General features: G+C 47.3%; 5 protein-coding genes across 10 annotated transcripts; 4 read left to right on the top strand and 1 right to left on the bottom strand.

Moving 5' to 3' along the window:
• Positions 1-25,065: 25,065 nt before the first annotated feature.
• Positions 25,066-26,047, bottom strand: LOC120712345. Its single transcript, XM_039998107.1, has 2 exons — positions 25,884-26,047; positions 25,066-25,751 (listed from the first exon to the last, which is right to left on the bottom strand). The coding sequence occupies exon 2, from the start codon at positions 25,703-25,705 to the stop codon at positions 25,421-25,423; it is 285 nt and encodes a 94-aa protein (XP_039854041.1). The 5' UTR covers positions 25,706-25,751; positions 25,884-26,047; the 3' UTR covers positions 25,066-25,420.
• Positions 26,048-30,204: 4,157 nt separating this feature from the next.
• LOC120712343 (RNA-binding protein 25-like) lies at positions 30,205-36,003 on the top strand. Of its 6 annotated transcripts, XM_039998106.1 has the most exons (9): positions 30,225-30,743; positions 31,044-31,149; positions 31,265-31,301; positions 31,803-32,056; positions 32,195-32,347; positions 33,002-33,368; positions 33,451-34,152; positions 34,273-34,802; positions 35,103-35,665. In XM_039998106.1, the coding sequence occupies exons 4-9, from the start codon at positions 31,805-31,807 to the stop codon at positions 35,352-35,354; spliced, it is 2,256 nt and encodes a 751-aa protein (XP_039854040.1). In that variant the 5' UTR covers positions 30,225-30,743; positions 31,044-31,149; positions 31,265-31,301; positions 31,803-31,804; the 3' UTR covers positions 35,355-35,665. The 6 variants fall into 6 exon arrangements, 5 of the variants coding, with proteins under 5 accessions (XP_039854039.1, XP_039854040.1, XP_039854036.1 ...); XR_005690852.1 differs by lacking the exons at positions 31,044-31,149; positions 31,265-31,301 and having other exon boundaries at positions 30,410-30,743; positions 35,103-35,419; positions 35,506-36,003; XM_039998103.1 differs by lacking the exons at positions 31,044-31,149; positions 31,265-31,301 and having other exon boundaries at positions 30,410-30,743; positions 35,103-35,372; positions 35,506-35,683.
• A 1,192-nt stretch (positions 36,004-37,195) lies between these two features.
• Positions 37,196-44,056, top strand: LOC120712342 (DEAD-box ATP-dependent RNA helicase 29-like). Its single transcript, XM_039998101.1, has 11 exons — positions 37,196-37,750; positions 38,063-39,224; positions 39,319-39,376; positions 39,520-39,621; positions 41,038-41,074; positions 41,193-41,269; positions 41,411-41,463; positions 42,168-42,249; positions 42,328-42,378; positions 42,917-43,052; positions 43,438-44,056. Exons 1-11 carry the CDS (start codon positions 37,279-37,281, stop codon positions 43,752-43,754), a joined length of 2,547 nt encoding a protein of 848 aa, XP_039854035.1. The 5' UTR covers positions 37,196-37,278; the 3' UTR covers positions 43,755-44,056.
• A 10,574-nt stretch (positions 44,057-54,630) lies between these two features.
• Positions 54,631-58,333, top strand: LOC120712341 (homeobox-leucine zipper protein HOX5-like). Its single transcript, XM_039998100.1, has 3 exons — positions 54,631-55,286; positions 55,370-55,752; positions 57,772-58,333. The coding sequence occupies exons 1-3, from the start codon at positions 55,169-55,171 to the stop codon at positions 58,096-58,098; spliced, it is 828 nt and encodes a 275-aa protein (XP_039854034.1). The 5' UTR covers positions 54,631-55,168; the 3' UTR covers positions 58,099-58,333.
• Positions 58,334-60,054: 1,721 nt separating this feature from the next.
• On the top strand, positions 60,055-62,838 carry LOC120712340. The gene is made up of 6 exons (XM_039998099.1): positions 60,055-60,222; positions 60,320-60,387; positions 60,780-61,438; positions 61,539-61,706; positions 61,800-62,105; positions 62,221-62,838. Exons 3-6 carry the CDS (start codon positions 60,794-60,796, stop codon positions 62,818-62,820), a joined length of 1,719 nt encoding a protein of 572 aa, XP_039854033.1. The 5' UTR covers positions 60,055-60,222; positions 60,320-60,387; positions 60,780-60,793; the 3' UTR covers positions 62,821-62,838.
• Positions 62,839-69,952: the final 7,114 nt, after the last annotated feature.

The raw sequence follows: 69,952 nt of genomic DNA, 5'->3' as shown, positions 1-69,952 counted from the left end.
GAGTTACGGCTGGGCGTGATGGCGGATGGCCGAGCTTGAGTGCTCCCATGACAGACCCTTGAAAGGATCAAGTGCTAAACTGCTAACACTACATGCTTGCATTCACACCAGAAGCAGAGCAGGGAGTGCAGTACAGTCAAAGACTCGAAGCGACTCTGACGACTCAGGGGCAGAGAGAGCTCTGCTCTGCTTCGCTTGCAAGGGCACCTAAACTTTTCCTCGCGGGTCCTTAAGCTTTTTGCGCATGATGAATGCAGCTAGTATTTGCGCTTGCATGCCCTCGACCTGGGCTTCCGCGACGGTGTAGAGGAAGGCCTCGACGCGGCCGAGCAGCTCGCCGGCGGTGGCCGCGCGACGAGGGTGGGGCGAGGGCTAGGGTTTGGGTTTGGGGTAGCCCAGGAGGTGGAGGTGGGAGGGCGCGGCCATTGGAGGAGGAGGAGGCGGGGGGGGGGTGGTGGTGGTGGTGGTCGATTGGGAAGGCCGCGGCGGGCGTAGCGCAGAGCAAGTGAGCGAGCAAGTCGAGTCGGAGGAGAGGGAGGAAGCGCGTACATACCTACGAAGTGGTCCCCCGGAGCTCGACGTCAGGTCCCTCCCGGCCGCCGTAGGGCTCCTCCGGCCGCCGCAGGGCTCCTCCGGCTGCGACTTCTTGCAAGATCTACAAGAAATGGTATGAGGAGAGGAGAGGAGAGGAGAAATCCTAGCAGGGCAAGGAGATGCAGGGGACGGGAAGAGAAGGGGGCGTCACCTGATGCGGAGGGGAAGCTTGCCGTCGCGACGTTGTCGGAGGAGATCAGGCGGCGGCGGCGGCGGCACTCCCCCGCTTGACCTCGCGGGGCGAGAGGAGCGAAGCGACGAGTGGGGGACGGGGAGTTCTCCCCGATGTCTCTAGGCCGGGCGCGATTCCGCGGGGAAATTGGGCGCACCCGGGCCGCACATCCCTACGCAGCGGGCTTCCAAAGATCTATACTGGACTCCACGGGTATGAATTCCGCGTGGACTGCTAACCCGGGAAACGACGGGGATCCCCGCCGGGATATGGGCTTCCAAACTAGCCCTTAAGGAACGGAAAGCGAGGGAACTGGAAGGAACAAGGGACATCCTCCCCGTTGCTCTGCGCTGCCGGTCGGCATGATGGCAGCTTGCCGGAGTTTCGCCGGCAAGGTGCTCCCGGCCACTTTTCCCAAATCTGAGGGTATGGTGAGAGGGAGGAGGGTGAGGGGATTTTATTTCGGCGACTCCTGGCATGGGAGAGGGGCTGGAAGATGGTCCGCCCCGAGCAGCCACGGTCACGGCTATGGGAGCTCGTGAGGAGCTCTGCTCGAGCAGGGAGGTGGAAGGGGGAGGCTTGGAGCATGCATAGTAGGGTATGGGGGTGCTCACCGTGGAAAGAATTGGACCGAGATGGCCTGAGCGGGGAGATCGACGGGGTCTGTTCTTGGGAAAGAAACAGAGAAACTCGCTGGACAGAGGTTGGTGATGGAGAGCTGGCGGAGCTTGGGCGGCTTGGCGAGCTCAGGACGATGAGGAGAGCAGCCTGGGGCGCCTTTTTATAGGCGGGCAGCAGCGAGCTGTGCCAGCGCTCCACCGGCCGCCTTCAATGGAGGTGCTGTGGCAGAATGGCAGCTAGCGAGCGTCGCTTGCGGCGCGGTGGTGCTGAGACGACGGCGCGCAGGCACAGTAATGGCGCGGCAGAGGTGGGCGGTGGCGCGTGGCGGGGAGGGCGATGGCCGGGGGAGGCGCGGTGTGCAGGGGGCGGCGCAAGTGAGGGGGGAGGCGGTCGTGGTGGCCGGCCGGCCGGCGAGTATTCCGGCCATTAATGGCGCTTGGCGCAGCGTCGCGGAGCGGCGGCGCGAGCGGCGAGACGGCGCAGGACGATGGGACGGGTCGGGCAGGAGTCGAGCGGCGCGGTGGGCATCTCGGACGCTTGGTGCGCGTGGGGCCACAGGGACGCAGCGCTGCGTGGTGATGGTGTGCGTCGCGTGAGAGCTGGGACGCGGAATGGAGCAGTACGCATGCTGTTGCCATGGCCAATAACTAGCTAGTTGTTGTAGCTTGTTTGTGTGCGAGCACACAACGTGGAGACGAGAAGAGAGCAAGAGATTAGAGAGAAGAAAGCTGAATCATGCGTGAGTGCATCACAGAAGAAAATAGAATTGCCATGGTGGCTTAGGGAGAAGGAATGATTAGGCTGCGACGCTATACTGAAAGGAAAATAATTGAATAGAGATTAGGCAAAAGATGGAGGTTAGAAATACGACGGTGATTAGATGATAAAGAAGATTGAGCTTGAGAGATAAATTTTTGCGAATAAGTTTTGAAACAATTTTTTTTTAGCGAGTGAATTTGGTTAGTGAATTTTAGGGATGTTACAGTGCCCCTCCATGATTTTCTTCGACCCTTGTTTCTGTTTTAGTTTCGTAGTCGATCCGGATGCCTAAAAAATATGTATTTAATATGTATTGTACTTGCATACAGAATTAATGCGTATGTTTATATATATAAGCACGAATTGTATATACTTCTGCACCATCATCTTGCACAGTCATTTGTTCTGTCTGGTTATCATCGCCATCGCCAGTATCGTTAAGGTATTGGCTGCCATCGTCCTCGGTAGCATCCTCTTCGTAGTGGTGCGTGCTCGTACCAATTATGTCCGTAAGAAAGGCCTCGTCGTCATCACGGCGAAAGGGTTCCATTTCGTTTTCTATGTGAATCAACATATGTATGATATGTAATTTTGTACTAATTAACAATGTATAAAAAAATGACAAGTGCGCCTTCGATAAAGCCGTACAACGCATACATGGACAAAATTTTTAAAACTTACATCATATACATCTTATATACAATGTGTCCTTGAATTTGATAAAATGTGCCCTGAATTTTCTAAGATGTTCTAAGCCTTTCTACTAATTACACCTGTTTATAGTATAGCAAACTAAAATTTACAAAGAAAATTAAAAATTCAATAAATAAAGTTGTACAAGACAAAATTTACATCACATACATTTCATAACATACACAATTCAACAATACCAAATAAAACAAAAAATATGAAGCCCGCAAAGACATGAAGTTTTCTATAATATACAAGGTTTTTGTACAATATCCATAATTACTACAAGATATAAAGACATAGTTATGTACAATATACCTAAGCAATAAGTTTCCATATATTTTCCATAATTTTCCATAAATTCTCATAATTTCTCTACATTTTCCATACATTTTTCATATATTTTCCAAAATTTTCCATAATTTCTCTACATTTTCCATAATTCCTCTACATTTTCCATAATTTTCCATACATTTCGTACAAATTTCAACAATTTTACTACAATTTGAACAAATATCTATAATTTTCTACAAATTTTCTAAAATTTCTACAATTTTCACTATTGTGTATCAATTCCTAATATTTTCCTACTATTTTCATTATTTCTATGTATATATCTACCAATTTTTTACAAATTTTCTACAAATTTCAACAAATTTACTATAATTTGAAAAAATATCTATAATTTTCTACAAATTTTCAAAAATTTCTACAATTTTTCATCAATTTTTTTACAACATAGAATACTCCTTTAAACTAATTTAAAAAAATGGCTGACGTCAGCACATAGTTGTGCTGACGTCAGCCCGAGGCGTCACGTCTGGCAGCCTCGAGGTGGCGGCGGTTCGGTGCGGCGGCGCCTATGGGGACGAGCTGAGGCAGGACGGAGGGAGGCTCGGGCGGAGGAGGCTGCTCGGCGGGCGCCGAGGGCGACGGCGTGGAGGAGGCACGGGCGGCGGCGCAGCGCGGAGGAGGCCGGCACCGGAGGGGACGACAGGCGGCGGCGGCGGCGCACGCGAGAGGGCGCAAGAGGGGGTGGCGTGGCGCCGACGCGAGCAGTGCAGGGCGGCGCGGAGGAGGCCGGCGCGGAGGACCTCGGGCGCCACGCGCGAAGGGGGCCGGACGGCGGTGGCGGTGACGGCGACGGGCGGCAGCGGTTGGGTGATCTCGATCTCGCGTCGGGGATCTCGCGTCGGGGGGGATGGCGACGGATGGCGACGAACGCTGAGTCCCCCCGGTTATATAGGGGAGGCTGTTTAGTACCGGGTCGTGGATGCGCCCGGTACTAAACTATCGACTGCGATATTTAGTACCGGCTGGTGGCACTAGCCGGTACTAAACGTTTCCAACAGACGGGAAAATTTTGGGAGGCAGTTTAGTACCGGCTGCAACCATGGCCCGGTATTAAACTCCAAAAACAATTCTGCCTTTCTCAGTTTTGTAATTGTTTTGTAATTGTTTGGTAATTCGTCTAAATATGTTTTATGTGCAATAAAATTGAATAAACAATTAAAAAATAGATTTATGTACTATTTTCACCATGCAAAATTATATTATTATTGTTAAACATACGTTAATCTTAATAAGTATTAGTCTTTGCACTAAATTCAAAGTATTGACACTAAATTTCAAATTTCAATTTGTTTAAATATATTTTATGTGCAATAAATTCAATAAAAATCTAGAAAATAGATAAATTTGTTATATTAGTGTGTCAAATGTGTTTTAGTGTTTAAAGTATTATACAAATGCAAATATTTACTATTTAAACACTTAATTTATTCAAATGCTTAAAAAATGAAAAAATACTATTGTAACTAAAAAAATTAATAGTTTTATACTTTACATCACAGCATAGGTTTACACTATGAACTCGTCACATAAGCATCAAAATACAACATATTAATTACCCATCATTGTTTAATGGAACATTGATAACCTTTCTTTTTATGAATGTCCCTTGATCATGATCACGGCGCAAGTAAGGAGCGTTCTCTTTGGATAACAGGATGCTGGGGTCAACATCGACCGAGAATGGAGGACGGTCATCAAACTGATCAAAGTCTTCTGACTTGTCCAAAATGTCTTCAACTCCAATAATTTTTCTTTTTCCTGGAAGAACTATGTGGCGTTTTGGCTTGTCGTCGGACTTGCCTTGATTTTTCTTAGGTTTGCTTGCCACGTCCTTCACATAGAACACCTGCGTCACATCCTTGGCGATGATGAATGGTTCGTCTTTATATCCAATTTTTTGAAGTCCACTATTGCCATCCCATACCGGTCTGTCGTTACGCCGCCTCCAACTCGATTCACCCATTGGCACCGAAACATAGGAATCTTCAAATGCCCATAGTCTAGCTCCCATATTTCCTCTATGACACCAAAGTAGCTGTCCTTATTTCCATCATGGCCTATTGCATCAATACGCACACCACTATTTTGGTTCGTGCTCTTTTCATCTTGGGCTCTTGTGTAAAATGTATATCCATTGATCTCATACCCTTGGTATTGGATGATTGTGGCCAATGGTCCCCTAGCAAGCCATTGCAGTTGTACATCAATCGTGCTATCACCCATGAGTTTCCTTCTAAGCCAAACCGCAAAGCTATCTATATGATGACGTGTAATCCAGACCTCAGACTTCCCTATGTTTTCAGACCGGACAATATTCATGTGCTCATCCATATATGGGGCCACGAGGGATGAATTCTGTAGAACGGTGAAATTTGCTCTGCGGATTTCACTTTCAGGGATGTGCATATTAGATTTCTTACCTAGTGTGTCCTATCCATTCAGTCGCCCATCATAACGTGATATGGGGACTCCAATCGGACTAAGTTCGTCAATGAAATCAACACAAAATTCAATGACCTCCTCTGTTCCGTAGCCCTTGGCGATATATCCTTCTGGCCGAAAATGATTCCGAATGTACTTCTTTAAGACTGTCATGTATCTCTCGAAAGAAAACATATTGTGTAGGAATACAGGGTCTAAAATGTTTATCTCTTTCACAATATGCACCAGAAGATGGGTCATAATATTAAAGAACGAAGGCGGAAAGACCATCTCAAAACTGACAAGACATTGGACCACATCATTCTGTAGCCTTGTGAGCTTATTTGGATCGATTGCCTTCTGTGAAATTTCGTTAAGAAAGGCACATAGCTTCACCACTGCTAATTTTATATTTTCTGGTAGAATACCTGTCGGTACCCTGTAGCAGGGATACCCACTCCTACTGCAGCAAGGCAGGACTCGCGTAGTCATCCATAACTACGCCCTAAGGGGCGGAGCAGCCGGGCCCCAGTGGTCCGGCTCTTACCTCACCAGGCCAACGGCCCCAGACCCGTTCTCCGCTCTGGGAACGGGTCTAGTGATGCCACGTGTCCTTGAGGAGGGGAAGCTCTGCGCCAACAGCCGGGGGCTCGGACCCCCATAGGGGTCCGGGACCTTCCCGCGTCCGTCCGGACCTCCCACGCGCGTAGAACCAATATACCGCCGGGGCGGGGTCCGGGGGCACCACGTGTCCCGCTGGCGCGAGTCTTCTGCTGGAAGACTTGCCCACCCACCGCATTCAATGCGGGTGGTTGAGGCGTGCTCGGCCGCCACGGCAAACGGGGCAGCTTTTGTCAGGCCTCACTGAAGACCGCATATTACCGAGTACACAGTGCAGCCGCATGCGCTGCATCCGCGCAGAGCCAGTCTGCCGCATTAAATGGATATGACGGCATGACACCCTTTCATCATACCGCCTACGCCGCAAGCTACACGGCCCGTTCAGCTTCGCGGCAGGCAACGGCGAGCTACGCTGCAAGCTACGCCCTGGCACCGTTTCAACAAAACAGGGCATGGCTATGCCGGACGGAAGATTCCCATGGAAAAAGCAAGAAAATCCAGGAATAAGATCTCCGTCGCCTGCAACGCCATAATGTCTGTACAGTATGTCATTTTATACTACATCGTTGGGCCCACCTGTCGGGGACTCAACGGCCATGTACGCGCCTCCCTTGAGATATAGAAGGGAGGCGCTCGCGACACTCGAGACACTCTCGGCACTCTCGAAGGCCAAGCCAAGGCAGACACAACACTAGCTCGGATTTATTCCGAACAATCCCGTTCTCAACCTCTTGAGAGCACAAGCAATACAACACATAGTGGACGTAGGGTAATACGCTCCGGCGACCCGAACCACTCTAAATCTTCTGTGTTCATCGTGTTCTTGCATCGAGATCGGACTAATCCTAGCTACCCCCCGAGTACTCAACCTCTGGGTTTAGGTGGATGCGCTACGTCACCCGGCTGTGGGTTTGCACACCACGACAATTGGCGCGCCAGGTAGGGGCGTCTTTAGCTAGTTCAGTTCATCTTTTGCTCATCTCCATGGTTGAGCACTCCCACCACGACGACGACATGGAGATGACAGAGGGTGTGGCGTCATCCGCGCCACATGCCTCTCGCCTTCCTGCGCCAGGGGCAACCGTGCCTGTGGAGCAGCCACCGTCGGCAGCGGCGCGCATTGCACGTCAGCGGGAGTCAGGGCGCCCGTCAAGGGCCCCCTCACAAGCTGCGAGTGGCGGAGCGCTGGCGGCAGCTAGGGAGTTGCTTTGCAACCCACCGGCTGCTGCAGCCTCGCCAGACGCCCTGAGGCAGTGGCGGGATGACGTTGACTGTCTCCTCTATCTGGCTCAGGCCTCCCCCAGTTCGGCAAGGACTGGGCAACGACCTCCGCCTGGCAATGCGGTGGTACCCTACCACCGGCGCCAGGGCGGTGCGTCGGCGTCCGTGCACTCCCCCACGGTGAGGGGTGCACGAACAGAAGACCTGCGGGCGGAGCTCAACTGCAGGCGCGCGGGTGAGGATGCCCGCATCTCCGTGGAAAGGGCGCGAGAACGCCGCCTCAACATCGAGGGCCGCAACCTCAACGCCGACTTGGATGCAGCGGCACCAAAGCCTCTGGGAAACGCCCGGATACAGACGGGCACCCCGGTGGCTGGGGTGGGTTGCGCTGCGCTGGCGGATCACCTCCACGCGGTGGCATGGCCGTCCAAGTTCCGCCCGCACCTGCCAGAGAAGTACGACGGTACCACTAATCCATCGGAATTCCTGCAGGTGTACATTACCGCCATCACAGCAGCAGGTGGCAACGACGCTGTCATGGCGAGCTACTTTCATGTAGCCTTGACTGGGCCAGCCCAGACTTGGCTCATGAACCTCACTCCTGGGACGATTCAGTCCTGGGAGGAGCTCTGTGCGAGGTTCACTGCGAACTTCGCCAGTGCGTACCAGCAGCATGGTGTGGAGGCTTACCTCCATGCCGTGAGGCAGAAACATGGAGAGACGCTCCAGGCATTCATCTCGTGCTTCACCAAGGTACGGGGTACCATTCCTCGTATCTCTAACGTGTCTATCATTACTGCTTTCCGTCAGGGAGTACGTGATGAGAAGATGCTCGAGAAACTGGCGACGCACGAGGTGGAAAGTGTTACAACGCGTTTCTCCCTACCTGACAAGTGTGCCAGGGCCGCTGAGGGCCGCACATGGCACTCAGCCCCCCCCCCAAGACGGAGACGCCAAGGCTGGTGGCTCCGGAGCTACCGTCCAGGGCAGTGGCAAGAAAAAGAAGAACAAGAACCGGGGTCGCGGGGAGCCACAAGCCGGGGGTCCGGTCTCTGCAGCAGCAGCACCATCTGTTGCGGCTGCGGCTGGGGGCCAGAATGCGCATGGCAAGCGTCCGCGCCCGCAAGGTGGCAACAGAGGTTCATGCCTAGTTCATCCCACCGCTCGCCACAGCGTCGCTGACTGCCGCGAGATCCAGAATCTCGCGAAGCGGGCTAGTGGGACAGCTCACCCCCTCCTCGCCAGCGGTCTGGCAAGGAGAAAGCCTCCGACAGTGAGACTGCTGCCGGTGGGAAGGAGCTGGGGTACCAATCCCTCGCTCAGGAGCTGAAGGGCGTTTACAGCCACGACAACTCCGACTCCGACAACGAGGAGTGCCGCAAGAAGCTGTACGTAATGTACGGCGGAAGCTGGGAGCTTGTCTCCCGGCGGGATGTGAAGACCCTTCGCCGAGAGGTCCTTTCGGCGAACCCGGGGGTCCCAAAGGCGGCGCCGCACCACAGGTGCAGGAACACCACCATCTCCTTCGGGCCATCTGACTGCCCAGAGAACATGGCCGGGGCTGGTGTACTACCTCTAGTTAACACCCCTGTCATAGCCAACATCAGGCTCTATCACGTGCTGATTGACAGTGGGGCTGGCCTCAACGTCATCAGCTATGCAGCGTTCAAGCAGCTGCAGATCCCGGAGTCCAAGCTGACTCCCCCTCGCCAATTCTCCAGAGTGGGCCCGCATCCGGTGTTCCTTCTGGGGAGCATCACTCTGCCGGTCATGTTCGGGACCGAGGAGAACTTCCGCACAGAGAACGTCCAGTTCGATGTTGCGGAGGTGAACCTCCCGTTCAATGCCATAATTGGCAGGCTGGCTCTCTACCGCTTCATGGCCATTACCCATTACGAGTATTTGGTCCTGAAGATGCCTTCCCCTACCGGTGTCATCACCGCGCGGGGTGACCGCACTGCTGCCGTCACTGCAGTTGAGAAACTACATGCTCTGGCGGCAGAGGTTGCACGTTCCGAGGAGGACCCATCCGCCTCATGAGCCAAGGTGCCTGCCAGGGCACCTAAGGTTCAACCATCCGACCCGGACAATGTTCCCGTGAAGACCGTGCAGGTCGGAGCGGATTCCTCCCGGACCACCCGCATCGCGGGGAACCTGGATGGGAAATAGGAAGACGCGCTCATCACTTTCCTCCGGGCAAATGTGGACGTGTTCGCCTGGGAACCGTCACAGGTGCCCGGGATCCCCACGGAAGTGATCGACCACCATCTGAGGATCTACCCCGACGCCACACCGGTACGCCAGAAACCTCGGAAGCAGTCCGTGGAGCAGCAGAATTTCATCCGTGAAGAAGTCTGCAAGCTGCTGCACACTGGCTTCATCGAGGAGGTCCACCACCCCGAGTGGTTGGCCAACCCGGTCGTCATCCCAAAGGCCAATGGGAAGCTTCGGATGTGCATCGACTACACCAGCCTCAACAAGGCATGTCCTAGAGACCCCTATCCTCTTCCACGTATCGATCAGATTGTGGACTCCACCTCTGGGTGTGACCTTTTGTCTTTCCTAGATGCTTACTCTGGTTTCCACCAGATACAGATGTCTAGAGAGGATAGGAAACATACTACTTTTGTAACAGTGGATGGACTTTATTGCTATATTGTCATGTCATATGGTCTGCGGAATGCCTTACCCACATTTGTGCGAGCTATGAACAAAACTTTCTACAATTTAATTAGAGATATAGTTGAGGTGTATGTCGATGACATCATAGTCAAGACTAAGGTAGGGTCAACACTAGTTGAGGACCTGTTCCTCGTCTTCGATCGATTGCGCGCCACGCGCACGAAGCTGAATCCCGAGAAGTGCATTTTCGGCGTTTCGGCAGGGAAGCTGCTGGGTTTCCTGGTCTCACATCGAGGCATCGAGGCATCGAGGCAAACCCAGCCAAGATCAAGGCGATCGAGGCGATGAGGCCTCCTGGCCGCATCAAGGACGTCCAGAAGCTTACTGGATCTCTGGCCGCTCTTAGCCGCTTCATTTCGAGGCTGGCTGAGAGGGCCCTCCCCTTCTTCAAGCTATTGAGGTGGTCCGGTCCATTCTATTGGACTGAAGAAGCTGAACGAGCCTTCCAGGAACTGAAGCAGCACCTCACCACACTGCCAGTATTGGTGGCTCCAGAGCCAGGTGAGACACTATTTTTGTATCTTGCTGCGTCTGCAAAAGCAGTCAGCATGGTGCTGGTGGTCGAGAGGACAGAGCAAGCTCGCCAGGGGGACACCAGGGTCCCCCCCCCCCCGGCTAAGGATGGTGAGCCGGACCCCGGACATGGGGGTCCGGCGGCCACTCCTCTGTCTGAAGGTCCGGACCCCGGACAAGGGGGTCCGGAGGAGCCTCGACCCAGTGGGAACCCAGAACCGCTGGGGGCCCAAGGACCTGACGTGATGGACAAGGGCGAGTCGGACCCGGTAGCCAGGGTCCGGACCATCCAGAAGCCAGTCTACTATGTCAGCGAAGTCCTCCATGAGGCAAAGGCCAGGTATCTTGAGACGCATAAGCTTATCTATGCCATACTTATTGCGTCCAGGAAACTGCGCCACTATTTTCAGACACACAGAGTTGTCGTAGTGACCTCTTATCCGCTGAGAGCAATCCTGCACAACTCCAACGCCACGGGCAATATCGCCAAGTGGGCAGCAGAGTTGGCTGAGTTCCAGCTGGACTTCCAGCCCCGTCATGCAGTCAAAAGCTAAATCCTGGCTGATTTCATAGCAGAATGGACTCCTTCCCCCCAAGCAATTCTGGGGGTCCGGACCTCAACGCCGGACCCCCGGAGCTGGAAGTCAGGACACCAGTCTTCACCGAGCCCCACTGGACGCTCTTCTTCGACGGGTCCGTCCACAAGCCGTGGGCTGGAGCTGGTGTGGTCCTCATCGACCCAAGCGGAGATCAGCTGAAGTACATGGTGCACCTTGAGTTCAAGGCCATGAACAACATGGTAGAGTACGAAGCTTTGATCTTTGGCCTGACAGAAGCCCTGTCTCTGGGGGTCCGGCAGCTCCTGGTGAAGGGAGATTCTCAGCTGATCATCAAGCAGGTCCGGGGGAATTGCAGCTGCAACAATCCCCAGCTCGCGGCATACCTCATTCATGTGATGAAGCTCGAGAAGGACTTCGACGCCTTAGAACTGAAACATGTTCCCCGCGAATTCAACTCAGCAGCAGATGATCTCTCCGTGAGAGTATCTACCTGGGCACCCGTGCCCGAGGGCGTCTTCGAAAGACGGTTGCTGAGACCTACCGCCCAGCCTGCCGAACTGGGTGAAGGGGATCAAGCTAGCACCTCGAAGCTAGCGGTCCCGGCGGCATTCCATCCGTGGTGCCCGCCCAGGGTTGTGTGCGCTGTTGAGGACCCTGGAGACCTCATAGAGCCACTCCCACCTGCTCAGGGAAGTCCCGATGCATGGATCTCCGAGATCCGGGACTACCTGAAAGACATTTTCCTTCCTGATGACGATGTGTCCGCTGAGCGCATAGTACGATTGGCTAAACACTACACGGTGGTAGAAGGGGATCTCTACCGTCGTGGCACCAATGGTATTCTCATGCGGTGCATTTCCCGGGAAAAGGGCCGCGAGTTACTCGCGGAGATCCATGGAGGTGAGTGTGGAAGTCATTCCTCATCTTGCACGCTTGTTGGTAAGGCCTTTCGGCATGGCTTCTACTGGCCGACAGTACTCCAGGATGCAGCTGAGCTGGTAAGGTCCTGCAAAGCATGCCAGTTCCATGCAAAACAAATACACACACCGGCTCAGGCTCTGTAAATGATCCCGCCCTCATGGCCGTTCGCCGTATGGGGCGTGGATATCCTGGGGCCGTTCCCCCAGGCCGTCGGCGGGTACCGGTTCCTCTACATCGCCATTGACAAATTCACAAAATGGCCGGAGGTTACCCCTGTGGTGAACATCACCAAAAGATCAGCAGTCGCATTCCTCAAGTCTATTGTGTGCAAATTTGGCGTCCCAAACCGCATCATCGCGGACAACGGGACCCAATTCAAAAGCAGACTCTTCCAAGAGTACTACAAGGACATCGGCATCCAGCTATGCTTTGCATCCGTAGCACATCCCCGCAGCAATAGACAGGTCGAGAGAGCGAATGCAGAGGTCCTCAGGGGACTCAAGACCCGCACCTACAACTGCTTGAAGAAGTATGGTGCAAGATGGGTTGATGAGCTTCCGTGCGTACTGTGGGGCAACCGGACCACACCTAGCCGAGCCACCGGGGAGACCCCATTCTTCCTAGTCTACGGGGCTGAAGCATGCCTTCCTCCAGAAATTCACCTGGGCTCACCACGGGTCCAGGCTTTTGACGAATCCATACAGGAACAACTGCGGCGTGATGATGTAGACTTCGTTGACGAACGAAGGTGGCGAGCAGCAATCCGAAATGCACGTTACAACCAGGCGCTCATGCGTTATCATCAACGGTTCGTGCACAGTAGGGAGCTCCGGGCTGGGGACCTCGTCCTAAGGCGGATCCTGAACCGAGCAGGGCTCCACAAACTCTCCCCCAGCTGGGAGGGTCCCTTCAAGGTTACAGAAGTATGCCGGCCCGGATGCGTTCGCCTTGCCATAGAAGATGGGGTGCCGCTGCCCAACCCATGGAACATAGAGCATCTGCGTAAGTTTTACGCTTAGACAGCAGGTAATGAATTTTTCCTTTGTAATAAGATAGAATCAGCGTGCGGTCCAGAGCGGTGGGGGTCCGTCCTCGTAAACCCGGCCTCTGGCATCCATCGTACCATTGGCTAGCATTAACGCGCGGCCCAGAGCGGTAGAGGTCTGCCCTCATAAACTCGGCCTCTGGCATCCATCGCGCAAGCCACGTATATCAAGTTGCAAAGGAAAGATTTGCTCCCAGTTCTGTCTTTGTGTCAAAATTTTATTTCACATTTCGATTCTCGAACTTTTTCCCTTTCTAACCCCCGCGCGGACTTCCACTCTTGTCGCTACAACTAAGATCTGTATTGAGTTGCCGGACTGCCGTACAGGTCCAGACCCCCTTGCTGCTGGGAGAGGGGTCCGAACCCCTAGGGACCTGCTTTGGAAAGAGGGTGCTTGTTTCCTTGGGTGGTCCGGAGTCCTGTGTAGCCGCTTAGCCGGTTCCGTACCCAAAGCCTACACACTCCACCACCCTGTAACGAGCGCTCTAGTACCCGGAGCTGGGTAATTAGGGGGCCCGGACATCTTTCTAGCTCAAGGGTTGGCTTCCTAAGTCCGTGGCAGGTCCAGCTGCATATCTCAAAGGATCGAGTACGACAGAATGGCCTCACCCACTTCTAGGAAGGAGTCCGGAACGTCAGGAACCAGGTCCGGAGCCCTGTGTAGCGGCTTAGCCTGGTTTCGTACCCTAAGCCTACACACTCCACCACTCTGTAACAAGCATCGTGCTGACTGGACCTGCGTATCCGGAGGTCCAGACCTCATACTAGCTTGGGGGCCGGTTCAGAATAGGTCCCGCGGGCCCGCTACTAAGCCTTAACTTTGAGTGGTATGCAGGTTAAGCCTTGACTGGTGGTAACTAGCCTCAAACCATTGAGCCTACCTACCAGGGGGCCCAGGCATCCGCTTTAAGGCTTCATGCAGATCGAGGTCCAGTCTCAGTGGTAGACAGATTCAAACAACTGAGCCTGTCTCCCAGGGGGGCCGGAGCGTTCGCTTTGAGCCAGATACCAAGGATCGACTCTGCATGCGTCAAACAGCTAAGTTGCAGTATCATTACTACCATCCCAGCGAGTTTGATTTTCCTCTCTTTAATTTTTCTGCTATTCAGTGAATAAGTCGCTCGTTTGACTTACAATCTGTGCTACACCTATGCCCAAGAACACTTGTTCAACCTCGTAGGGGGGTCCGGAGCGTCTTCTCGGCTCGGATGGCAGATAGGTTCTAACAACTGAACCTATCTACCAGGGCGCCGGGCCGGGGTGCTGCATACCGCAAACCAGAGCAACTGACAAACAGCTAAGTTGAAAATTTTTTATTAAAAATTTCAAAGTACAATGTTTTTACATAACACAAAAAAACAAAAGTTCTACTACTGCGATGGTCCAGCTCCGGAATCTGCAGGCTCCTGCTTGAAATAGGCAGCTACAAAGTCGACGACCTCCCGCACACTTTCCCGAGCGGAGGCTTCCGTCTCCGCCACTGGACCATCGACGATGGGGGCTAGCGAGATGGCAGGGTCGTGGCTCCGGAGGCAGGTCAAAATGTACTCCGCCACCATCCGGCACAGCTCACGGCCCTCGGCTTCAAGGTGGCCAACCAGGACCTGATCCAAGCGCCGGAGTCTCTCTGAAGCAGAGTCCAGCACCGGGAGGGCGTCAGCAATTGAAGCTGGCGGCTCTGCCACTTGGATTAGACTCATTCCAAGTGGCACCAGAGCTGAGCTTGCTTCATCCGCCTAGTCGATGATTCATTGGGCCCCCATGCGCTGGTCCTCCTACATCTTCTGGGCTGCCCCCTGGACCACCTCCTGCACCTGGGCATCCAGTGCCGCCTGAGCCGCCTCCAGCTGGCGGGTCTTCTCCTGGAGCGAGGCCTCCATCCGCGACACTGACTCCTTCAGGATCTTAAGAGACTCACGCTGGCGCGCAAGGGCCTGCTCCATGCTGGTGGTGAGAGATTCCCGCCATGCCAGGGACTTCCTTTCCTTCTCGAGGTCCATCTCGGCAACAGCCCGCTGGCTGACAGTCTCCTGCAGCTCCTGGCGCCATCGATGCAGGGACTCGGAGAGTTTTTCGAGCTCCTTCTTGCGTACCTCGAGTCCCTGGCAGCGAGACTCTAGCTCAGATCGCTGGGCCTTAAGGCTGGCCTGCTCCTCGGCAATAGCCTCCTCACGCAGCTCCAGGGCTTTCTCCCATCCCGCCGCCGCGAGCTCCCGGTCGAACACCTTCCGGAGCCCTTTCCTGTAGGACTCAAGGTCGGCCTCAAGCTCGGACCGGGCAGCGGCAGCACGGGAGGCCTCGGCCTTCGTGTGCTCCTCCAGGCGGATGTGCCAATCGCCGAGGCGCTGACGCTCGCTCTCTAGAGCTGGCCACTCCCGCCGGAATGCTGCCTCGGCGGTAGAAGTCGCCTCTTCTATCGTCCACCGGACCTGGACCAGCACCCGGGGGAGGAGAACCGCATCCTCCTCTAGGGGACCCTGCAGGAGCTGCCTACCAGAGACCACCTCCAGCTCTTCCTCTGCTGCAGGTTGGGAGCTGGGGGTGGGAGCATCCGGTAGGGACGTTGCCAAGCCCGGTGTCGGCGCGTCTGCCGCCGTAGCCGGGGCCCCGGGGACCACCGCGTCCGGCGTTGCTGCGCCTAGCACTGACGCATCTGTCGCCGCGGCATTGGGCGCCGTCGGGCCAGTGGAAGTCGCCATGCCCGACGTTCCCGCATCCGCCGCCGCTGCGTTGGGCGCCCTCGGGCCAGCGGAGGTCGCCGCGCACGATGTTCCTGCATCCACCGTGGCTTCCGCCGTTGCCGCCGAGGCACCGGTCGCCTGGACTCCCACTGGGCAGGGGCGGTGGGAGAGCTGCCTGGGCGAGAGGCCCTGGCAAACGAAGAGAAGAAGCTCTTCAGCAAAAAGTGAAGCACCGTAAATAGGGGAAGTGAACGGAAGAACACTTACCCCGAAGCGCCGGGTCTCCAGCGTCCACAGAAGTTGGGCGCCCGCTGCTGCCATGGCGGCGGCGGCGGTGGCGGATCCTGCTGCTGCGGTGGTGGCGGCGCAGCTACTCCAGGGGTCCCGTGTGAGCCGGGAGCCCGGGAGCTACCCTGGCCCGCGTCCTCAGTGGCCCTCTGACGCTTTACGGCGGGCTACTCGGCGGCCATGTCACTACGGTGCAACCTGTGCCGGCTCACCTCCTCCGGCGATGCGCCGGAGCTACCAGCCATGGCCTACTTGCCCTTGGCAAAAGGGCCAGACCCCGCGGCGCTCAGCACGGCCTGTTCCTTGGAAGTACCGGGGATCCAGATCCCACGGTCCGGGTCGCCTCCCATTTGGCGCGGTGCCAGACCGCCGTCGTCGAGGGTCGCCAGAGTGGCTAGCACCGCAGCCTTCAGGCTCTGGTCCTCGCAGAGAGGAACGACACCCCGAGGAAGGATCAGTTCCTCCAGGACGAAGATCTCCCCTGTCACCGCCCGCACCACAACCTCCAGGCCTTCCTGGGTCAGATCGCTATCCTCTCCGCGGTGGGTCCTGCTACAGTCTTGGGCCCGGTGTAGCTCCAGGCAGGACGCGGCCGCCGCTTCAGAGGGGCGATCCGGTGCTTCAGGAAGTCCCCGAGCACGTGCAGCGAGGTGAGGCCGCTCTCCGCCAGCGCCCTGATCTTGCTCAGCACGGGGTCAAACGCCAGCGGCAGAGACGGCTTGGCCCTCCAGGACTGGCGGTCGGAGGCGGGCCCCTCGGTCGGCTAGGCGAGGCGCTCGTTGGCGTCGGTGGTGGCGATCACCCACTCCCTGCGCCAATCCTCCCACTTTCCGCCAGTGAGGCCAGGAATGTAGGGCGTCTGCAGATCGCTCCTTGTCTGGAAGTAGTACACCCCCACTTCATCCTTGCTCTTCCCAGACTTCACCAGGACGAAGAAGTGGCGGAAGAGAATGACGCAGGGCCGCACCCCCACAAACATCTCATATAGGTGGACGAAGATTGACGTCAGGAGGATGGAGTGGGGCATGAGATGCTGGAGCTGGAGGCCGAAATCCTCCAGCAGCAGCAGGAGGAACGAAGAAATCGACAGCCCCACGCCGGTGGAAATGTGCGAAATAAACAGCACAAATTCCCCGGCGCGCAGGTCGCCGAGGGGAACCGATCCTACTCGAATCCCCCAGGCGGTCTCCTGTGGACTCCACCCGAGCAGGCGGCGCACCATGTTTAGTTCCGCCTCAGTCTGGAAACGGCGGGGGCAGACGAGGGACGCCATTTTGCTGTGGAGGCGAGGAACAATCTGCGCAGAAGAGAAAGGGGGCGAGGAGACTCGAAGGCAAAGGGGCGCAAAGGTTTGGAAGGAAGAAGGCGAATGTGGAAAAGTAACCGCGGCATGCGGTTCGGCCTCTTATGAAGCCTGATCCATCCTACGCGCCCCGAAACCGTCGCTGGAAGCCAAGCGACGCTCACGCCTGATGTTAGCCGCCCAGTCCATGACAAGGGGGCCCAGGCCCGCCTGTCAGGAGAGGCGGGTAACAAACGAAGGTGTGAAAAGGCAGGATTCGAACCGTCGCGCACGCGCGGAGCGAGGCGGAAGCCGAACCGACGCGCCTGTACGAGCGCTGACAGGGTCAGACCTTTCGGGAACCGCGCTGGTGGAAAAGAATTCCTTTTACCCCAGCGGCAGTTGTGCCGAGCGTCGTACGCGTGACTAGGCACACCACTGTGTATGGGGGCCTTGTGTCAGTGAGCCGTTGCGACGTGATGGGCCAGCAGGGAACCCAGCGGATGGTCAAAGCTGGACAAGACTCCTGCAGCGCACACAGTTTAACGCTGGAGGCTTCTAGCAATGCAGATCCAGACCACAGTGGTGCAAGCAGGGATACCCACTCCTACTGTAGCAAGGCAGGACTCGCATAGTCATCCATAACTACATCCCTAAGGGGCGGAGCAGCCGGGCCCCAGGGGTCCGGCTCTTACCTCACCAGGCCAACGGCCCCGGACCCGTTCCCCGCTCTGGGAACGGGTCCGGTGACGCCACGTGTCCTTGAGGAGGGGAAGCTCCGCGCCAACAGCCGGGGGCTGGACCCCCATAGGGGTCCGGGACCTTCCCGCGTCCGTCCGGACGTCCCACGCGCGTAGAACAAATATACCGCCGGGGCGGGGTCCGGGGGCGCCACGTGTCCCGCTGGCGCAGGCGCGGGCGCGAGACTTCCGCTGGAAGACTCGCCCACCCACCGCATTAAATGTGGGTGGTTGATGCGTGCTCTGCCGCCGCGGCACGTGGGGCAGCTTTTGTCAGGCCTCACTGTAGACCGCATTTTACCGAGGTACATAGTGCAGCCGTATGCGCAGCATCTGCGCAGAGCCCGTCTGCTACATTAAATGGATACGACGGCACGGCACCCTTTCATCATACCGCCTACGCAGCAAGCTACACGGCCCGTTCAGCTACGCGGCAGGCTACGGTGAGCTACGCTGCAAGCTACGCCCTGGCGCCATTTCAACAAAACAGGGCATGGCTATGCCGGACGGAATATTCCCACAGACAAAGTAAGAAAATCCAGGAATAAGATCTCCGTCGCCTGCAACGCCATAATGTCTATACAGTATGTCATTTTATACTATATCGTTGGGCCCACCTGTCGGGGACTCAACGGCCATGTACGCGCCTCCCTTGATATATAAAAGGGAGGCGCTCGCGACACTCTCGGCACTCTCGAAGGCCAAGCCAAGGCAGACACAACACTAGCTCGGATTCACTCCGAACAATCCCGTTCTCAACCTCTTGAGAGCACAAGCAATACAACACACAGTGGACGTAGGGTATTACGCTCCGGCGGCCCGAACCACTCTAAATCTTCTGTGTTCATCGTGTTCTTGCATCGAGATCGGACTAATCCTAGCTACCCCCCGAGTACTCACCCTCTGAGTTTAGGCGGGTGCACTACGCCACCCGGTTGTGGGTTTGCACACCATGACATTACCCCTCAGCGCGACTGGAAGCAATTGGGTCATCAGAACGTGGCAATCTTGAAACTTTATGTTTGTGAACTTTTTTTCTTTCATATTAATTCTTCCCTGCATATTCGAGGAGTAACCGGACGGTACTTTCATACTATTCAAGCAATCAAACATGCTTTCCTTCTCCTCTTTGCTGAGTGTGTAGCTAGCAAGACGTAAGTAGTGCTGTCTATTTTCTCTCTTCTCAGAACGTAGGTCTTCTCGTTGTTTTGTTTCTTTCAAATCACGTCTTGCTTCAAGTGTATCTTTCGACTTCCCAATATAGGAGCTCCCATAGTATGGACTTCTTCCACATTGGGGCATGGCCGTTTTCATCATTCGGAACTTGTTGGCTTCCACGGCCCTTTCCAAACACGACATGGACATCCTTCACCATCGAGAAAACACGCTTCCTGTTTCGGAACATAGGCTTAGCACGAGTTTCTGGTTCCCTTTTAAAATGTTTTTCTTTTCTTCTCAAGGGGTGGTTGAGGGGAAGGAATCGACGATGACCCATGTACACGACCTTCTTACAATTTTTTAGATACAAGCTGTCGGTTTCTTCTAGATAATGAGTGCATGCCTGGTATCCCTTATTCGACTGTCCGGATAGATTGCTAAGTGCAGGCCAATCATTGATGGTAACGAAAAGCAATGCTTGCATGTCAAAATTTTCCTATTTGTACTCGTCCCAAACACGTACACTTTCCTCCTTCCACAGCAGCAAAAGTTCATCAACCAACGGTCTTAGGTACACGTCAATATTATTGCCCGGTTGTTTTGGGCCTTGGATAAGCACCGGCATCATCATGTACTTCCGCTTCATGCATAGCCAAGAAGGAAGGTTGAACATACAGAGGGTCACAGGCCATGTACTGTGACTGCTGCCCCACTCGCCGAATGGATTCATTCCGTCTGTACTTAAACCGAACCTTATGTTCCTTGGGTCGTTATCAAAATCTGGGAATTCTCTATCCACATTTCTCCAGCGGGATCCATCCTCATGGTGTCTCAGCATCTAATCTTGCTTACGCTCTTTTTTGTGCCACCGCATCAATTTAGCATTGGATTTATTTCTGAAAAAGCACTTCAAATGTGGTATTACTGGGAAATACCACATCACCTTAGCGGGAACTTTTTTCTTGATGGGCTCCCCGTCAACCTCACCAGGATCATTTTGCCTGATCTTGTACCCTTTTGCATCACAGACAAGACAAGCATCCAGTTTCTCATACTCTTCGCCTCGATAGAGAATACAATCGCTAGGACATGCGTGAATTTTCTATAGCTCCAATCCAAGAGGGCAAACAATCTTCTTTGCTTCGTATGTTGTAGAGGGCAGTTCATTTCCCTCTAGAAACATGATAAATAGAAGTCCAAATTAATATATACATTACACTACATGCTAGCTACCTAATACAAACTACTCATCATGACATCTTTGGACCAATGCCTCGTGAACTGCCTCGCGAGGAACGGTCATATTCCGCCAGCCCCGAATCTTCACATCTTGCATTATATTGAGCCATCAACTCACGATCATCATCAGTGCCATGCAACTCGACATTAAATTCACGATAAAATTTACAGCTTTCTTTGCCAAGGGAGAATATATGAAAAGCTTTCTTTATCAAACGACGAATACGACCGCTAACAAGACCAACACGCTCTGCAGGGTGGAACGCAAGCGAATGACCGGTGTGCTCCAATTGATTGCGTACCGCCGCTCGAGCCGTAGCTCGACGCTCAAAGGCATCATGTTGCAATGACATTTCTAATAAGTAATATTAATAACATGTCAATTATATGTCTCGTTAAAAAACAAAACTAATTTCAGTCCACTAATCAAATAAAAAATCTGAACAAATTATTAGAATTAAAATGAAAACATAAATTATAAACCATAATTATTTTGACACTCTTCAGATCAACGCGAACACGTCGTTTCACGCCATAAGGGATGCGCAATCAATGTTCGCGGCTTTGTTTCAGGCTCACTTTCTCTAAAACCATCGAGAAGAAAAAATATTTGTTTCGAAACATGTCTATGTCGTTAACCTTGACCCTGCGGTGATGACACTGGCATTCGGGGCTAGTATTGACATCCACGACTCAGTGCGGTACAATGAGACCCGATGAAGGATTTCATTATTGGGACCAAGACCTTACTCCTTCATCGCGTCCTCGTATATACCGCACCGCATCATGGATATCGATTCTAATCCCAAATAGCAGAGTTTTCACTTAAGGATCAAGGTTAACGACATATTCATGATCCGAAATATATATATTTTAAACTTCTCGATGATTTCCATATGAGCCTCAATAAATACATCATTAGAGTGCCAAAATAATGCAACTAAATGCATAACAAATACCAAACTAATTAGCCATGCCACTTGAAAAAAATTGAAAAAAATCTGAACAAATTATTAGAATTAAAATGAAAACATAAATTATAAACCATAATTATTTTAACACTCTTCAGTTCAACGCGAACACGTCGTTCCACACCATAAGGGGGATGCGCAATCAATGTTCGCGGCTTTATTTCAGGCTCATTTTCTCTAAAACTATCAAGAAGAAAAAATATTTGTTTCGAAATATGTCTATGTCGTCAACCTTGACCTTGCAGTGATAACACTGACATTTGGGCTACTATTGACATCCACGACACAGTGCGGTACAATAGGACCAGATGAAGGAGTACGGCCTTGGTCCGGATAATTTCATTCTCAACTCGCTCAAAAGATGTGGATTTCATAATTGAGACCAAGATCGTACTCCTTCATCGTGTCCTCCTATATACCGCACCGCATCGTGGATATCGATGCTAGCCCCGAATAGCAGTGTTTTCACTGCAGGATCAAGGTTAACGACATATTCATGATCTGAAACATACATTTTTTAAACTTCTCTATGGTTTCCATATGAGCCCGAATAAATACATCATTACAGTGCCAAAATAATGCAACTAAATGCATAACAAATACCAAACTAATTAACCATGCCACTTGAAAAAAAATTAAAAAAATACCTATAAATTATCCACGTTGAAACTATCCAATACACCTTCTCCAAATTCAAGTAATGGATTCTATGCATCTCAAATCCATCCATAAATCATAGAAAACGTGCTCATTCTATATATTTCTAAAAATCACAAATATCTCAAACTACAGAGCATGAAACAAATAATAAATACCATCAAACAAGAGAGGAAGAAGTTGCAAGCCTTTAGTGCACTTGGATGAGTGAAATCTCCACAAAACTTGAGAAAATGGGGCAGCACCTCCTCTCTAACTCACAATGGGAAGAAAGCCTGAGCTCGGTCAAATGGTTGGCTCGGACTCGGGGAGAAAGAAGACGAGCTGATTTATAGTGGGCGGATTAGTACCGGCTGGTGGCACCAGCCGGTACTAGAAGTCGCAATTTAGTACCGGCTGAAGCCACCAGCCGGTACTAAATTAGCTCGGCTCCATTTAGTACCGACTGGTGGCTCCAGCCGGTACTAAATGGCCACCTAGCCGTTGCGCCCGGCTGTCGGTGGCGCACTTTAGTGCCGGCTGGTGGCTCCAGCCGGTACTAAATGGTTTCATGAGATACTATAGTTTTGGCCCGGTACTAAATATGCACGTCATCACCGGGCCAAAATGCGCCCGGTACTAACCTCTGCAGACGAATGAGCAGTTATCTGGCAGTGGCAGCCCCCGTCATCTAAGGTGACAAAACGCACGTAACAAAAATACTGCCCCATGGCTGCTCCCAACAGCCAAAATCATTCTCAATTCCAACTTCAAAAAAAAAGTACACATACGCGATGCACGTCAGTCGTCAGAGGTCCCTCACTGAACGCTGCAAGGAGGTAAGAGAAAGGCATTTTTCAGAGAAGAGAATACATCCGCCTGCCTCGGCGCCGTACTATCCCGTGAGGTGGGCCGAGATGCGTCACGCGGCGGCGCAACGAAATAGCAGTCAAACCTCGTGAAAATTTCTGGCGTGGCACTGTGGCAGTGTGCGTAGAATAACTGAATAAGGCTCGGTTTGGCATGGCTTTGCCTTCTCCTGAAACAGAAACGGCTGATGAATCTGAAGTCTTTCTGAAAAAACATTCGATGGAACAGCTTATTTCTATTCTTCATAAGTGGATAGAAGAGGTGAAACCAGTAAAGATATTATTTTTGCTCCTCCTACATAGTACTGTAAGTTATTATCGACGCGAGGTGCTTTATGGATGAAGGATGAAGCTGTTGCATTTATACCCGTTTGGTACAACTTCAAGTGAAACCCTCCGTGAAGCTATTCAAGAAGATGTGGTGCTAGCTTATTTTATGGTTCCTGCGTGCGCCTTCTAAAGGACAAGAAGAGGAAAAGAGGGGCAATAGAAGCGTCATATAGATGAACCATAAAAGAAAAAGATGATGACGAATTGGTGTAAGGAAAATGGTTCCATTAGACTATTATTGCGGTTTTAGTGATTAAGTGATAATATAATTAATAAGACTAATCAAGATTGTTAAGTGAATTATCCTAAGTCCCATGAATGAAGTACAAGCCTTAGCTAATAAAGCAACTCTAAGATATTTTGAATAGGTGGATGAATTGTGCCCACCACTAGTCCGATCCAACTAGATACTATATGACCAGTGGTGGTGGAACCCTTTTATAATAATTAAGCCTGTTTAGGACACAATTCTCTCTCGCTTGTTCTTTTGTGTTATGGAAGAGACGCAGCTCTCTGGCTGACAGCCTTTTGCACTCTTGAATCACTAGCTCACACTGGGGGTGTTTGTTCCCTTGGGCTTATTTTAAACCCTGTATCGATGTTTGGATGCTAATTAGAAGTATTAAATATAGATTAATAATAAAATAATTTTCATAACATAATCTATTAAGTCTAATTAGTTCATGATTAGCCTATGTGATTCTACAGTAAACATGTGCTAGTTATAGATTAATCAGACTTAATATATTCATCTCATGAATAAACCTTTATGCCGTTAGTTTTATAATTAGCTTATTTAGTCTTTCTAAATGTCATAGAAATATTCGATAGGACAGGGCTTATTTAAGCTCCTGGAATCCAAACAAACACCCCCAGGTCACCTGATGTCGTGATAAATAGCTAGGGAAAAATGGGTCCATTGCAAAAGAGGAGTGAAGTCAGTAGTGCTGCATTCAAAAGTAGAGGCGCCCGTACTTGCCTTCCACTGGCTGCCCACTGCGCCCTTTTTCTGTGGCTGCGGCGAACTGCATTAGCAGTCAATCTTCGTTCAACCACACACAACAACGCATCCAGAGGAAAGTGTTGACAAGAAAACTGAGCGCCCCTATCGATCGATCTCTTGGAAATCAGAGACAGGAACGTGTGTCGCCTTTCCTCTTGGGCCCCATTATTATTAGCCTCCCACTTGATTTGTGATTATCTTGATTATCTTCTTAATCTGCTAAAGCGACGGCTTATATTACCCAATCAGACCTTTCTCTAAGACCGGAACGAGAACAGTATTGCTTGCGGCTGTACGGGTACCCGTACCGCGAGAATCGCTTCTGGTTAGCAGATAACACATTAGACGTGTATACATACTCTGTCCGTCCTAAATTAGTCGTTTTGATTTTTTTTAAAATTTATGAACTTTATGCAACTAGATATAAAAATATATATAGATGCATAGCAAAAAATTATATATCTAAAAAAACCAAACGGACAATAATTTAGGATGGAGGGAGTATAAAATAATTATTTTTAGCAGCATGTACTAATTATTTTTTAGTAGATCATTGTGGATGATTGAAAATCCACAGTTTTCGAAAGATAGAATCTTAGAGCATCTCCAGCAGTTTTCCAATAAACATCTCACGGATTATTATGAAAATACTTTTATAGTTCCGCAATAATGCCATCAAAATACAACTAACATATTGGGAGAGTAGAAATTCTCTATTAGAGTTGGGGTAAAATATCCGGACAAACTAATAATATATTATTGAGAAAATTGAGAGGTTTTGGTGGACTGGTAGAGTATACTTTTTCCAATATTGATAGATTATTGAGGAAACGAAGACCGCTGGAGATGTTCCTATCGCGCTACAGCCTTTTTTTTGTTCAGTATAAGAAACTACAGAGTCACATACTCGGCATGCAATTTTTGGTGCCTGCTTGCACTATTACTACGTAGGTAGTAAAACAGATGTAGAGAACCGGGAATGGTAGTAGCAGTAGTTCCTGATGGAGCTCTTGGTTGGTTGGCTCTTGGCTCCTCGCGATCGATGCTGGTCAGCAGGCGAGGAAGGAGAAGCGCCTGTTGGCCCGGGCGGCGCGCGCGATGGAGTCGGCGGCGTCGAGGTTCTTGGCGATGAGCTTGCGCGCCTGGCGGCTGCGGATCTCCACCCGCATGCTGTCCGTCTTCTCCACCTTGTCGTAGCCCGCCGCCGACGCCGACGCCGACGCCGAAGCCTTCCTCCCCGAGCGGCCGCCGCCCCTCCTCCCGGCGCCGCCGCCGGCACGCAGCCTCGACTTGATGCCGTCCACCAGCCGCCCCAGCTGCCCCATCATCACCATCGTCGTCTCGGTCTCTCGCGCTCTTCTTCCTCCGCCGGCAACAACCCTGCAGAGAACAGCGAGAGGGAGAGGCATCCCAATCAAGCACCGCACAATTAAGCAGCTTCGTTCTTCCAGGGACCGCTAGCTTTGGAAACGGAGCCATGGGTACGTAGCTGGAATCGCGTCGGGCACGTACCTTGGCAGGAAGTCGGAGAAGGGGGAGGAGGAGGAGGAGGAGCTGGGACTGAAGCCAGGGCAAGGGGCACAAGAGACCGGCACACAGGACGACAGGTAGCGGAGGCAGGCAGGTTGTTTGTACCGGTGGTGGCTGCATTTATGGCAACACACATGATGTCAGGACACTGGACGCACCGGGGGGTGTGTGTGTGTGTGTGTGAGAGAGAGAGAGAGAGAGAGAGAGAGAGAGAGAGAGAGAGAGAGAGAGAGAGAGAGAGAGAGAAAACCGTGGCCAGGCAAGAAAACGACCTGGAAATTGATTAATAGAGAAGAGAATAAAGCGGGCTAGACAATGCGTAGCAGAGGGGGGGACGGTTGTTGACGAAGCGGCTTGCGTGATCGCGAAAGGGATCCTGGCCAATCCTCGCCGACCCGTCGAGACCCGTTGTGGCGTGAGGAATTTGGGCTCGGGCGGTTGCGGTCAGGCGGGTGCGTCCAACCAATTCGTTCCGGCGAGAGGAGAGCGAGCGCCCGGCCGCGGGCAGCCCACTCACCCGCGGCGCGACCATGACCCTTGAGGCCGCGAGCGTCCGGTCGAGACTCGTCGATTTCCACGGCTGATCTTGGCTCAGTTCATACGTGTGGCTTCGGCTGCCGCAACCAGCTTCACGTCCTGAATTGAATTCCCCTGACGACGTAGCCACGAGGCCGCACGTACCTTCAATCAGCACGGCATGTTTTTCTGACCTCTTGACGTCGGATTATGGTGCCGTTTGATGATGGAACTATTAGTCCCAGTCACATCGGAGATTTGAATACCAACTAGGAGTACTACTATTAATATAGGCTAATTACAAAATCAATGGTATAAATACAGTGGAGGCTAGTTCACGAGACGAATCTATAAGTCATAATTAGTTCATAATTTGATCATATTGTGCTACATTAAACATGTGCTAATGGTGGTTTAATTCGGCATAATAGATTCGTCTCCTGAATTAACCTCCATTTATGCAATTGCTTTTATGATTTACCTATATTTAATAATCTAATTGTTATCTAAACATCCGGTGTGGAAACTGAATTTAATTTTAATCACGGGGATCCAGACATAAGCTGCGCATAATTGTTCTTACACGACGAATTTGACTTTGGAACAGACGGGTGTCAGGGTGAAAGTGATCGGGTGCTCTAGCCTAAGAGGGGGAGGGGGTGAATTAGGCACTAATAAAAACTTAGACCTATGGCTCCAACTAGTTTGCACAAAGCTTAAACTAAAACAAGCTATCTAGATGTGCAACTAGGTTGTTCTAGTGTAAAACCCCTATCCCAAAAGAGTTTAGCAACCTATAGCCTTTCCTATCAAGAAACTATTATATGAAAGTAAAGGCATACAAATTACTAGAATGAAATGCGGAAGCTTAAAGAGCGGGATAGGAGATAGCAAACTCTTGACGCGGGTGTTTATCCCGTGGTTCGGTTAGCCACAAAGGCACACCTACATCCACGTTGTTGTAGCACTCACTAAGAGTATTGCTACTCGGCCACCAAGTCTCTTCCGTGAACACAATCACGGTCACCTTGGCCCCGGGTTCCACTAAGGAGCTTCTCCACAAAGGATGGGGGTCTCCACGTCCCCCGCACAAAGGTGTCGTCGCCGCTCCACACCAAGTCGGAGGGTCGATGACGTTGCCGGCGAGCTCCACGCTCCAAGGTGCCGGCGCACCAAGCTCTTGTTTTGGTTCACTAATGAACCACAGCACAAAGGCTCTAAGCCTTGCAAACTCACTCACTAAGAGCTAATCCTTTACACAACACTCTCAAAGTGTGCTAAGGGCTAAGGATATGATCTTGATGCTTTTGTATGGCTTGGAGATGTTCTTGGGTGTGTGTGGGATGTCCAGCAACTCCAGCAATCTTCAAATGGCCGGGGTGAGGCGTATATATAGGCCACCAAGTCTTGTAGCCGTTGCTCCAACGGTTAGCTGAAAATCTGCGTACCACCGGAAGAACCGATGCCTCTTGGCAGGGTAGCGTCGGTTCATCCGGTCACTCATAACACGAAGTAGCCGTTGGACTCCTGACGACTGACGCAGAGACCACCGGTTGAACCGATGCTTTGCACCGATGCCTCACCGGTTCAACCGGTGCTGAAGGAATCTTCTCCTGGACGCTGACGTCATTACACCGGTGGTATGCACCGATGCCCCATCGGTTGAACCGGTGCTGAAGACACTTCTCCTGGGCACTGACATCGCCTCTGGTACAAAGGACGGCCAATGCACCGATGCCCCATTTTGACCCGTCGGTTCAACCGGTGCCTGTAGGCTGACTTGGCTTCGATTTCCTCCTGCACCAAACATCGTAGCGTCGGTTCTTCCGACAAGCGTCGGATGCACCGGTGCCCCTGGCGTCGGTTCTTCCGGTGCTCCTGATCCGAAGAGCTTTCAGGGCGCTGCCCTGAGACCCGCGAGGGGCGGCTCCCCCTCGACCCCCGTCCGCTAACCGGGTAGCGGAACCCCCGTAGGGGCTGCCCTTCGGGCCTTGCTACGCCTATTTTCTCTTTCTATTTGTCATCACTTGAACCTAAAAGCCTGAGAATGATCATCTTAACAATCATATTAGTCCAAGTGTTGTGTTGTCATTCGATCACCAAAATCACTCGAAATGGCATAAATGGTGCCATGTTCGTTACACAGGGCCAGTCGGTCAGAGACTCGGAGGACAGAGGGGTCAGGGTCATTTTGCTCGCGAGCCGAGCAAAGGGCCGCCGCGCCGCGGGTTCTCTCTCGTCTTTCCACCATCTCCGCACACGCAGAAAGTACTTGATGAACAATAACTAGTTTGGACTAGGCGTCAAGCGAGACTAGCACCAGTAGGACGGAGTAGTTCAGCCAATCCAATCTCTTTGTGCAGGAATTTGGACTGGATCATCAGCGACTAATATTCAACAATTGATGCGACTTATATTCAACAATTGATTGACGTTAATAGTTTGGTATATAAGCGGTTTTGCCCCAACTCAGTGACGCTCATAATTGTGTTTTTTTCTTAAAAATTTTCAGCACAAAGCACTTGATGAACAATAACTAGTTTTACCTCGGATATTTATGATCTAAAGAAATTGTGATCATCTTGATAAGGAGGAGGGCCTATAAAAAAATATAGTATTTCCTTTGAATTGCAATTGGAGATATTTTTTCATATACTCATTACTCTAGAAATTTTTAAGGTAAAACACATAAATTGTTTGGTATGAACATTTTTCTTGATCCACCTTAAAAGCTTCTTAATAAAAAAATATTACTATTGATATTAATAGTTAAATGCCCTATTTTATGTTTTGCCCCGGCCCCTGAAACCTAACCGGCCCTGGCAGCTCTCTATAAGGAGCCACGTAAGAGAAAAAGTGGAGAGAGAGAAAAAAATTATTGCTATCGTTTGCAAGAGTCGATAGCATGTGGGGCCCGCATACCTGTTTCATGCGCCAAGCCAGAGAATGGAGAAAGGAACTACAAGACAATGCGGGGCTGCACCGCCGTAGCAAGGAGGGGCCGCGCTGTCGAGCTAGCTCGCCGCCCGCCAAGAGGAGGCGAGGCAGGTCGCGGTAGTAGGTCTAGGTGGGGTCGGCGGATGATGAACCTCCAACGGGCTGTGGGGCTAGGGAAGGTGGCGGCGAGAAGGGGCAGAGCTCGCTCGCGTGCGGGGGTGAGGCAGAGCAATGATAGGGCGGGTGGATCTCGGCGAGCCGCACCGCCGCTGAGCCTGTAGGACGTAGCTCGGCCACCTAGGAAGGCATGCAATGGAGAGAAAAAGTGAGGGGAGGAGAAAGGGAGAGTAATGGCACCACCGAGCAATGACGGAGCCGGGTGGAGCTCGGCTAGCCACGCCGCCATCGAGCAGGATGGAGTGAGTTCGGCCACCCACACCCAGAGAGGCGAGCCATGGACGGGAAAGGGAGAGGTGGTTGGGATTGTGGATGAGGAAGAAGAGATAGATGATTAAACAAATAAGCATGCGGAGCTCACGAAAATGATGCTATAGCAAGACTATCGGATAGTTCCACATGGATCTTGTTATAGAGAGCAGTTTGCTATGACCATTACGTGGGCCCTTAGTATAATCGCACTATAATAAGGTTGCAAATTTGCAATCAAACATGATTTAACTAACGGTCATGTTGCTCACCCAATCGCATCCATAAATGTTAGCCCATCAACATGGACGGATGTCAATGAGCCCAGTTAAGAGAAGCCTAATCCGCCCTAACAGGCCAATGGCCCAACAGTGCAATCAGATACCAGATCCATCGACGCAGTCAATCCTGATCACCCCCAGCGGGCTCCTCGTGCTCGAACTCGAACTCGAACTCGACCAAACCAACAACCACCACCTCTCCTCGGCGGCTCCTCCCCCTCCCCCACCATGGCGGCCGTCGCGCCTCCGCCCGACAACCTGGACCCGCCGCCGTCCAACCCCGCCTCCTCCGCTCCCGCCGCGGTCACCCCGGCCCCCGCCGCCACCTCCACCCCGCCGAACCCCGGGACCCCCGGCCCCGCGGCGCCAAGCCCAAGCCCAAACCCTAACCCATCCCCCGCCCCCGTATCCACACCTCCGGCTTCCGTGGCGCCGCCGATGCCCCCCGCGCCGGTCTCCTTCGCCGCCAGCTTCCGCCCGCTCGGCGCCCCTCCGCCGCCGCACCAGGTGCCGCAGTACGGCGTGGTGCCGCCGAACCCGGGATACCCGATGGCGCAGCCGATGCAGCCACCGGGTGTCCCTGGCGTTATGCCTCCGGGCGCCATGCGCCCGCCGGCCATGTACGCGCCGCCCCAGCCGGGCGCCTACATGCTGCAGCCCGGCGCTGCTGTCCCCCATCCCGGTGGGTCCCCGATCTCCATCTTCGTTAACCTCAGAGACACTCGATTGTCCGTCGCTTAATTAACGACGATTAACCTATGCCTCACCTACTATTCGTGTCTGGTGTCACCACCGAAATCTCAAGGCGCTCCATGGGCTGCTGTGTTGAGGATCTCTAGTGGGTTTGGTGGGAATTGAGAGGATTTGTGCACTGGAACGTGGGTATGGTTTTGGTTAGCGTTTAGAGGTGTGGTGCGTTTAGTGTTAGAGAAACTGGGATCCGCTCGCTTGATAACGATGACCGGATATTTCTCTGCTACAGCGGTGGTCGTGCCAGCCGTTACTCCCCACAGCGAGAGGTGCCGGCTCATGTTTCATTCTGCAGCTCTAACTGAAGCTCTAGATCATTTGCTCCCTCACTGAGTGTGGTATGCCGAATGTTTGAATTTGAATTTGAAATGGTTATGTTTACATTATCTAATTGATTTACATGCTTTAGCTCGACTCACTGCTTAATTAGGCTCAGTTTCTTTATGTACTTAGATGCTTCAGTTGTGGGTTGTTCGAAAAACTTGCTAAGGTATCATGATTTTCTGCTGTCTAAATTTCTTATGCCGGCTATACCTTTTCTGTTTTGGTTTCATTTATTTCTCTTGTTGATACGAAGTGTAGAGATAGTGACACATTTGCCTGAGCTCTTATATCTTAGTAGTGCATTGCAATGGTGTGAGCTATACCGAGTTTCACAAATAACCAATACAAGTATGTTATCCTGTCCATGAAGCGTTGACAGGTAAGGCCAGCTTTACTATCTCCTTTCATTTGAGCAAGATATTGCTAGATGTTCGCTCTGGTATTCTGAACCAGCAAGATACTTGCTTATCTATTCAGTCAGTTTTTATGTGCTGATGCCATTGGGTACCTTAAAGTGTTTCCACATTTCTATAATCTCTGATTCCATGTCTTCAGACGTTTAATTGCGCACTATGTGTTCAGAGGTTTAATTTCTGTACTATTTGTTTTACTTCATGGGTTGTTACTAACGTGGTTGCATAGATGTCTCTTTTGTTTGTCTGTGCAGGAATGCCTCGTTACCCTGCTCCATATCCTATGGTTCGTCCAGGCTTTGTTCCACGTCCAATGCCTCCACCAGGTGCCGTGTCAATTCAGCGTCCGCCAATAATTCCTGGGATCCGTGGTGTTCCTCCTTTGGTAGCCCCAGCTGCCAGGCCACCTCCTCCAGCTGTTAAACCAGCAGATAAACCACCAACTGCGGTTTATGTTGGCAAGATTGCTCCAACAGTAGACAATGATTTCCTTCTTTCACTTCTTCGGGTATGTCTTCTTTTCTCCTATGACTTGATAATATGTATATATGGAAGGTTTGATTTGTTCCTATATCCGTAGGGTTTTGTGCTTTAGTAGGCAAGTCTGAACTAAAGTTATTTTCTATCTAATTTTGACCATATTCAGCTTTGTGGATCTGTCAAGAGTTGGAAGCGTGCCCAAGATCCAAGTAATGGAAAACCTAAAGGTTTCGGATTTTGTGAATTTGAATCTGCTGAAGGCATCCTTCGTGCAATGCGGCTTCTCAACAAATTGAGCATTGATGGTCAGGAACTGGTGGTATGTGTTGTTGCCTATTTATTAAAAAACATATTGGCTAGAAATTAGGTTCCCTTCGCTCCTAGGGCATACATAACTATATGACATGACATGATAATTGAATACAATTTGCATGTTGTTTTGATGTCTATCCGTATGATAGGGGTAATAATTCAAATTAGTCTTTCATCATGCCATAATCTTGTTCTGGTTTCTTTATTATTATCAGTGGATAGTTGAGAAACCAAACTTGGGGGTGGAAATGGATTGAATAAGAATCAGACATCGCCTTTACCGGATTTGCTTCCATATATAAAACTTAACACAAATGCATAGTTAAGGAACCAATGTTGGGGTTGGAAATGGATTGAATAAGAATCAGACAGCGGCTTTACCAGATTTGCTTCCATATATAAAACTTAACACATCTTGGATATCCTTGGAAATGTTTTATGACTACGATTACAAATTGAATTTTCTTTGCTTCAGTACTAAATGAAGCTTAAAGCGTTGAAGCTATCTGTAACGTAGCTTATTTAATTTATGAAATGATGTTTGGTTGCAGTTTCGTATTTGTTAAGTTAACCTTCATCCTGTTAATCCAAGGTTTTTTTAGTAGATTCTTAAACTAATTGTAATTCTATTTAATGTGTCCATTCATCTTTTTTATACCAGATTAATATTAACGATGCCACCAAGGAGTACCTGAAAAAATATGTTGAGGAAAAGAAGAGGTTACAAGAGAAGGCGAAAGAAACAGAAAATGGAGACATAGATAGAACTACAGCTGTTGCTGAAAATGAATCATCAAATCCTATCCCTGCTGAATCAGATAAAGCAACAGGAGATGCTGGAGATAAGGAAAGTGAAGAGAACACTAATAAATTTGGGATCATTACTGATGAAGATTCTGAGGCTGATAAGGATGTTGCAGAAAAAATTAGCAGTACAATTGAAGAGTGGTTAAAGACTAGACCACCGCCCCCACCACCACCAGTTCAACCATCAGCAGATAGCTCTGGTGTAGATATGACAAAAACTGGTACAGAGTTCTGCTAATTGTTTTTTTTTGCGCTTTGCCTGATAATTGTATTGTCTTAAAACATACTTTGTTGCCAATGCAGATTCTGATGATAAGAATGATGTTGATACCGATAAAAAGGCAGTTAATGAAACTGAAAGATCAGAAACTGGCTCTCCTGATAAGAGGAAGGATAGAGAGCGTGACAAGGACAAACGGGACAAAGATTTTGAAAGGCATGAGCGTGAACGGGAGCGTGAAAGAGTCAGGAGGGACAGAGAAAGGGATAGAGAGAAGGACTATAAGCATAGAGAAGCAGAAAAGCTATACAGGGATCGCCTTAAGGAGTGGGAATCTAGGGAGAGAGAGAAAGAATATCAACGACAGAATGAAAAGGATAAGGAGAAAGATAGAGAGCGTGACCGCAGAAGGGAGATCCTGAGGCAGGAAGATGAGAGTGATGAAGAGGATAATAGGAAAAGGAAGCGAAGGGGTAGTAGCACACTTGAAGAGAGGAAAAGGAGGAGGCAACGTGAAAAGGAGGAAGATTTAGCAGATAAAATAAGAGAGGAAGAGGAAATTGCGGAAGCAAGGAGGCTGGCTGTAGAGTTGCAACGGCAGGCAGATGAAGCAGCAGCAGCAGCTGCTGCTGCTGCTGCCGCGGAAGCTGCAGCAACAGCTGCTGAAGAGTCTGTGACACTTATGGATGTTGATGGTGATGATGAAAAGGAAACAAATGCACAGAACAAGCCAGGTGTCGTGGAAGAAGATAACATTGCTAGCTTTGCTAATGGTGTTGGTACTGGTGAGTGAACATTTTCTTACCAGTTTATCTCATTTGCCAAGTGCCCTGCTCCTGTTTCGTTTTTTGATTTGAGAATACCATGATCCAGTTTCATCCTTTTCTTTTCCTCTCATTTCCCAGGTGGTGGGCTTCATAAACAAAATAACAGTGATGAAACAAGCATGGCACCAGGTCAAATCCCAGATACCAAGCAGAACAGCAATGTCCCAGCAAAGAAACTGGGTTTTGGTCTGGTTGGCTTGGGTAAAAGGACATCTGTTCCATCAGTTTTTGCTGAAGAGGATGACGAGAATAATGTTGATAAAAGCATAAGACCTTTAGTACCTATTGATTACTCCAACGAGGAATTACAAGCTGTGCAGGCCAATTCTTCTGGTGGGTCAAATGTTGCAGCAGCAGCTGAGTTTGCCAAGCGCATCTCAGTCTCAACTTCGAAGGAAGAGAAGACTGAAGCTGAGAAGGATAGGAATAGGAGATCCAGTGAAGCTCGTGTCAATGATGAGCGGAGGGAAAAGATTCATGATCGAGAGAAAGAGAAGCCTAAGTCAGAGAACAAGAAGATTTTGGATGCAAAACAATTAATTGACATGATCCCAAGGACGAAGGAAGAGCTTTTTGCCTATGATATAAACTGGGCAATATACGACAAGGTGAAATCAAATCTATGAACTTGATTTTTTATTCACTCGGAAGCTGAATAGTGATGTGTTCTTTCATCTTCTCTCAAGTTGTGTTTCACTACATTGGGCATGCATGTTATTTCTATTGATTTTACTATGCTTTTGTATTTTTTGAGCCATCCATTAACAGCTGGTGCTGTTTCCTCTAGTATCTGTCCGCTAGGATAGATATGCAAACTGCCTAAAACCTATAGTTATTTAATTTATCTGGTCGCGCATGTATTTCTGTAGTCATTGTTCAACATTATGATTTATTTGTTCTTGGTGCAGCATGAGTTGCATGAGAGAATGAGGCCTTGGATTTCAAAAAAGATCATTGAATTTCTTGGTGAGGAGGAATCAACTTTGGTGGATTACATTGTATCCTGCACCAAAGATCATGTCCAGGCAGAAAAGATGCTGGAGCTCCTACAGTCAATTTTGGATGTCGAGGCAGAGATGTTTGTCCTCAAGATGTGGAGGATGCTTATATTTGAGGTCAAAAAAGTCGAATCAGGATTATCAGGAAGAGCCAAGGCGTGAAGCTAAGCCTCTTACCTTGTATGACCTTTTCTGATTTACGTTACTCATCAACTGTGATCTCACCTGTAAGCTCATACTGTACTACAAGTGAAAAAAATCATTTTTAGTGAGACTGAATTGATGGTTGATATTTTCTCCTCTTCTGTTGTAGAAATGTATACGAGAACCAATGAGATATTCTGCGAAGTTAAATTTTTGGATAGATTGTATATTGCATTGGGGATGCAATTTCTCATCGTCTGCAACCACCTTGTCTCTTGTGTACGAGTAAGACAATGAATCACGAATGTCAATGCTGGCAGTGGCCACAATTAACCTGTTACTTGCTACATTATGCGTGCAAGAAGCCACGAAGTTACTCCATCTGTGTAGATGATGCTCTTCGACTGTTGTAGTTTTGTTTTGCTGGGTAGATGAACTTTCAGCATAGGCCCTGTTTGGGAGGGCTCCTCCAGCAGCTCCAACGGGAGCCGCACCAAACGGCGCGCTGGGAGAGCTGGAGCCCTTTTGTGGGGTGCTCCGGTGGTGCTGCAGCTCCGGCTCCGCCCCCCTAAACGGGGCCTTAGTTGTGCCATCCCTTTTGTTTTGTTAGCTTTGTGGTTGTTTGTAAATAGACAAAATTGGAGATGATACCTACCGTATATGGTCTAAGTTATCTCTTGCGTCTCTAACTCCATATTCTGCTTGACGGTTTTTCCTTTGTTTTGTCATTGGTCAATTTATAACTCTGTCCACACTTCCTGTTATTGAGACTCGTTACATTACCCATGTTCTGTGGAGATCAGGCGTTTTGTCCCAACTCCATAGCAATGTATTTTTTTAAAAAAAAATCCATAGCAATGTAAAATAGTAGGAGGTCTCTTAGTAGAATTAAAAGATAAAAAAAGAAATTCAATTTCAGAGACAAATGGCCGGGAGCGGGAGCTACTCCGATAATACATGGCCTATCTTCACTGCGCGTTGCACCATGGTCCCTGAAATGTGAGCTCTGGACGGCATGATCAAATGACATTATAATCCATTTGCAATCGTAGCAGTGATACCAGCAAACTCTTCTAGTATACGATAATATGTTTTAAATCACGGGCTAAAGTATTTAGCGGAGATGTCACCAAAATGCTAAGCAAGCTATAGCAGCCGCTATAGCGGCGCTAAGCTCTTTAGCGTTTTCAAGAAACATGCAATTTATGGTCAAGAAACAAGTGTTTAGTCACCACTTTATCATTCTTCAAGTGCAGATTACCAGCCCATCACGTTTTCATGGCTGCAGCCACCTCTCCCTGTCTCTCTGACACATATGGCCATATCTGTCTCGATCCCCTTTCTGGCTTATTCTATTCTCACGGCTAACGGTGTTACTCCAAGCTTAAAAAATAGTAGCTCCCAGAACTCATTGCCGGTCTCCCACGCATCACTCCTAGGTCTCATAGGCTCCCTGCAGCTCTCCCAACCTATGCGTGTATGTGCGCCGGTGAACTCCTGGTCTCCTGCATGAGTAGCGCCGGTAAATCGGCATGTCGCTAAGCTAAATAGCGCCGCTAACCTCTGCGAAATCGGCCATAGCTGCATTATTGGTGGAAATGAGCATATCGTAGCGTTAGAGCTCCAAAAATGCTATATCGGCGCTCGCTATAGCCCGCTATTTTAAACAGGGTACGATATAAAGACATTTTCATGAATGAATAATAAACTAGTAAAACAAAGTGTGGACCAAGAAATGGGCAAGATTCTCTCTCGGCCCACGAATGTGTTTCTCCGGCCTAGCCCATTATCCCAACCTGCCTCGCCGCGCAAGTTGCCTCTCCCGTTCTCTCCTCCTTCCCCACCACCCCCACGACCTCGCCGCGGCGGCCGACATTGATAAAGCCCTAAACCCACCCCCCTTCCCTTCTCCCCTTTCCCTCCTCCTTCCCTCCTGCCATCCATGGCTCGCCTGACCCCCACCAAGTCCAAATCAACCAAGAAGCCCAAGCCCTCGCCGTCCTCCGGCATGGACGCCGCGGCGGACCCGAACGCGGAGCCGCAGCGGCGGCCGAAGCGGGAGAGATCGGCGGGCGGGGGCGGCGGCAAAAAGTCCGGCGGGAGCAAGAAGGCCAAGTCGGGCGGGTTCGAGTCGATGGGGCTCTGCGAGGAGGTGTACCGCGGGGTGCGCCACAAGGGGTACCGCGTGCCCACGCCAATCCAGCGCAAGACCATGCCGCTCATCCTCGCGGGCGCCGACGTCGCCGCCATGGCCCGCACCGGCTCCGGGAAGACCGCCGCGTTCCTGCTGCCCATGCTGCACCGCCTCCGCCGCCGCGACCCGGGCGCCGGCGTCCGCGCGCTCATCCTCTCCCCCACGCGCGACCTCTCGATGCAGACGCTCAAGTTCACCAAGCAGCTCGGCAAGTTCACGGGTGCGTGCCCCCCCCCCCCCCCCTGCGCTCGTAGCCATGCCAATGCGTCGTTGTGCACGTTCTCAGCTTTGCTCGTGTACCAATCGAGCTGTAAATTATGTTATTTTAGATCTTTACTGATTAAGATTTCTGTGACACTCTCATAGTGGGTGCTTTACTTAACATGTATGACCTTGTTGAGTATATTATGTCTGTATCCTTGTGCAATGTGGACATTGCTTTTTATGTTTCCTACGGTGTGTCTCTTCACTGGAAAATATTGTCACAATTCAATAGTTGAGTACTCACATGATTCTTTTTCTCAACTTGTAGACCTCAGAACCAGCGTAATTGTTGGTGGCGATAGCATGGAGAGTCAGTTTGAGGAGCTGGCAGAGTGCCCTGATATCATAATTGCCACGCCAGGCAGGCTCATGCACCATTTGAATGATGTTAAGGATATGACTCTTCGTTCAGTGCAATATGTTGTGTTTGATGAAGCTGATTCCTTGTTTAGCATGGGGTTCGCAAAGCACTTGCATGATATTCTGAAGAAGCTAAGTGATACACGACAAACATTGCTCTTTAGTGCCACTTTGCCGAAAGCCCTTGCAGACTTTGCAAAAGCTGGTCTGCGTGATCCGCAGATTGTCAGGCTCGATTTGGACAAAAAGATCAGTCCTGAGCTCAAGCTTGTCTTCTTCACACTGCGCCAGGAAGAGAAGCTTGCTGCCTTACTGTATTTGGTCAGGGAGCGCATCAGCTCCGAGGAGCAGACAATAATTTTTGTTTCAACCAAGCATCATGTAGAGTTCTTGAACATTTTGTTCAGAGAAGAGGGTTTAGAACCTTCCCTATCCTACGGTGCTATGGATCAAGAAGCTCGTATGATTCATATTTCAAAATTCAGGGCAAGGAAGACCATGCTACTTATTGTAACAGATGTTGCTGCAAGGGGCTTGGATATTCCATTGCTGGATAATGTAGTGAACTGGGACTTCCCCGCAAAGCCTAAGTTATTTGTTCATAGAGTTGGCCGAGTAGCTAGACAAGGTAGAAGTGGAACAGCATATACATTTGTCACCTCAGAGGACATGCCATACTTACTGGACCTACATCTTTTCCTTTCGAGGCCTCTCAAACCTGCTCCAACAGAAGAGGAGCTTCTAAAAGACATGGACGACATAAATATGAAAATCGATCAAGCCATTGCAAATGGGGAATCAGTGTATGGGCGTTTTCCTCAAACAGTCCTTGATCTTGTCTCTGATGGAATAAAAGAAGTCATTAGTGGTTGTACGGAGTTGATTGCATTGGAAAAGCCATGTGCTAATGCTTTCAGATTGTATCTGAAGACTCGTGCTATGCCTTCTAAAGAATCTATCAAAAGGGCAAAAGATTTACCTCGTGAGGGTCTTCATCCAATTTTCAGGGATGTTCTTCGGTCAGATGAGCTTTCAGCTCTTGCATTCTCAGAACGCCTGAAATCATTTAGGTAGTTATTATTCTTGCTCAAAAAACATGTTTATCTTGTTTTTGTTTAAGTGGTGTAATCTAATGGAGCCTCTTCATCCCAAATCAATTTTCAGACCAAAGCAGACTATTTTAGAGGCTGAAGGTGAAGCTGCTAAAGCAAGAAACTCTAAGGTAACACAAAACCTTTTTCTACATCATATTCTTAGGTTCATCTGCAACAAGCAAGCTTCTAATATCGATTTATGCTGTTACATGATTATCACATTTCACAGTATGTCAGAGAAACATTATTAATTCATTTTGGCTTGCTTTAGGGTTCAAATCAATGGCTAGACGTGATGAAGAAGAAACGAGAAGTTCATGAGGGAATTATAAATTTAGTTCACCAGAAGAGTTCTGTTGATCCAAGGCCAGAGGTAATTGTTGAAAAGTTAATCTTGTTTGTTCTATCAAACCTAGAAATTTGCAGACAACCAGGTGAATATGCAGTACTGACAAGCCTTAGGAACCGTACACCGTTGAATGCATAGCCTTTGTTCTACTAGACTATCAAAAACTTTTGAAATTCTACCTTTGACTATTGATAATACTGTTTGTTAGGGGGTGTAGTATTAGATACACCGAATGTAAGTGGACCTTACGCCAAATTGAAAAAGGTCAGTAGTTCCAGCAATGTCTATGCTGGATAGAATAATGGAGGAATGCATTTCTTGTGAAGCTGATCATTACACTCAGGATCAGTATCTCACAAGCGTTGTGTCGATAATTATTACCAAACACAAACATGCAGCCCAGCCTGCCAAGGCTAACTTTGTCATCTGCAGAGACTGGCAACTAGGTCTGGGTGGATATTGCAGTCCCATTGCACTGAGTGCCTCAGTAACGATTTTCAAAACACCGAGTAGGATTTCGACAATCTTGTTTTGTGTTTGTTGTCCTTTCTGTTGACTCGATATAAATACTCAACCAACATAGGAGGAACTACATCTCATTGTAAATAAGAGAAAACATATCATTGTAAAGAAGAAGAAATAGACACCTAAATTCGAGCTAAACTGAGCCTGGGTGGTAGTGCACACCAACACCTCCCATCAACTGAGCTAGGTTCAGTTCCTTTTGTTGACTCAATATATCATGGCCTTGAACAACTCTAAGCAAGTAAGTGTTAAACAATTCATACTGAAGTATGCTGGTTAAAACCGTACCACATGCATGTTAAGAGATTGGTTACTTCTGCAATGCTTAAGACTGAGTAAGCTGAATTGTTTAGCAACTCGACTTTATCTACTAACTGCAGACAAACTGTGGGATTTATTATGCGCACTATAGATCTGTTATCGTATTTATTTTAGGTTTCCGCAAGATTTTGCTGTTACGTTTCTTGTTTAGAAGATCAGTAGGTAGACCTCTGTATTAGTTGGAATTGTCATTGTTTAGGAAGGAATTAACTAAGGATAAGTTATTTCTAACATCCTTTCCCCAAGCAATCGACATCTGCTACTGCCATCCTGTCAATCCCAGTGGTATTACACTGTAATATTCCAGCATGTGTTGCAGTGTTCTGCATTTGTGCTTTAAACATAGTCGTAAAACACGGTAATGTTTTTTATGTATACAATCAGCACATGCATCAGCAATGTCTGTCTTTGTTTATTTTAGATTGTCACTATGGTAGTGCCTCTAGTTTGACAGTTCGTAGTTGGAACATTGAATGTTAGTTGACAGCTTTTGTTATTACCTTTTTTTTGTTTGTCTAGCAGCGCTACATTAAAGATACCACTTTCCTTTCATGCTTTGTGCATAAATTTATGGTCTATCTTTTTTCCATGCAGGAAGAAGAGGATGACATTTCAAATTGGGCAAAGAAAGGTCCTAATTTTTTACTTCCTTTTAGTTTTTCTATTCTATACTGTATCTTGAGCTCTGTCAGTATTTCTTGTGCTTCTGCATCATTCTTACTGTCTTTTTGTCCCTTTGCTCATTCCAGAAGTTTGTGGTATGAAACGGAAGTCGCAGAGCTTTAGGGATGAGGACTACTACATAAGTTCAGTTCCTCAGAATCAAGTATGCCTTGTACACCCTGTCCAAAAGAATTACTCCTATATAGTTTGTACTGCACTAGAAATGTTGATCCAATTCTTAACTTACAGTTGGCTGTAGTTTCAGCCTAACATCAAGTTCTGTATTTGTTTTGTTCTCCTTCAGCATTTGGAAGCAGGGTTGTCAGTGAGGAACAATGAAGGATTCGTTGAAAGCAGGTATATAATTCCTGATATATGATTGGCATTTTGAACTAGAAGTGAGACATTTGCTTTGTGTCCTTATTGCAAATCTGCAATAGCCATTGATGATTATTTATTCTAGGGCAAGTAATGTTTGTTTGAAGTGCAAGTCAAATTACAAATTGAAAATGTAATCTTGATTCTTGAGTGGATTTTTATTTGTTTAATGTTGATTGACATGTGTTGCTTTGGTCTTTGCTGTGCTCATTATTGAAACTGTTGTGAAAGCACTTGTTTTGCTACATCTGATTGCAGTTTTAACAAATCACGGAATCCAAAGTTTTGATGTGTCTATTTTATCTCACATGGATAATTTCTTTAGTAACTGTGTCAGCATTTCCTGTCATTTGAAATGCAATGGTGCCCCCTGCTGTTGCATGAATGTGACAGCAGTTGACAAACACAAAATATCTGAATGCAGTTCTAAACCAAGAGTTATCACAAACTCACATCAATAGCAAATCGACTCCACTAATGTCACTGATCTTCTCATATCCAGCATATTGAGCATATCACGATTCAGAAAAATGTGCGGTAAACCTCATGTTTTGTAGGATCTGCCATGTTCTTTCTATATTGTTCAGACAATACTTTGGCATATCTCAAATTTTATCTAGTTCATGAAACTGAGAATGCAGTCCTGTGTTGTGCTTTAAATCAAGCTTACTGCTATCATGCAGATTGGATGCTGCGGTTCTTGATTTAGTCGATGATGAAGCCTCTGGTATGCAAGCACAGAAAACTCGGTATCACTGGATGAAGGTAATAAATTTTTCTTAGTAACATTGATATGTTAAACATATTGCATACTTAGTCAGCATGCCTATGTTACTACTGCAGAACAAGTTTGTCAAATTGAACAGCGGGGATCGTGTGACAGCTACTGGAAAGGTAAATCTCTTGCATGCCATGTGCCATTATGTTCTAAGCAACACTGAAACTGTACAGCTTGTTGACTTGTATAAATTGTGACTGTCATTCAGAATAAATTGACAGGCACAAGCTGTATTTCAGTCATTTATTTTCCAATTTTTGTGTGCTTCTAATATGCCATGTTGAACCTGCTGTGACGTGTGAATTAATATGGGTGTTTGATGATGTTTTGTAGAATGAAATAGATCTGGAAACATAAATTGCACTTTCAAAGTACATGTTGAATCACTTTTCTGAATTCGGATGTTATAGTCAAACAGAAAAATGGAATTTCACAAAAGTGGATAATAGGTCCGCTGTAAGCAGTAGCACATCAATATCTTTCTTTTGTAACTATTTTATGTCACTGAGGGTGGATTGTGATTTTTCCTTGTTCAGGAGTTGCTGTTAAATACCAAGATAAGTTAATATGTAGAACACCGATATGATCATATGTTCTGCCTGATGTCAGTGAAAGTTCAAATAAGTTCTGAAATCTGTCCCTAACTTTTCTTAGATTAAAACGGAAGGTGGTGCAAAGATAAAGGCATCAGCAACCGGGATCTATAAGAGATGGCAGCAGAGGACACACAAATCAATCAATATTGGTGGGAAATCTGGCCACTTTGCAGAAGAGGGTGCATCCAGTACAGGTAATGCTTTCTGAGCTGCATGCTTTTCCTTGTTTTGGTTTTATTTACTGTTGCTATGAGTTTGAGCTTAGCAACCAGTCATTTTAATTTGTGTTATGTTTCAATTCATTTGGACTGTTAAAGGATGTCAGTTGTCATAGTCTTGGCATGAAAACTAATCTGTTTTCTCATAACAGAAGTTAGTTAAGATTGTTGTGAGTGCTTGGACAGTTGAGTGAATTAATCGGTCATTTTGTAATGTAGTTCTTCCGTTATGTTCTTGTACAAGTGTCTTGACATGGCTCATTTGAGATTGCGCTGTTTAGTTGTACAGCTTTAAAAGCACTGAACTCTGGAAAGGTTAAGTACATAACCAGTATCTGATGGACGCCATGACCTGGTGCAGGTGGGTATCATGGAGGGAACAAGAAACACTTCCCAGGGGGCCGCGGGCGCAGGTCCATACCGAATGCCGATGTGCCCTCCGAGATAAGGAACCCCGAGCAGATGCAGAAGAGTAGGCAGCAGAAGGCGACGGAGATCACGCGGTTGAAGAACAAATCCGCAAAGGATGGCAAGTTCCAGAAGAACCGGAGGCCTGATGGGAAGGGGAAGGGGAGGGGGAGGGGGAACGGGAAGGGTGCCGGGAAAGGGGGATTTGGGAAAGGGCCCGGTAAAGGAGGGAAAGGCAAGGGCAAAGTGAAGGGCAAGGGCGGCAGGTGATCGATGCTCCAGCCGAGCGTCTAACTGACGCGGTATGTTTTGGAAGGAGAAGGGTACTAGTGTAAGATCCAAGAGCGGCGATGTTCCAGCATTGCAGGGGACAAACACCTGTGCTGCTCACAGTTTTGTTTGACACTTTGATCTGTGTGGTGATGGGCAAAAATAGGCAGTAACCTTAGTGAGAAACCACTGTGTCATGTGTTTTGATGAGTGGATCCGTGGATGTGGATCAATGACGAAGCAAGATTCTCCTCATTGGTATATTTCTTGTTAGCATACAAGTAGAGTCTACGTCTTTTCTATACACATGGCGTGCCATTGTTTGCCCGCCAAAGTTCCTCTGATCGAGGTGTTTGTCAGTTTGAGGGGAACCGCTGTTGTCTGGAGCTTTCTGTGACGTGACGGTCCACCGCCACCGACCGCACCTGCCCCTGTTGCTCATGGCGACCACGAGATGCCCTCTGCCTGCTAAACTGCTGGACCGGGATCAGTTGCAGTTGTAGTAGCAATTGCAACTTTGACAGTCGCGGTACCGATGCCGTCCAAATGGGATCTGATGGTTCCGTGTAGAACGACACTGTTCGTCTTCTTCCTTTCTCCCACACTATTCTCCTCCCTTCCGTGTGAACTGTACCAAGTCTCTTCTCCCGTGTGAAGGACTTAAGCTTATTGGGTGCCAAGCTGGCGTCGACTGAAATCGAAGGTAGGCAGCAGAGATAACATCCGGCAACAAAAATCAACATCCAAATTGATCCCTTGCAGAAAATGACACTACATGCAGCACACGAGCTCTTTCAAGTTCCACGATTCCATCTTTCAAGCTCATGGTTCCCCAAACCTAATCATAAGGCTTAAGAGAAAAAAGCAAAACGGAGAGAATTCATCGACTCATCGTAAACAAAAACACCAAGATGCTGAATACTTGGATAGGACGCCCTTCAGACTTGAGTCGTCTCTCATGATTTCTAATCTGAGTGATACTATTTTTTGTTTCGTTAAAATCAAAGCCTTAACTGATGAAATCGATCTCAGACAAGATGAGTCAAATATGCTGCTGCCCAAATCGTTCTCAACTGAAGCAAAATCAAATGCAAACCACGACACCAAAGGTTAAGCATGAATCTTTAGTTGTAGCTGCAATCGCTATGCTCAGTTAAGAAGAATAGGCAGGGGATGAAAAGGACTGACGGAAGGAGCCAAATCCAAGCTAAGAAAGAAGATGAATAGGACAAGCTGGGCGGCTGGGGCCTGCTTTTCTTGTAGACGTTGGATGGGATTTGGACGCCATCCGTCCTGTGACTGCTAAAGTTGCAGTCATTACTATGACTGCACCGGATCCCGGTCCTAAACTGCTGGGGCGGCGTCTACCATTTGCTAACTGGTTCTTGCTCTAGGTGCTAATAGCATTTTTTAGTGGGGGGCGGTAGTAGCTACAAGGTGAGGGCCTAGGGCGCTAGAGCTAGCCAAAGCCAGATCAGAGAGCCCGGCATCTTGGCCAACATGGTGGGCACACGCCTCAACTCTCTTTTTTTAAAAACAAACACGCCTCAACTCAATCAGCCTCTTCGTAAGGGATGAACTGCAGAAGAAGAACCCTGCCGTTCACAATGTTTTAAATATTCTTTTTTTTCTCTCTACATACCTCCTTCGAAGTTGATAAACAAATTTTTTTTGAAGAAATTTGCAGAAACACCGCATTGTCATTTAAGAGAGGAGAGCACGTCCAAAGTCAATATTACATAAAAAGTCTTACACTCAAACTTCGAAACATGTAAAGAAATCATTAGATCAACATTTTTGTAAGTAAAATTTCAATATCGTTGGGGTCCAGATTCAACCCTCTTTCGCTAACTCCACCTACCACTAGGATCGGAAATAGTGGATTTTATTGGGTTTACCTGACCCGAGGAAGCCTATCAGATTTAGTAAATAAACACGGGCGGAGTATAAATAATGGCTAAAGGAGATTAATTTGCCTTCGATTGTCTCATCGTAATGTCGTGTTGTCATGTCGCGCCAACATCCGTCTCAGACATCCCGGAAATGACAACAGTTCAAGTCCTAGCTCTACTTCCTTCTTAAGGCACCAGCGTACGGAATTCCCCACCTCAAATCTTAAATCCCTTGTCCCCAGTTCTAACTTCTTTTGAATTTTGGTGACTTAGGTGTTTTTTGTTTCCCCAGAGTTTTTTTAGCCCCTATCACATCAAAAAAAATCTTATCATTTAGGAGTATCAAATAAAATTTATTTATAAATATTTTTTGACAGATGAGTGCTAATTCGCGAGACGAATCTAATGAGCCTAAGTAATCCATAATTTTCTACAGTAATGCTACAGTAACCATCCGCTAAATATGGATTAATATACCACATTAGATTTGTCTCGCAGTTTAGCCTCAGGGTTCTGTAATTAGTTTTGTAATTATATTTCATTTAATACTTTTAAATACTAAGATTATTTTTGACGTGACATGGTCTAAAGTTTAGCCCATCGAACCAAACAACCTCTTATGCATTTCCCATCATATATAGGCCACCTCGTGTTGGAAATCCCTCTTTTTACCAACAAGATTGTATTTTAGACTCTGTCAACCTCTCCTCTCGTCAAAGCGTAGTTAGCAGCTCTCTCTCTCTCTCTCAATAGTCCCATGCATGGATAGATGGACCTATGAGTAGCGTGCGTGTGCTGCCGTGTATGTAGTATGTGATTGTGCATGACTTTGTAATGAAAACAGTAGTATGGGACTCTGGGTCCTTTTGCCCATCAACGAGATACTACATAAACAGTAACCACCCACAGTATTCTAGCCTTTCAAGTCGTCGTGCTAACGCACGCCCGCGTCACCACGCCGCCCTGACGCCAACCAACGCAGCGAGTACTGACCCTGTTGGCCATGCGGTGAATCCAGGCGCGCGTGTAGCGTGACGCCGCCGTGGTAGAAATCCGCGTCGCAGTAGCCAGTAGCAGCGTCATCGTGCCACTCCCTTTTCTCTTCTTCTTTTTTTCTTTCATTTATGATTTGCTAACGTTTGAGGACTTGGTAGTTGCAGATTTCCAATGCTACTAGCTAGCTACACCTCTGTTTGGCTTGAAATGGAAGAAACTGGGGTTCTTCCCTGTTTTTCTCCCCCTCTGTTTTACAAGGGGAAAATGGTCACATTTCAGCTGAAGTCACTTTGTACTGGATGACAGTAAGTCGATCATTAGAGCTAGCCAATAGAGTGATGGGCGTCAACTCCAGAATCTCAACGCTAGGAACCCTGAAGAATCTAACGAGATCTCTGGCCGCGTGATTAGAGGATGGTTACTGTAGCATCACTGTAGCCAATCATCGATTAATTACCGTCATTAGATTCGTCGCGAAAATTTACACTCATCTCTGAAAAAATTTTACAAATAGATTTCATTTAATACTCCATGCATGAAAAAAAATTATGCTAGAAAGTAGCGTTGGCGAACCAAACAGGGCGTAGATTCTAGTAGGAGCTAGAGCTACACTGCCTGGCCTGATTCAGCAACGGGGCCGGTGAATTATCTTTACCTTAGGTTTTTTTTATCCCAAAAGGATGCAGATGTTCATCTAATATGTAGATATGAATATATTCTATACGCGTTTGCAGTCGTCAATCTAAAAACCATCACGTATCTTTGGCATGCTTATTGAGATAGAGTTTGCAACTTTGCAAGCGTGCGTGCACATATATGAGTACCCCCTGTGTTTTTTTAAAAAGTTCCCAGATGGATAGAAGACAAGTTCAGCCAAGATAACAACGAAAGACACATGGTTGTCATCATGGCTCAACCGGTTTTCCATGGGCGAAAGGCTCTTGCTGGAAACGCAGCCTTCAAGTCAGAGAACAAGCACACAAACTTTGTCCTGCTTGACATTGCCCCATGCCACTACCATCCTGCCGTATCCAATCAGCTCTTTGTTCCATTTTTAAGCTGCAAGTTGCTTATCAGGAGAGTTGGCAGCTCTAATTGGCCTGGATTTGTCAATGGTGAACATGATAGTCTACTGAGTACGCATTGTTCTGTGTTGAGGCCATGTAACTTCAATTATCCCAGCATATTTTTGCAACTTCTTCCATCCCCTAAAGCAGATTGTTTATGCAAGCCTGTTTTCTTTTGTTTATCCTGAGCATGTCCTGCCCTTGCGTTATGTCCAGTAGCAATGCGCCATTTGGTCAGAAGAGACAGGCAACTGAACAACCACTAGAAATATGCTGCAGATCGATCGAGTGATAACTTTAAAAAATAAGCTAATTGTCACCTCAGCAGAAGCAAACTCGAATACATTATCTTTCCCATGCCTGCACATCATGCATCTAGACAAAGTCAGATCTGTGCCAGATATGGCAGGCGCAGTCTCAACTAGAGCACATCTGTTGAGAGCATTATTCATCAGAGTTACAAAGTTGAATGCCATTAGGGGATAGCAGCCAATGAATCCTCTTCAGCCTTCACCATGGGGCAAAAGGGAAACCGAAAAAGGTGGGGTGGGGGGGGGGGGGGGGGCCGTGGGGGGCGGACAGCAGGGAAACCGAAAAAGGTGGGGTGGGGCCGTGGGGCCGTGGGGGGCGGACAGCAGGATAGGGTACAAAGAAGAGAAGACTAGCCTGGCTTTTAGTAAATGGAATCAGATGTGACTTGTTTGTGCATTACTGTCACCGATACAGCAATCTGGAAAGAACAAGTGGTAGGTTAGGGACTTGACACCTGTGTAAATTTTGCCCCTGATCTGAAGAATCTGATATAAGATATGTATAGGAGTATAAAAGGGATGGGTGCCCTAATCCAGATTAGGAGGAGCACCGGGAGTACTGTTCCTTATGTCATCAAAGGCATGATCTCATGGACAAGTAATAAAGGGCTGAAAGTTTTGCTTAGCACACATATTTAATTCAGCTCATCCTGCTATCTATTTAGCCGAATCAGTTGTGTGAAATATCCAGTGTCAGGTTGTTATATTTTGTGAGTAAAGATATTTCTGGAAGACTTCTTTATCAAATTTGATATAAGTTTCAGAAAAATACTGTTATTAAAGAAAACTTACATCAACGAGAATATGACGAACAAATGGCATCTTCTATCACTACTACAGAAAGATATTTTGATCCTTTACATTTATCCCAGCAAATATTGGACCCGGAACTAAAGAGCCCTTTAATCCTGGTTGGAACCACCAACCCGGACTAAAAGTCCATCTTTAGTCCCGGTTAGAGGCTCAACCGGAACTAAAGATCTCAACCCTTTAATTAGTCCCGGTTGGTAACACCAACCCGGATTAAAGGCCCCTCCACGTGATAGTTCAAAGGCATTCTATACTGAGTCACATGTGTTGCGTAGGTGGGTTGGCAAAGTAATTGTGCGTGAGGCCAGAGGTCGTGGGATCGAATCCCGCAGGGTGCAAAAAAAAATTTTAGCGTCAGAGACATTTGGTCCCGGTTCTACCACCCTGGACTAAAGCCTCTAGGCTTTTGTCCCGGAAGCCTAGTGAAAATCGGGACAAAAGGCAATTTGGAACCGAGACAAAAGGCCCAATATGTAGTAGTGTATGAATTGATAAGAATAACCGAATCACAAGCATTTCACTAGGTTTTGTGTTAGATGATTCGATAAGAATAACAGAATCACAAGCATTTCATAGATCCACTGGACAAACAAATGGTAATTCATGAAGAGTACACTTTAATGGCTTCATGTTGCAGCATCTGATGGAACTCTCCTGAAACGGAAAAACCTCTAGCATCGATTTCAGCTGCCTACTCCACCTTATTCGCCGATATCCAGTACTACTAAAGAATTTAATCTGGAGGAAAAGTTGCCAACCTTTCGTGAACCTTTGCATAAAGGAAATGCAATGAACTATGGAGTGCGAAAAAAAGTAAGACAGCATCCACTTGTTCTGATTTCTGAATATCTGATCATGTTTGCATCAGATACACAGAGAAATGTCACACCACAGAACTGTACTCCCGCGGGATAAATTTGAAGCACGCTTCCCCTGGTTGACACTTGCAAGATCCACTTGCCGGAAACTGAATCTATCCATGTTCTTCCATTTTCTCGATGCAGTAGCTATGCTAGTGAGTATGTGAGTCATGACATGGACAATACAACCTTGGTCGTACACAGAACAGCTATGAAACTAAGCATGCATCAAGGATTCAGTGTTTGCAACCGTTACGTTTCTGGCGATATAGTCAACTCCGTCCCCACATGAACACAACACATCGCAATCCCACTGGTAAGTTTCAAGCATGAAAAATTCTGAGCCACGAAAGGGATGCATATAGGCCTTTTCTGATGCAGCCTGGCCCATAGAACCTCCTAGAGTCAGATTCATGGCGCGGCGAAATTCAAGAGGGGGAGCACACCTTAGCTTGCACTTCATTTTGTTTTTGTCCGAAATAAATGACATTTCATTTCATTCACAAACAATTCCAAACACGACAAATCCACGTGAATATTATGCAAATTACATCGCTCGCTACAAACTTGTACAGGTAATTCTTGAAGAGTAAAATGCACCAGAGGTCCATCAACTTGTGAGAGGATGTCACTTAAGTCCATCAACTTTGAAATTGTATTTTTTTGGTCCATAAACTTGTAATTTGTGTCATTTAGGTCCACAAACTGTGAAAGTCCATTTCTAGATCCATAAACTTGTAATTTGTGTCACCTAGGTCCACACCCCTCCACCTAGCCTTCATGCACTGATATCGCACCAATATGAATCTACACGGTGCCCACATGTCGCTGAGACTTTGCCAGAAGGGTGAAATTTGAGCTCCGATTTTGAATCAAGAGCATATGGAGAGGAGATTGGATGGATCGGAGATTTATTTTAGAGGTTATTGACATGTATTAAGATTTAAAGGGGAGCTTAGACTGTGATTAGTTAGCTCAGAACCTTAGATCTAGATATGACCCTGTAATATGGGTGGAAAAAGGAGGGGGTGCTGGCTTGTGGAAGGTGGAGGATGTCACAGAGAGACTCAACAACATATGTACTGTGGTAGGAGATATTATGTTTTCCGTGGTGCGGGTAGCCGGATATGGTAGCGCCAGGGGTTGTGGTGAAAAGTATTGTGACGATGTTAGAGTTGGGACAATCTAGAGTGGTTCTCGGTGAGTGGTTGAAAGATATACATGGACACCAATGAGACCTTTGTGGGCGCGTCCATGGCCACACGACTGGTCATGGATGAAATTTCTGGATCTAAAAATACACTTTTGGAGTTTATGAACCTAAGTGACACAAATTATAAGTTTATTGACTCAAAAATGCACTTTCAAAGTTTATGGACCTATGTTTTTAAAGTTTATGGACCTAAGTAACACAGATTACAAGTTGATGGACCTAAAAGTGCACTTTTAGAGTTCGTGGACCAAATAACACACCCTTACAAGTTGGTGGACCTCTGGTGCATTTTACTCATCCTTAAATATCTGGGCTTAAACTTTTGGGACTTTGCCTTTCTCATAGAGAAGTATTTTGAGTTCCGAGTGGATCCTAGGCTAAAACCTCATCCCCACCGTCGGCTCAAGATCCAACGACTATGTTGACCGGCAAAACCGGGGATTGGAATTCCTGTGGGCGAGATTCGACTCTTCAACTAGCTGTTCATTCAAAATTCAAATACACCTTCTAATTAAGGAGCTATGTTACAACATCTACATTTTTTTAAATACTTACAATATCTACCTTAGCCGCTTTTTCTCGCATCATCATCAGCTGATAGGGGAAACAAATGTACGCAACCATGGAGGAAGACAGGGGAGAGCGAGAGACGTAGAAGCTGCAGGTTCATCAGGTCGCTCTCCGCACGTGCCGATGACGCCAGATGAGCTAGGGTTCCTTGGCCGTTTCAGGCTTTAGAGCCAAGCAGGTGCTGCACGTTCATTGAATCGGCCGGCTGCGGAGACAGCGACGACTGATTTATATTTGGCCCACTACTCTTTTTCTTTGATTAACAAGAGTTGTGCTTTATACTAATCAGCTCACAGGATGCAATGTGAAAGCCCTTCCGTATTTGCATTGGAACTCGTTTTCGCACTACTCTTTTTCTTTGATTAACAAGAGTTGTGCTTTATACTAATCAGCTCACAGGATGCAATGTGAAAGCCCTTCCGTATTTGCATTGGAACTCGTTTTCGCTTAAAGCCTCAAACCACAAATGATTTGCTAGCCTACGGCGTAGCTGCCCACCCTCACCCGCCGCTGCCACCGCCTTCCAGGGGGGGCGTGGACAAAGGTGGTAGAGCTTAGGAGTTTCTGGTTTTAGGGGACCCATGGCCTGCCGGGTGTAGAGGAGAAGGTGGCGGCGGTGGCAGGCCCGGCGGCGGCGATGGCTCGTTCGGCAGCGTGGGCGAGGGGGCGCGATAGCGCCTCCGGCCGGGCGGGGTAGGACAGCCAGTGGGCGGTGGCCGGCGGTGGTGAGGGTGGGTAGGTACGCCATAGGCTAGCAAATTCTCGTCGAGCCTCAAACGCATAATGTGATTCATCACAACATGTTATTCAATATATTCCTACTCCAAGGTCATTTTTCTAAGTGATGATGGGTTTTGTAATTCAGACGGTATCTAAGAAAGAAAACAAATTAGTAATCAAGAATCCCCAACCAATATCTCTTAAGTCCTAACACTAGTCCAGAAACGGTTAGGAAATACACCACTAAGAGAACAATATCCACAACTTTACAACATTGCTCGAGGGAAACAAGATACGGTGAAAGCGGTACTAAGTGCGAGTCCACCTATTGTATCCTGGCTGAGGGATCCTTTTGGCGAAAAATTAGTGATGTGGAATAATGTTCTTTGACGTCTAACAACTGTCGTTTTAAGACAGAAACGTCTAGGTTGGGCTACAGCTTATGCGGCTTGGGGACTTCCTAAACCCACAGTGTCGATGATATGTTTGGCCACTGGCTAGATGGAATTCGGTCGGACTTAAAACCTTTGATCCTTTTGGGAGCATCAGCTTTATGTTGGTCTTTGTGGCTCTATAGAAATGCATTTATCTTTGAAAACAAACACTCTTCCTTTTTGCAGGTCATCGCATTGGCTACGTACATGGGCTGTCTTGCAAAAGTCTTCTTCCCATGAGGTTGTTGTAGCGGCTTCTCGGTACTTGATGCAGGTGGCCAATGAGTTTTTTACCCGTGCACATGGGTGACGGTCTAGTCTTTGGATTGATAGTTAATTATTAGTGTGCCTTGAACTTTTTAGTTGATCGTTTACATTGGGCTGTGTGTCTCCGAGCAGAGGCCAGGGGATTTCAAGATGTTGTATCATCTTGACGTAACAGTTTTGAAATTAATAAAGCTTCCCATTTCAAAAAAAAGAAACGATTTCTGTTGGCGCCTCCTTTTTAATTACGATGCTAACGGTAGGTTTCGGACGCAGCCAACACAAATGCTCTGGGGCCGTTTGCTACTGACTGCCAGCAATAACACATTTCTGTTGGCGGGCCACTTAAGCAACGGCTAGGTAAAATGGTTTATCACTGGTGGTTGCTTTGTTGGCCTGCCAGCATAAAAGGGGTGCTGCTTCAAGTTTAAATTTAGAAGGGTCGAAGTTCATCAAGCATTGGATCATCCATGATTCGCAATTATCTCGAGTAGTTGTGCCATAGTGTTCCCTTACAACCGTTTTATCTCAGCTAAGTTATCATGAATTGTCCCTAGCTAATAAGGGCATCTCTGATTTTACATGATCAATAGGAACATGTTTGCTAAGTACTGATGCAACAATTGGAAAGCAAAACTCCAAAAAAAAACAATTGGAAAGCTACCAAAGCTGGGACAGGAGAATCATTCAATTGGACAAGTTCCACAAAATGGTATACAACAGATGTCACCACGACGGTTGACGGAAGGGTGCTGTAAACACCAGAAGTTATGCCCTGGTGATTTTGAACACGCCAGATGGTCTAGCAACAGAAGGATGCACACATGGAGAGTTCTCTAGATGAAGTGTACGAGACACAGGAGTGGTTCGACAATCGAAGTTGTATATATGTTATCAGAAGCTCTGCCGAAGCTAGAGTTCAAATAAGCTAAATGCAAAGATTCAATGCAACTTGGACTAGATTAGAAAGTGATTAGTGCTATTTTAAATCTAGAGGAGAGAGAGTTGCTGGGTGAAATCTAAATAAAGGGATCAAAGAGTGATCCAATCTCGTACACTGTTGGTGCTCGCCAGCACCTAGGAGGCTTTGTGGCTCTTCCTTATGGACCATTCCCCAATATATGTTTCACTTGCTATTCACTTAGCCACTAATCTTGAAATCAATTAAACGTTTCAAATGGGAAGTCTTTCCGTTAATTCAAATTAAACAAAGTTCTTTCGATAAAAATTCATTGTTCTTCAAACATGCATGTCGGAAATGCATGCTAAATGTTTTCCGAAAATTGCTACTTGTAAAGTTCAAGTTTTATTTCGAATACTTATCAACCTCCACTTAATTATATTGCGCATCATATGAGACCGAGTTGAAAAATTATTTTCCTCTACCTGATTCAAACTTACTTGAATTGAAAACTTGATAGACTTGCCAGTTGCCAGCACGCAACAGATGAACATGTGTCCTCATGTTCGAGTTCTCCTTTGAAAAAAAAATACTTTTCAGGCAAGAAAAGTCAACCTAATGATTAACAAAACTGGCCTACCTTAAACCTCGGTTACGTGTCCGCGATCCGCCATCAAACGCATCCTAGATCCCAAAATTTCGTCATTTTTCCGCTAAACAAGACTCTAATCCCCCAATTAGGAGGCAGCATCACATCCTAACACAAGGGCATTTTCGTCAATTGTCCACCTACCCATGCCCCTGCTCGCTTCCTATAAAATCCCGCCTCCCCGAGCTCTCTCAACTTTAGCTGCAAAATTCAGCCAAAAAAAGTTCCCAAATAAAAAATAAAGTTAGAAAAAAAAACACTAGGAGCGGCATCCACCACCGGAGCTCCTATCGGCCCATCCCTCCGTGTCAACCCCCTCCACAAAATTTTATTTGCAATCCAGTCCCTGGCCGGCCGACCCGGGCACCGGACGGAGCCGCTCGCCGGAGGAAGCCGCCCGTGTCCTTGCTCTGCGGCGGGGTCATGGGGTTCTCGCTGCACCCCATGAAGACGTCCACGCGCGTGCTCTGGAGCACCAGCTTCTTCCGCCATAAGCTCGCCTCCTCCTCCTGCTTCATCTGAGCTGAGCTGAGAGCCGGCCCAACACCGCCCTCGATCGCCTCGGCGCGGCGGCGGCCGCTGCTGCACGGATTTCAAAGCGGCCGTTTAAGAGCGTGTGTGTGCGCGCGCGCGCACGTGCGGGTTTCAAGATTGGGTTTTTGTTTCGTTCTTTGGGAGGAAGGGGACAAGGAGAAGGGAGAGGGCAAGAAGAAGAGCAAGAATCAGCATGGATCCGGGCCGCGTCGGCGTCGACTCGGGCGGCGCACGGCGGGGCGGCGGCGGCGGCGCGCAGATGCTGCTCTTCGGCGGCGGGGGCAGCGCCAACAGCAACGGCTTCATCCGAGGTGCGTGGCCGTCCCGCGGACCGTGGCCAGATCTGGATGGGGAGAGCCGGCTCCTGAGGCTCCGGTTGCTTGCTTGCTCGCAGGTATTCCGATGGCGGTTCTCGGCATGGACGACGCGGCGCGCGTGGGCAAGCGGCCGTTCTTCACAACGCACGAGGAGCTCCTGGAGGAGGAGTACTACGACGAGCAGGCGCCGGAGAAGAAGCGCCGGCTGACGGCGGAGCAGGTGCAGCTCCTGGAGCGGAGCTTCGAGGAGGAGAACAAGCTGGAGCCGGAGCGCAAGACCGAGCTGGCGCGCCGGCTGGGGATGGCGCCCCGCCAGGTGGCCGTCTGGTTCCAGAACCGCCGCGCGCGCTGGAAGACCAAGCAGCTCGAGACCGACTACGACCGTCTCAAGGCTGCCTACGACGCGCTTGCCGCCGATCACCAGGGCCTACTCGCCGACAACGACAGCCTCAGGGCACAGGTGGCTGCCTCATCACCTCGTCTCGTCTCCATGGCAAATCAATTTTTACTCAGTATCATCGATTACTGCATAGCTCTTGTTGATGCTTCTTGGCTTGCCAGTAATTGGCTTGGTCGCCAGTAGTAGGTGGAAGTAGCATGTGTGCGCCCAGGGTGATCGAATAAGTAGAAAATGCCATCCAGATCCTTGAGTTTGTTGGTATTAACCACTTGATAATTTAGCTGGCATTATTGAGCTACAATTTTTTAGTTCAGTCCTTGAGCTTCATATTAATTTCTAATTGATATTATTGGGTGCCTTTTATATTGGTGATTTTCTGATCTATATGATAAATAAAATGCAAAAGTTCATAGTCTGTAGTTCCATGTCATGGTAAGATAGAATGGCAAGTGCAGAAATATGTGTATGAACTAGAGTTAGGATTTAGGAATAAGGAATATGAGTTTGCAGTCATTGTGATTTAGTTGATGTGAAAAGCTAGCTTGTATGTCCAATCAGTGTCATCTATGCTACTGAACATGGGCTATAAGAGGAACATATTCAGAGCATAGTAACTGTCAACTTCTTGCCCAAAACAATAGAAAAACTTGCATATTCAGTAGTCTCACTATGATAGCAAGTTCTTTGCAGAGTTTGAATTTAACTCTTATCAGGAAAAAAAACTGTTCTTTCTATAAAAAAATGCCACTTAAAGACTACAAGGAGTTTAAGGGTTTAACTAGAAAAAGGTTGTTCCTGGAATTCGATTTTTCTGAAAGGCTAAGGATCTCGGCCCAAATATGTTGCCTTCCCACGATAGGCTACTGTTTGTTAACATTAAATAAGATACCACTTTTGTCGCCTTCAATTTGGCCATATAGGTAGTCATCAGCGGCCACCCACTACTGGATGTACTTATACAATTAACTCTGCAGGGCTTAGGAATCTTGGGTACCTATCATTCATCTCCCAAGTCCAAATCCGATAAACTACGCTAATCTATGTGATGTGAAAGATTTAATTACTCTAATCTATGCTTCACACCTTTTGAAAGACATAAATTGAAGTATTGCTATTTTTGTCAAGTGCTATAATAAGATATTTAATCAAAATAATTGTTTACTTTAGAATTTAATGCTTTTATGAGGGGTATGTACGAATACTTATTAAAATGAATAATCACTAATATCTAGTGCTTGTTTTTTTTCCAGCAATCCCCGCACTATTAACTGTGTGTTTTTCTTTTCAATATCTCCCAATATTGACTGGTTCTTTTACCCCTCCTGCTATTTATGCCCACCTCTATATCTAGTGCTTGCCTGCGAACTGAAAATATTGCAATTAATGTTCATGGCATTAACCACATTTATGCTATCTTCACTAGATGCATCCATTTTAAAATTCCTCGAGTTTTGAATATTATTTTTCTTGGGTAGAACTGTGAAAATGATGCAGACTTGTTGGACTAATTGATATATGTTATACTCTGTACTCAGATCAGACTACTGACTACATGCATGTATAACCCCTGCTGTTTCAAATTCAGAATACTACTTGGAAAATAGGGATACTACTAAATTGTTGGCTGGCTAGAAACAGTTAAACATGTGTCTAAAGCTATCTGGGGATGGGCTGATCTTATAGCTAATTTGCAGTTTTTTAGCTTGTTTAATGCTGTTTTTGGGGAAGTGATATATAAAAAAGCATTACGAAGCTTGCACTTTGCGTTTAATCGTATTTATGAACAAAATATGAACATTGGCATAGTGAGATCTGTGCAAATTATGTGTTATAAGCTATTAACTTCTTTCTTAAGGCCTTGTAAGGGATACTGCCACGGTTTATCACTCATGTCACTGCTATTCCACCTAAGTATTTGATCGCCACATGCTTTGTCTTAAATGTTAATGTACATAAAAAACAATAAACCCAGAGTTGCATGTGCTGATGATTCCTATTTATCAGATCAGATCACAATGCCTGATATATACGTTTCAACCGATCAAAGGGACTGACACAATATAACGATGTCTCCAACAGGTAATCTCCCTGACGGAGCAGCTGCAAGGCAAGGATACATCCCCATCGGCGACCATCACTGCCCAAGAGGTTGACCAGCTGGACGAGCACACTGCGGCGTCAGGCACCGAGAAGCTGCTGGTGCAGCTGAAACACGACCACCTCAGCAGTGGCGACTGTACCGGCCACGGTGCCCTCTCGTCCGAGGAAGAGGACGGTGGCGTGATCAGCGACGAGGTATGCAGCTTCGACCTTCCAGATGCCTTGTTCGCCGCTGCTGGGGTCACCCACCACGGCGCAGAGGAAGCGCAGCTGTGCAGCTGGAACTCCTGGCTGTGGAACAACTGATCGGTGGATGGCTGGATGGATCCATTCCATGCCCCGTGTGCGAAGTTCTCCCCTGGTTTCGACCCTTTTCTGCACCGTATAATTACTGTGTTAATTATGTTCCGCCAAAATGTTTTTGAGTGTTGAAACAGAACCTGATGTTGTAAGTTTACGTTTTTGAAGATTTTATGTGTTCATATATAAATAATATGCTTTGAACATGAGCGTTGAAAGGTTGGATAAGTGAACGTGTTGACATGTTGGGTCTTTATCTGAATCATAATAATAATAAAAAAAGGCGTGCATGTGCTGCCTGTAAAAATGACCGGAGGGTAGGGCCACGCTGCGGCTCCCCCATCCTCGCGCCCACGGGAAAACAAGCGGCCTCGCACTCTCCGCTCCGCCTCACCTCACCTCTGCTTCTTGCGAAACTCTCCTATCGTTGGAGGTACATAGGGCGGGTCTCGATCGGGCCTGCTGCGAACTAAGAGCACGGATACGGATACGTTTACCTAAAAATATAAATAAATAGATAATAATGTATATTAAATAGCCACACTCAGATACAACGAAAAGCAGTTAAAACACCTAAAAACAGTGTGGGCATTTTACTTTAAAAATTCATTTATTATCTTTATAGGGATTAAAATGTGAGAAAATAAAAGTTATAGGAACTAGAATGTGAGGAAATAGAAGTTTTAGAAACTAAAATATAATTATTGAAAAAGGAAAGGGGCAAAATAAAAAAACATAACCTTATCTTATCTCCCCCTCCCTCCCGGTCTCCCCGTCTCTCTCTCCCATTCTCTCTTCTCTCTCGGTCTCCCATCCCACCCTTCCCGGCCAGCCGCCGGCGCCTCCCTTCCCCGGCCGGCTGGCGGCCCCTCCCTCTCCGGCAGCGCGCGGCCTCGAGGCCAGCACCGGTAGCTCCTTCTCAACGCGCGCCGACAACTCCTTCCCCACGCGCGCCGGCGATCGGATCCGGCTCGGGGCGGAGCGCAGCGTCGAGCAAGACGAGCTCGCCGGCGTCGGGCAGGACGAGCTCGCCGGCGAACCGGCGCGGCGGATCGAGCGCAGCACGCGGGCAGGAAGGCTGCCTCGGGCTCGACCGCGCGGCGGCGGAAGGGATTCTTCCCCGCGGACGGCGACCATCTCCCTCAACCTTCTTCCTCAGCAGCTCCTTCCCCACCCCTCTCGGCACAAGCGGGTGCATCTGCGGGCGTGGGGCGGGCGAATGCGGCGGTGCTCCTTCCCCACCCATCTGTCATCTACTAGTTGGGCTACTGGGCCGTATCACACACAGATACGTATCCAATCTTGAGTTTCTAGGCCCAATACGGCCCAGTACGCCGATACACCTTGGATACGTATCATCTGCGTATGCATGGCGTATGCGATACATATCAGATACGGGATACGGCGGCACCCCTACGTATCCGTGTTTCATAGGCTGCGAATTCAGATCTGTTTGGCCTGTCTTGATTCGCACAAGCATGGTTCCTCCTTGGGTAAGTACAAATCGTCTTGCCCGCTAATCCATCTTGCCTCATCTGATCTGACCAGTGTCTGCCCCTCGCAGCGCGGCCATGGAGGCAAAGCCATCTGCCGGCAGGTCAACCAATCGGGGAAAAATCAAGGCTCGGCATGGTAAGATGCGTTTATCCACGGATGAACACTACTGCAGTGATACAAAAATGCATTGGATCTTTATTAACAAAACAAGGAACGATTTGCTTTTCTGGGAAGGTTTTGACCGCGGGCGTCAGGCCCATCTTCGACCTGTACGCCGGGTGTGATGTGGAGTTGGTCTTGTGCGATGGCTGTCGCTTGTTAGTAGAAGTTTTCGAAAGAGGTGGCGATGTTCTACTCGAATCCGGATGGCCTGTTGTTCTGTCCCTAGTTGGGGCGTGTGCAGGCCGGCGTGTCTATTCATCGCGCGCGTTACTGCGTGGCGATTCGTCGCAGAAGACTTTTTCGTTTCCCCGTTACGCTCTTCATTTCGTTTCCGAGGCCCATTTAGCCCGCGGCCCATTTTAGACTGGTCACGTTTTTCCTCTCCTATCTATTCCTCAGCCTCTCTTTTCTGATCCCAGGTTAGGGTTTCAGGCGATTCAGGCGATTCAAGCGATCCCCTTCATGCCGATGGTTGATTTCGTCCCCGCATATTCGAAGTTCGTTTAATTTCATCTCGTTTCTTAACCTCACTCTAATTAATATTCCTCTTTTTTTTCACACCCCACAGTGTAGTTGTTTCAGTTCGTTGTCTTCTCATCGTACGTGAACTTAGATCTGCTGGAGCATCGTTGAAAGGTTCGAATCATCTTGTTCCTTTTTGCTTTTATGTTATATCCTGACATCCAATTTTTCTTTGCTGCTGATCGGTTCAGCTATGAACTTTAATTGCTTTATGTTACCTTCCCCTTCGTTTTTTCAGTATGTGTTTTCGTAGTCATTTAGCTTCGAACTAGATGTTTTTGTTTCATCGTTTTTACTCTTTTTGTCTACTTGGCTGTGTGACTTATCCATCTAATTTTCGTTGATATTATTCAAATTTTGTATACTGTAATTTAGTTCAAATTCACCCCATACCACTGTAGTGAACATTAAGCTCTCTATTAATGTGTTCAAATTCATCTGCTACATTGGTTTTCTCTCAGAATTTAGTTCGTAGTTTAGCTGATTCATACTTTGGTTTTTATTAGGTGGGTTCTCTAGGATGGGAACATACATGGATCGTGTCAAGTATCGCTTCTCTAGTAAGCGTTTCCATAAAGTGATTCATTCCCTTTCTGAAGATCAAAAAGGGTTCTTGGAGAAGTATGGTCTTGAAAGGTTTTTAGGTTTTCAGAAGTTCAATGTCCCCATGCCTTTCCTTGAATGGGTCATCGGCCAGGTTGTGGTCGATCTTTCTGAGTTCAAGCACAGAGTAAAGTCTTTCAAGTTCACAAGATTTATGGTCCAACAAATACTTGGAATACCTTCTGGAGACATTCCAATCCATCTTCATAATGCTGGTAGCAAACCATGTGATCCAAGGAGTCAGCCCAATCCTATTGTCATGCCTGGTAGCAAACTTTCTATTCGTGATGCTGTGACAAAACTTCTCGGCGAACATGATGAGGATTCTTTTATCAGATTGTTCATGCTTGTTGCCCTTTCAACTATCATTTGCCCTTCCACCCAGAACTTTGTGAATCTGAACTATGTTCCATATCTATCGGATGTCTCTCAAATTAATTCATATGACTGGTCCTCTCATGCCATGGGTTACATTTTCGCTGAGGTTAAGAAGTACCAGGGATTTATTTCTTCAAAAGACAGTGGTAAAATATATGTCGGATCTTGTTTGCCTCTACTTGCTGTAAGTTATAGTCTTCTTTTTTATTTTCTTTATTATTTGTTCTGTTTTATGTTCACTTTGGTCTGTTTAATCATTACGTCTTTTTTTTTCATCCCCGCAGATTGCATACTTCGATTTTGTAGACTTAAGTAGCAATTATGCCAATCATCACAAGATCTCGTATGAGCTGCCAAGAATCTGTAATGTGTCATCAGAAGATTTCTGTTTTGTGGCTAATGTGGACAGGAATTTATCAAACCCTGGTCGTCCTTCTTTTGGCATTCTTGAGGTAAGCTATATTAATTTAGTTTATTTCTGCTTCTTTTTTTGCGCTCCACATAATCATCATACAAAATTAATATAAGTCTACTTCTTTTTGCAGTTTCGTAGTTTAAGTTCTTCTCCATATTTCGAAGCTTCTGATAATGTTGAGTCTTTTCAACCTGCTATTTCTCTGTATTCCGATGAAGCTTCAGTCCCACATCCTCCTTCTCTATATTGTGAGGCTACTGACAATGCTGAGTCTTTCCAACCTGCAATCTCCCTGAACTCCAATCAAGCTACAGTCCCTCATCCTTCTTCTCCATATCGCCAAGCAACTGATGATGTTGATCTTTTTCATCCTGCAATCTGTATGAACTCTGGTCAAGCTCCAGTCCCACATCCTGAGACTTACAGCCCTTTCCAAGTATGTTTATTTCTACTCTCTCTTTTTTCAAATTCTTTAACCTGATACATTTTTCAAAGTTTTTTCAAGCAAGTTGGTAGTTATGAGTTACTTCCTTTTTTTCATTTCATTGTAGATCCCACCAAGTATTCAAGATTTAATAGCCAAGCATTGCAATTGCTTGAAAAATGATATTTCTTCTAAAATTATTAGCAATGATGAACAAGCTTATTCAGATTTCTCAGATGTCTTTCGTCCAGTTTTTCTCATTCGTTTGGCCCTTCTTTCTGCTGAGATAGCGTCTGATACTGTGTCAGCGAGCTGTGTTCCTGATTTTCACAAAGATGGTAATTCAGAATTCGTTCCAGTTAGTACAGTCTATGATCCCTCTCCTCAAACATCTGCGAGGCAGACTCTGCAACTTAGCAGCACTGCACAATTTGACAAAAGTGCTACTCCCAATATTGGTCCAGTGTTTGATCCTTCTCCCCTGCCATCTGCGACGAACAATATCTTGGTGAATGATACTTTTTTCATTCAGAAAGATGTCAGCACTGACAGCATTGACTACTCATCTGATTGTGTAGAGCAGATATTCCATTCATGTTATACTCCTCAAGTTGAGCAAGATGATATTAATTCTCCAAGCACACATGTATTCACTCATCAAACGGGCTATTCTGAACCAATTATTGATGTATCACAAACAAATTTGAGAGGTTTGCTATTATTCTGAATTCTTTACTTATCTTAATGTTTCGGAACACTTTTGAAATGTTCCGAAAACAAATCTGAATGTTTCGGAACAATATGAAAGTTTTCCAGAATATTTTTGAAATGTTTCCAGAACAAATCTAAATGTTTCGGAATAAACTGAAAGTTTCGAAACATTCCAAATTGTTCCAGAATAATTTGAATGACGACACTCATTTGAATGTTTTGGAGGAATTTGAAACTTTTTTGGAATAATCTCGAATGTTTCGAAACAAAAACAAAATGTTTCGGAATAATCCTAAAAGTTTCAAAACATTCTGAAAACAAAACAATCTACTAAACAAGTAACATCTTTATGTTCCAGAACACTTTTGAAATGTCCTGAAAATAAATCTGAATGTTTTCAGAATATTTTTGAAATGTTCCAAAAACAAATCTGAATGTTTTAGAACAATACTGAAAGTTTTGGAATATTATGAAAACAAAACAATCTACTAAACAAATCAGAATGTTCCGGGAACACCTTACATCTGAATGTTCGGGAACACTTTTATTTTTTGAAATGTTTCCAAAACGAATCTGAATGTTTCGGAATAAGCTGAAAGTTTCAGATCATTCTAAAAACAAGACAATCTACTAAACAAGTCAGAATGTTTCGAAACACTTTTGAAAACATCTTAATGTTTCGGAAGACTTTTTGAAATGTTCCGAAAACAAATTTTTGAAATGTTTTCAAACCAAATTTGAAAGTGTCCCAGAACAAATCTGCATGTTTCGAAATAAATTGAAAGTTTCGGAACATTAAGAAAACATGACAATAAACAAGTCAGAATGTTTCAGAATACTTTTGAAAATGTGTTAATGTTCCGGAACACTTTTGAAATGTCCCAAAAACAAATCTGAATGTTTCGGAAGAATATGAAAGTTTTCCAGAATATTTTTGAAATGTTCACAAAACAAATCTGAATGTTTCGGAACATTATGAAAACAGAACAATCTACTAAACAAATCAGAATGTTCCGGGAACACCTTTTTCGAAAACATCTGAATGTTCGGGAACACTTTTTGAAATGTTTGGGAATAATCTGCTAAACAAGTCAAAATATTTCGGAACACTTTTCAAAAAATAGCTTAATGTTCCGGAACTCTTCTGCAATGTCTCGAAAACAAATTTGAATGTTTCGGAACAATCTGAAAATTTTCCGCAACACTTTTGAAATGTCTCGAAAACAAATCCGAATGTTTCGAAATAAATTGAAAGTTTCAGAACATTCCAAATTGTTCGAAGTTTTTAATGGTACAAATGTTTTTCAGAAGATGTTTAAACCTGGTCACGTGTTCCTAGTTTACTTTTCAAATTTCACGTTCCTCTAGAATATGTTTTGATCAAATAAAACATGATTTCTCTTTTTATTGAATTCGCTGTGGAGTGGCTGAAACGATAAAACGGTGAAATATTTAGCTCGTGGAATTTGAATGGCTGAAACGAAACATGAAATCGGCCGCAGGGGGTCGGCCCACTATAACCCACGTGGGACACGGGCATCGGGACGACGCACGGAACTCTTCTGCGATGGATCCAGCGAATTTCGCTTTAAGCGATGAATAGACCCCCCCCTGTGCAGGCGGCGACGTGTTTTTCTCCGAGATCGCTACCGGTTGGGTCGAAGCCAGGTTTTTCAGCTGCACCGGACTGGAGCGCGAGCCTTCACAGGACAATCTTGAACGCAGCTTAGGATGTTTGGTTTCGAACGGTACAGTATTACGCAACAACACCGGAGGTGTTTTCCATTAATTTTTCCCCATGGCGTCTTCTAACAATTCCTGTAACCTTGATGCAGTTCTTTTTTTTTCTAAAAGCACCCAGAGCATTAGGGAGTTATTTATGATTTTGGACACCCACGCTGACCAGACTCAACGCAGACGAGACTGCTCGAGTAGTCTCGAAACGCACCATACTGAAGCACTCACACCACACGCACGCACACACACTGGGGAGTTATTTAAGATTTTGGACACCCACGCTGACCAGACTCAACGCAGACGAGACTGCTCGAGTAGTCTCGAAACGCACCATATTGAAGCACTCACACCACACGCACGCACACACACTGGGGAGTTATTTAAGATTTTGGACACCCACGCTGACCAGATTCAACGCAGACGAGACTGCTCGAGTAGTCTCGAAACACACCACACGCACGCACACATACCACACGCACGCCTCTGCATCCGGTGGGGAAAATCCCGGGTCGAGCAGAGCTCGAACGCAGCACCGGCGGCCTCCACGCCTTCACAGGACAATCTTGAACGCAGCTTAGGATGTTTGGTTTCGAACGGTACAGTATTACGCAACAACACCGGAGGTGTTTTCCATTAATTTTTCCCCATGGCGTCTTCTAACAATTCCTGTAACCTTGATGCAGTTTTTTTTTTTCTAAAAGCACCCAGAGCATTAGGGAGTTATTTAAGATTTTGGACACCCACACTGACCAGACTCAACGCAGACGAGACTGCTCGAGTAGTCTCGAAACGCACCATACTGAAGCACTCACACCACACGCACGCACACACACTGGGGAGTTATTTAAGATTTTGGACACCCACGCTGACCAGACTCAACGCAGACGAGACTGCTCGAGTAGTCTCGAAACGCACCATATTGAAGCACTCACACCACACGCACGCACACACACTGGGGAGTTATTTAAGATTTTGGACACCCACGCTGACCAGACTCAACGCAGACGAGACTGCTCGAGTAGTCTCGAAACGCACCATACTGAAGCACTCACACCACACGCACGCACACACACTGGGGAGTTATTTAAGATTTTGGACACCCACGCTGACCAGAATCAAGGCAGACGAGACTGCTCGAGTAGTCTCGAAACACACCACACGCACGCACACATACCACATGCACGCCTCTGCATCCGGTGGGAAAATCCCGGGTCGAGCAGAGCTCGAACGCAGCACCGGCGGCCTCCACGCCTGGAGTGCGCGCCAACCGAGCTACGCTCGGTCCCCCACCTTGATGCAGTTCCGCGCCGGGTGGATCAAAGTGTCTTACGTCTTGGGACCCGGTCTTGCGCCGACACCGGACGAGCACGCTGAGCTCCGGGATGTGATCTCCCGCAACGGAAACAAGCGCATGTACGTGTGCAGGATGAACCGTACCAGCGCCTGCAAAGGGATGCTGGTGAGTTTTGGATGAACCCCTTGCTGTAGCCATTCACACATGCTCAGGTCGAACTCTGAGTGTGTTTTTTTCCTTTTTCGAAAACTGTTGCTGCAGTACTTCAACCGGCAGTTCTCGGATATTGCTCGGATAAGTTCTGGATGGGGCGAGTTTGCCTCACGGGCAGGTTTGAAGGTAGGGGACATTTGCGCCGTGCTTATGCTGGGTTTTGGTGGCGGTAATGGGTTATAGTCCTAGCGGTCTATTCACAGCATAATATGGCTCTTAAATATTTTAGTTTAAAATTATATATGATTAGAGCCCAACTTTTTTAGGACCTAGCTCTTAGATTTTTTAGACCAAAATTTAGGACCCTTTACCACCCTAACTGTAGTCCATCAAACGGCATAAGACGGCCCTGTAATTTCCCAAGCGATTAAACGGATGCGCTGCATATGTGATGCGAGTAGTAGATGTGATGTTTTACTTAATTGTCGAACCACGCTGATTGCGAGCGATGTGATTACCTCGAATGGCACGCCATCCTCTCCGAACCCGAGTATAAAAGAAATGAAATGTTGTTTGTACCATATAAATGTTTGGATATCCACGAACTGACTTTTGTGCAGTGACTTCGGTTTCTTGCCTGTATGCATTCGTTTGGATAATGGAAATTACTATCACACTTTCGATGTCTTCTCCCTCCAGGGGCCGTTACTTGGCACGTTCTGTATCGGGCGGGCGAAATGGGCCGAATTGGTGTGCTGGGGAGTGTCACTTATATGGAGCTTGCGTACGTATAGCATCGAAACAGTGGGCTTGTCCTTCGTGCTGGGCCCAATTAGGTTCTTTGAAGAGTTAGGAGGCCAGGATTTGGTATTGTTGAAGAAAAAATAGATTAATTAGTAATTATTTGTTTAATTTAGTAATTAGTGGGTAAATCCACAAGGGGAACCGCCACCCCGAAAGGGTGCCTCGAAGAGGCCACTTCCTGTCTGTTGGCGAGGTATAAATATGTACAATCTCACATCATCAGTAATCAATCAATCATCACATCATTCTCTCTTTTACTTTCACTTCATAACACGTTATCAGACACGCTAGACTCTACGCTGTCTCTACTGCGTGCAAGACGAAGGCCAGAAACTCACAGACTTCTGCAGAAGAGAAGGGGACAAACGGCATCACGCTCCCTAGGCAACAACATACGCCGCTGCAGGGAGACCTCGCCGGAGTTCCTGCCAGAAGAACTCGCCAACTCCTGCGACAAGGACTCACGCTCCCTGGGTATGGACTCCAATGACCTTCGATTCTTTGCACTTAAGGACGGATTCCTCGGCTTCCCTGTTGTTTCTGGCACTGATCGTCGTCGTCGCGACCGCCATGGTCGCCGCTTCCGTGGTGATCGCGGTCGTCGTCGCTACACTTTTTCGGTTCTAGGGGTTGGTTATCTAGTAGATGGATTGGTTCAGTTTGATCGTTTTTTACCTTTTCTTGTTTGTCAATCTGCTTGTAAGCCGTAGTGCTTTATAACTTATTCGTGGTGGTGTGAGTTGAACGCTATAATAATTGGTCTGATTCTACTTCGGTAGATGAAGCTAGATTTTTATCTTTTATCCAAAAAATGGCCTAAAGGGGAATAAGTAACCCAAAGCTAGCGCGAATTGTCCAATCCAATCATATGAGCTCTCAGTTTCTGTAGCGACGGACGGGGAGATACTCCAGAGAGGATATGACAGCAACGAAACCGTGGCTACCATCCTCACTTTAGGGAGAGCGACTGTGACTGATGAAGGGAGGTAGCTATTAGCAAAACCATGTGGTGTCGCTGCAATCAATCAAGATTGGTGTGCATGTGTCCTGACTCCTAAGCTTGATAAAACTTTTGGTAAGAGATTACAGATCACGCTTTACTTAGAAAAAAATAACTATTAGATTTAGTCTTAACTTTATACTTAGGTTGAGATTTTTCCAAGTGGTCTAAGCTTTATGAGTTCATTCGGCATGCATTCAGATTCAGCGACTGGTTTTAAAACCATTTTCTTTCTTCAAAATTTTTGGTTTGACCCAAACTGGGACATGGTGGAGTATGTCATAGTATGGGCCATAGGGAGTCGTTTCTGGAAGGAACAGTCTTCAGTTGACGATATACTTTCATAAAGGACATTGAAAAAACAAATCCCGCCCCACACCACGTGTTGATGTGGTGCTCTTCAAATTTAAGCTGCAACGCACTATCTGTCGGCGTGTTGTCGAGCTGACAAAGAAATGGTGACACGAGGATTTCTGAAAAACCAAAGGGAATGAAGCACTAGGGGAGTTGAGAACGCATTATCAGAGCATGACAGGCCAACCACTATAAGATGAGATTTTGTAAACCATTAATTAGTACTGAGTTTCTGTTTGTTTTCAATATATATTTCGTGAGAATCAGACATCCATCACGCATTCATTATGTAGCAGTGTCCAGACAATAATTAACACCCCTTGATGTTGGTGACGGTCATTCGTCAGGTCCTCCAGCCAGCCGGCTGGCGTGAAGGTACCCACCAAAAAAACGCGCAGAAAAAAATACAAGTTCTCTTTACCCCTCAATGGACATGGGCATGGGTGAGTATCTTCGAGAGCCTTTCTAAATTTTACTCTCTAAATCATCATTTAGAGAGTCATTTGAGTAAAAATCATTTTTCATATTTTTGCATTTTTCAATAGCTTTTCTATATCTTGTATGTAGTCTATAGAGTCATTCTTGATATCCATCTTTGGTTAGCGAGAAATCGAGAATAGAGGATGTCTATATTTAGATATCCAATTGAATGGGTCGTTGAAGGGTATTTTTTCGCTAAAATATCTATTCCTGTAAACTAGGAAAGATATAAAAAGTATCTGGGAGATGCTTTTAGTATTGTTTAATGAAGCTCATAAGTGTAATTAGTTTAGGACATGGACGCGGTCCAACTCCGACTATCAATTATTTTATTTTGTAAAATGGACATGGTGATATTAATATCCATCTCTATCAATTACGTATTAATGGGAATACTTTTCATGGTGAATATATTAATATCTACCTTTTCACGTTGTCAGAAAGGGTAAAATTGGAAAATGAATCTACTGAAAATCTTAAAAAGACTTACATTTTCCGATCAGAGAAAGTACAGCCGTCCGATCCGCAAGACGCGCTTTCTGGCACACGAAGCACTGGAACATCGATGCTGACTGCAGAAATGGTATTTTAAAGAGAGATCATTTTTTTTCTATTAAGTTGATGGACGCTGGGATGAGTAAACAAGTGCTGCATATTATCACGCCGCCCCAATGATTCGCACGCCCATCATCAACCGGCCCGCGAGTAGCGACAGCCGACAGTGTGCATCTGATCCTGCTCCTCTGCTGCAGATTTCTCATGAACTGCAGGCATGCATGCACCAGCAGCCCGGAGGAAGCTGCTGGTGTGCTGCGTGCAGTCTGAATTCTCTTGTTGATTTGATCTTTTTTCTATCTCCAAAACTTCTTGATTGATTTGTTTTTCCTTGGAACTACTTGATTTGCTTTTTAGATAAACCTTCATGAATTGTTTTTTGTTTCAGGCTTTCAGTTGGTTAGGTTAGGTCTTGATGCATCCACTCCACTCTAGCTCACAACTCACAGCTAACAAGGTTTCTGTTGCCACAGAAGTTCTTCCATCCACATGTTGCAATTGTACTCCCAACTCCAGGCATATCGTTGAAGGGTTTAAGGGATTCTTGGGGACCCTATAATGCGCAACAAAAGTTACTTACATGTCGCAAAACAATGTTATGTACCAATAATGAGCCACTGAAAGCTTATTAAACATGCAGGCATTGCACCTTTGATCCATAACTTCGTACAGAATCTGCCGAGTATAATTGCCATGATACCCAATAGGCATCTTAGATGTTTGATTCAGGCTTCAGAAATGGAAACTGGAAAACGTAACTAAGGCCAAGGA

Source organism: Panicum virgatum, chromosome 6K (assembly GCF_016808335.1).
Source record: "Panicum virgatum strain AP13 chromosome 6K, P.virgatum_v5, whole genome shotgun sequence".
NCBI lineage: Eukaryota > Viridiplantae > Streptophyta > Magnoliopsida > Poales > Poaceae > Panicum > Panicum virgatum.
Note: the sequence above shows the minus strand (reverse complement) of the source record. Positions and strands in the feature narration are given on the sequence as shown.

Excerpts from the sequence above, each read along its gene's own strand:
- LOC120712345 (XM_039998107.1), bottom strand. The coding sequence starts at position 25,705 with ATGGTGATGATGGGGCAGCTGGGGCGGCTGGTGGACGGCATCAAGTCG.
- LOC120712343 (XM_039998102.1), top strand. The coding sequence starts at position 30,290 with ATGGCGGCCGTCGCGCCTCCGCCCGACAACCTGGACCCGCCGCCGTCC. Across the intron at positions 30,744-31,802 it reads CGCTGCTGTCCCCCATCCCG|GAATGCCTCGTTACCCTGCT; the intron begins GTGGGTCCCCGA and ends TTGTCTGTGCAG. Across the intron at positions 34,803-35,102 it reads ACTGGGCAATATACGACAAG|CATGAGTTGCATGAGAGAAT; the intron begins GTGAAATCAAAT and ends TTCTTGGTGCAG.
- LOC120712342 (XM_039998101.1), top strand. The coding sequence starts at position 37,279 with ATGGCTCGCCTGACCCCCACCAAGTCCAAATCAACCAAGAAGCCCAAG. Across the intron at positions 41,270-41,410 it reads GTTCAGTTCCTCAGAATCAA|CATTTGGAAGCAGGGTTGTC; the intron begins GTATGCCTTGTA and ends GTTCTCCTTCAG. Across the intron at positions 42,379-42,916 it reads GTGTGACAGCTACTGGAAAG|ATTAAAACGGAAGGTGGTGC; the intron begins GTAAATCTCTTG and ends AACTTTTCTTAG.
- LOC120712341 (XM_039998100.1), top strand. The coding sequence starts at position 55,169 with ATGGATCCGGGCCGCGTCGGCGTCGACTCGGGCGGCGCACGGCGGGGC. Across the intron at positions 55,287-55,369 it reads CAGCAACGGCTTCATCCGAG|GTATTCCGATGGCGGTTCTC; the intron begins GTGCGTGGCCGT and ends GCTTGCTCGCAG. Across the intron at positions 55,753-57,771 it reads ACGACAGCCTCAGGGCACAG|GTAATCTCCCTGACGGAGCA; the intron begins GTGGCTGCCTCA and ends TGTCTCCAACAG.
- LOC120712340 (XM_039998099.1), top strand. The coding sequence starts at position 60,794 with ATGGGAACATACATGGATCGTGTCAAGTATCGCTTCTCTAGTAAGCGT. Across the intron at positions 61,439-61,538 it reads CTTGTTTGCCTCTACTTGCT|ATTGCATACTTCGATTTTGT; the intron begins GTAAGTTATAGT and ends TCATCCCCGCAG. Across the intron at positions 61,707-61,799 it reads CTTCTTTTGGCATTCTTGAG|TTTCGTAGTTTAAGTTCTTC; the intron begins GTAAGCTATATT and ends TTCTTTTTGCAG.